This window comes from Rhododendron vialii, chromosome 4a (assembly GCF_030253575.1).
Source record: "Rhododendron vialii isolate Sample 1 chromosome 4a, ASM3025357v1".
Taxonomy (NCBI): domain Eukaryota; kingdom Viridiplantae; phylum Streptophyta; class Magnoliopsida; order Ericales; family Ericaceae; genus Rhododendron; species Rhododendron vialii.
Window position 1 is genome coordinate 39,651,913 of NC_080560.1, and position 72,089 is coordinate 39,724,001.

The 72,089-nt window shown below is 38.0% G+C and overlaps 5 protein-coding genes across 7 annotated transcripts in view; all 5 read right to left on the minus strand.

Annotated features, from left to right (window-relative positions):
- Window positions 1-8,987: 8,987 nt before the first annotated feature.
- Window positions 8,988-13,288, minus strand: LOC131321661 (heavy metal-associated isoprenylated plant protein 33-like). The gene is made up of 3 exons (XM_058352543.1): window positions 12,059-13,288; window positions 11,693-11,768; window positions 8,988-10,679 (listed from the first exon to the last, which is right to left on the minus strand). The coding sequence occupies exons 1-3, from the start codon at window positions 12,086-12,088 to the stop codon at window positions 9,301-9,303; spliced, it is 1,485 nt and encodes a 494-aa protein (XP_058208526.1). The 5' UTR covers window positions 12,089-13,288; the 3' UTR covers window positions 8,988-9,300.
- A 16,961-nt stretch (window positions 13,289-30,249) lies between these two features.
- Window positions 30,250-44,591, minus strand: LOC131324017 (probable E3 ubiquitin-protein ligase LUL4). The gene is made up of 5 exons (XM_058355847.1): window positions 44,068-44,591; window positions 43,033-43,093; window positions 41,473-41,996; window positions 32,430-32,940; window positions 30,250-30,691 (listed from the first exon to the last, which is right to left on the minus strand). Exons 1-5 carry the CDS (start codon window positions 44,574-44,576, stop codon window positions 30,581-30,583), a joined length of 1,716 nt encoding a protein of 571 aa, XP_058211830.1. The 5' UTR covers window positions 44,577-44,591; the 3' UTR covers window positions 30,250-30,580.
- Window positions 44,592-46,753: 2,162 nt separating this feature from the next.
- Window positions 46,754-54,536, minus strand: LOC131321662 (uncharacterized). Its single transcript, XM_058352544.1, has 9 exons — window positions 54,036-54,536; window positions 52,625-52,686; window positions 51,757-51,811; window positions 50,609-50,707; window positions 50,100-50,186; window positions 49,721-49,837; window positions 49,475-49,567; window positions 48,294-48,324; window positions 46,754-47,187 (listed from the first exon to the last, which is right to left on the minus strand). The coding sequence occupies exons 1-9, from the start codon at window positions 54,129-54,131 to the stop codon at window positions 47,003-47,005; spliced, it is 825 nt and encodes a 274-aa protein (XP_058208527.1). The 5' UTR covers window positions 54,132-54,536; the 3' UTR covers window positions 46,754-47,002.
- A 7,644-nt stretch (window positions 54,537-62,180) lies between these two features.
- Window positions 62,181-64,698, minus strand: LOC131321663 (uncharacterized). Of its 3 annotated transcripts, none has more exons than XM_058352547.1 (2): window positions 64,535-64,698; window positions 62,181-64,396 (listed from the first exon to the last, which is right to left on the minus strand). In XM_058352547.1, the coding sequence occupies exon 2, from the start codon at window positions 64,374-64,376 to the stop codon at window positions 62,559-62,561; it is 1,818 nt and encodes a 605-aa protein (XP_058208530.1). In that variant the 5' UTR covers window positions 64,377-64,396; window positions 64,535-64,698; the 3' UTR covers window positions 62,181-62,558. The 3 variants fall into 3 exon arrangements, with proteins under 3 accessions (XP_058208530.1, XP_058208531.1, XP_058208529.1); XM_058352548.1 differs by having other exon boundaries at window positions 62,181-64,376; window positions 64,535-64,690; XM_058352546.1 differs by having other exon boundaries at window positions 62,181-64,457; window positions 64,535-64,690.
- A 4,224-nt stretch (window positions 64,699-68,922) lies between these two features.
- LOC131321664 (UPF0613 protein PB24D3.06c) overlaps window positions 68,923-72,089 on the minus strand; it is an 8,855-nt gene continuing 5,688 nt past the window's right edge. Inside the window, exons 6-9 of the mRNA XM_058352549.1 lie at window positions 71,653-71,798; window positions 70,563-70,671; window positions 69,509-69,573; window positions 68,923-69,375 (exon numbers count right to left, since the gene is read on the minus strand). Of these exons, the coding sequence (XP_058208532.1) occupies window positions 69,228-69,375; window positions 69,509-69,573; window positions 70,563-70,671; window positions 71,653-71,798 (468 nt within the window). The 3' untranslated portion in view covers window positions 68,923-69,227. The remainder of the gene's footprint in view (window positions 69,376-69,508; window positions 69,574-70,562; window positions 70,672-71,652; window positions 71,799-72,089) is intronic.

Here is a 72,089-nt window from a genome sequence, read left to right on the forward strand (position 1 = left end):
TCGTGTCTGTGCTATTTTAGCCTGAAATGCTAACGTCTGGGTGTAAGCAATTGTAATTCTTTCTACACTGGTGTGATGAGATTTATTTGTACATGCCGTTTTGACGTTAAGAATGACATTTCGTATTTCAAAAAATAAAATTGTTGAAATCTGAGATTTGCACACAACTAGCAATTGAATTGGTCATCATGATAATGCATAATTATGTGAGATACTATAATTCTTTTTTGGTACACTTTTGTTTGTATATGTGAGATGTAATTCGTTGTGCTGAAGAAGAACACAACTGAATATACAGTGATTCGGTGCGAAAGGCTGTTGTTATTGGAATTTAGTTGCACATGGTTGAAGTAGTGGAAATTCCACTGCAGATTAATGCACTTCAACTAAGTGGAAAGCACAGTGGAAAAACACCCCCTAGCTGGAAGAATTGATCGATGGAATTAATGGCATAGTATTTGGTTGTTTTCGGCCCCAGTTTATTACTGTGTTATCAGGAAAGCTGAAGCAGATGTTACTTGTTAGGCCATGGTAGCCCTTCTTGATTGCCCATTGTCTAAACTTTTGGAATTGATAACAAGAGTGTCGTTTGTTGTGTTGCTCAGTCAGATCGAGTCGATTCAGTTATAGACACTCCGATAGCTAAGTCAATTACTAGAGAGTATATATATGATATAAACTATAAAGTAGGACAAGTACGGTAATGTATTTAGTGTTAGGAAGAAGGCATGCCTTTAGGGTTAAGATTATCTCCGTTAAACAGTACTCTCTCCGTCTCATTTTTGTAGCAGTATCAATGGGAAGTCAGTTTCATCCTTCTTTTTTGTTGAGTTCGATTCAAAGCGGAAAAAGCATTTGGATATAAACTATTTGTAGAAATTTATATTCAAGCAATACTTTCTTTCTTTCTTTTTTTTGTTAAATGAGGAACAGTCCGACAGTCAAGCTGCTAAATGGATCCGACTGCGCAATCCAAACTCACTTATTGTAAAGTACTTACCCTGCGAGAAATCGAACCTAGACATTGATGAGTACTCTCAAAGCTTGGGGGAATACTTTGCTTTTCCTATCCATCACTATTCTTTTTCTGGTTGTTTTTTTAGTTTTGATCTTTGTTCGACACTTTTAACAATCCTGTTTATTGACGTTAAGAGTTGGAGTTTGTTTCGAAAGTGTGACCTTTGAACTTACAATTCTGGAAAGAATGATTTACAATCTTTTTCTAAGCTTACAACATTTGGTGTACACCAAATATATATATATATACCAGATTTTGTGAAATTTATTTCGGAATCTCACGCAAATAATTAGAACCATTTAATTTATTAAATATTTTTTTAAGAGTCCCTTCAAGAAAATCATCTATCGGTAAGAGCAAATTAGACGACATCGATTATTTGCATTGGACCGTGAATGGGTCCCCTTACAGCTACAGGACTGGGAGACCCTGCCAAGCAGGGGTGCTTGGCAGAGGTGCCGAGCACATCTCGGCCGTTCAAAAGTGTTTTGGACAACTCGGATGAAAAGGTACCGAATGCATTTAAAAAAAAAAGAAAAGGAAAAGGAAAAGATGTTTTGATCCGGACCATCGATTTTGAGATGAACGACCAAATTGACCATTCGGCACCCGCTCGGCAAAGCAAAGATGCCGCTAGGCCGGGTCCCCCTTTATATTTGGTATCCGTACACCCCTAATGGTACCCCTAGTAGTTGTTTTACTTTATGTCGAGAAAAATAACCAACAGTGTATTAAAGTCGGGGGTTTTTTCGTATCTAGCTTGAAGCTATCTTGGATTATTTTAATTATTTTAATTTATTTTTAAAAATTAATAAAATTTTCGCCTTTTAAAAAAAAATTGGGTGAGGGGGGATTGGGTAATTATGCAATTTTGAGAGTCGAAGGGCTTGTGAACAGTACAACGTGTGCCTGGAACAGTAGAAAAAGCAATCGACTGCTTTCCGCCGTTCGATGCTGTTGTTGGATTTGTTTAATGGCTTCGATCGTACGACTCTTTTTTGTTTCTCTCCTCCTTTTTATTTTTCGAGGTTTGTTTGCTTTTCACGCTTTGTACAGTAATTATTATGTTCGAAACTCCACTGTAGCATTATACTCTCTTTTTCTTTTTAAATGTCCATTGCAAATTCACGTGTCATTTTTATTTATTTATATTTTTTAAATATAATATTATACGATATAGATATTATTTAATACTCTATATATAGATCTCAATTATGCTTATAAAACATGATTTTAAGAATGTAAAACATAGTGTACGTCAAAAGATATAAAACATTAAAAATAGTACGTAGAATTGTAGTAGACACTTAAAAAGAACAGAAAAAATAAAACTTTGATTACTGCTAACGCTGGTTACGGCTTCGGTTGCTCTTCTTCTTCTTTTTTCAACAAGAATGGCGAGAGTGGTCGACCAGTGTGACCATATGAGCTTCATACCCGCTTTTGAAATATCTGGTTCGAGCCATACCTACTGTACGTGAAGATAGACTGTCATCACAGCACCACTAGGGTTGGCAATGGGGCGGGTAGGGGGTGGATACCACTATCCCCGTCCCCGATCCCCGAATCCAAATCCATCCCCATCCCCTCCCCGATCCCCACCGGGGAATTATTTTTACCCTCCATCCCCTCCCCAAACGGGGAACGGGGATCCCCGTGGAAAATCGGGGATCCAACTGGAACCACAGGCAAAATCGGTATTTTTAATCCGGTATCCCTCCTGCAGCAAGATGCCAAGAACAAACAACACGCACAAAGCTCTTTAAAGCTTCGTTTCTTAGTCTCTCAACACGATGCTATTTCATGAGTTTCCGACGTGAACAATATTTATCAGACGTGAACAATATTTATCTGACTAGAACAATCGATTTGAGCTCTTTTTTCTACTAATCTTCTATCTGTAGTAAGTGAATTCAATTACTTCTATGTTAATTGACAGTGAGATTTAGTTTCTTTCTTTCTTCCTCACTTATGTATATATAGTACTCCTATATAATTTTCATTTATGTATATAACTTATTTATTATATATATACAAACACACACAAATGGGGCGGGGCGGGGACAGACTCATACCCATTTTCTACCCGTTCCTCATTTTTTTTAAAAATTATCTTCATTTCTTATCCGATCCCCAAAAAATCTCCGAATCCTCAATCCATTTGGGGCTGGGAATGGGGCGGGGCGGGGTGGGGCGGCCGGAATTGCCATATCCCTAAACACCACCTAGGTATTAGATGCGAATGGCCCTCTCACGCAAAACCAGCTGCATCCCCCAAACCAGCCCAAGACTGGTTGGAGCGTGGAACTCGAACTGCAAACCCGGAATACAACAACCAGGAACAGCGGTGGTGGCTTCGGTTGCTGTTGCTGTTGCTGTTGCTGGTGGTGTCGTACAGAACTGGGTTAGAATAAGCTAACCGGGAATACAGCAACCAGGAACGGAGGAACAGCGGCGGAGAAACCGACCCCGTAACCAAACAGGCCGGAGCAAATTTTGGATCTTGTGCCTCAGCTCAATAAATGACCCTATCAGAAACGTGCGTTCCGTATATTACATCAGTAGACCTATCGTACGCGCCAAAAGCAGTCCACTGCCTTTATTAAAGTAGGGTCCCAAAACCAATCGCCGGCCGACACGTGGAGGCGGAATTATTATCCGCAGCTACAAAATTTACTGCCAGCCCAAGACTGAGGAGAAAGATAGGCTAGGGTTTAGCTCCAAGATTAGTCTCTTCACACGATTGGTTAGGGTTTGATTATGATGGTCCGGGTGCAAGAAGGTAAATTTTTTTGAAACTTTCACGTCCCGTCGAGATGGTATGTTTTTATCGGATCGAGGAGGAGATTGAGGCTCCGCTCCGGAAATTAAAATAAATTTTTATTTTTTAAGAAGGCAATTTCAAGCTTAAAAATCATGGTCTTATTGAAATCTAAAAATATGCAATATGAATCTTGTTTGAAAATTTAAAAATATGCAATATGGATCGATGAGATCTTTTATACGATACAAAAAAAATTTGAAAATTTATTTTTCATTTACTTTATTTTTGAGTTTGAAAATGTGAAATAAGCTGTTTATTTTTTAAGAAGATTTTTGAAACGGGACCTGATTTAGGTAATTGTAAGCCAGACCAAATACCCTCGAGGAAAATAGCATATTTAATACAAGAAGGTCCAATCTAATTAATTTTTTACATGTCAAGTCCGGCCCAGTTTTGTGTTCGACGGGCCCATAGCAACATCGAAATCATTCGTTTTGTGAAGCTCGTCGAGTATGTCATCCCCGCAAAAAAAAAAAAGCTTGATTGAACGAGCTAATCTTTTTGCGTGGATGACTTACTCGATGAGTTCTATAAGACGAACGATTCCGGTGGTTGTTGTAGACTGAAAGGGGCCCACAACGATCCAAAACTAGACCGGATTGGACATTATATAGACTGGACTGGACCTTCTCCCATTTAATACTCCCTATGTCTCTAATATAAATGTCCGGCCACAAACCTTGGCTTTTAAAAAGATGCGCATTTTTAATAATTTAAAATTTTAATTTTTTTCACAACTTAAAAAACTTATTGATATCTATTAATTTGAGAAAAAAATATTTTTTTATAAAAAATTTAAAAAATTTAAAAAACACATCTTTTTAAAAGCTTATGTTTACTTATAAGTACTTCCTCCATCCTGATTTATTTGTCCACTTTTTGACTTTTCATTATCCCAAAATATTTGTTTATTTGACTTCTAATTGAATCAATTTTTCCTTTTTGCCCCTTCTTTAGTGGAATAGAGTAATTTTTTTAAAAAAAATTGAGGGTAAATGTGAAAAGTTGTACTACATCCGTCCCAATTTAATTGTCACTTTTGGGAGTTCGTACCACTTTTCAATTGATTAGATCTTGTAATTTATAATATTTAAGGTGATTTTGAAAATATTGTATTATAGAACAAATCGAGATCTATCAAACAATATCCATATTTAATATAAAATTCATTACCAATTTAAAAATATAACTAATTTTTTTATCCAGTTAAAAAAATTAGAACAAATAAATTGGGATAAAGGAAGTATCTTTTTAAGTGTAATTATTGTGTTCCTTAAAAAAATTGAATTTTCAAAATTAAACAAATAAATTGAAATAGATGGAGTAATATTTTGGGGATAGAGACTAGTGTATTTATTGAGAAAGAGTACAATGGGGCCTACATTACATCTCTCACTCACACTACTCCCTGTGATTAGACAGATGGATGATACATCTGATTGGGCCCCATCTTGTTATACGAATACGTACATACAGATACACTGGTTCATGCTTCAGGATTCATGATCATCATTTTGACAAATGGCCTCTCTCTCTCTCTCTCTCTCTCTCTTGTTTTTTCTCTTGTTTTTTGTTCGATCGGAATACTCTCTTTTGTGATGCTCTTTTGTTTGATTTGACCAGACTGTTTCTTTTTCGTACCGGACTCGTGTCAAGTGTCAACGCCGTTAGATTTTTCAAACCATGAAAAAGTAGTTAGACGGTCCATGTCAACAAGTTCCACTCTCCTCTCCTCCATCTCACCTGTACCGAAAAATGTGTGGGGTACGGAATATGGGGTACCGAAACCGAAAATGCATACGTCATGCCACATGCGGCGTGGGGTCCACTTTTAAGTCCGGTTCGGTTTGAATTTTGAGTAAAAATAATAAATGAAGAGAAATAAATAGATAAAATTTATTAGAGGCCGTACATATGAATTTTAAATCTCCTAAATGAACGTGGACTAAAGATTTAAATCTATAACCACACCTAATTATAGATCAAACTTCACACAACCACGTGTGGATGTGTAAATGGATGTTGGTTGTAGGAGTGTTGATAATTCAAACCGTTCATTTTTAAAATAATTTTTGGAGTGGCTCTGCAAAAGATTAGCGCAATTGGGATATGTGTAAAATGACTGATCCAATCATGTAAGTTTGATGATGAATCCCGAATGAAAAATTCAAAAATTAAATCAAGCATTTACTTATATTCAATTGGGCTGATATATTACAAGGCCAATTTAAAATTTTGTTTTTAAAATTAATGACTAGTCCAGATTATTAGTGTAGGACCCAAACATGGGCCCGCATGGCATATGAACATTTTCTGTACTACTCCCTCCGTCCCAAAATGTTTGTTCGGTCCGCAAAACGGGGTATTAAAAATAATACAATTTTTGCAAGAAAAAATCGAAAGTTTTTTAACAACTTACTAGATATCAATGAGTATTTTTAATTTGTGAAAAAAGTCAAAATTTTTTCTTGAAAAAATTGCATTATTTTTATCACTCCGTTTTGCGGACCGGACAATCATTTTGGGACGGAGGGAGTATTAGTCGGACTACTCTAGTATAATATACAGTCGTGCTACAGTTCCTGATCGAAGGGATCCCGACGGCACGCCAGGCCCACTCCGGCCACCGGACAGCTGATCGGAGCCGACCAAAAATTTAAAAAAAAAAAATCGAGTGGGCCTATGCGAGAACCAACGGCATCCGATGTGTATAGGTGTGGCTGATCCAAACACTCCATTTTTTTTATACAAATGCATGCAAAAAAATAGAGTGTTTGGATCGGTCATCTACATATATCGGATGCCATTGATTTTTGCGTTGACCCACTAGATTTCTTTTTAGAATTCTTGGTCGGCTCCGATCAGCCGTCCGGTGGCCGGAATGGACCCGACGTGCCGTCGGGATCCTTAGACTTTCTGTATAATATAGTTGTATGTTTTTACGAAGAGATATCCGAGCCAATTGCATCCTGTATAATTATTGCGTGGCATGGAGACATCGTAACGTGTTGCCGCACACCTTCTTCTGTCACACATCCATGTAGGGATTACACATCTAGTCCTAAAACGCCACTTGATTTTACGATGGACAGGGATGTTGTGACATTATGGGACACTTCCTTCGTTTCAATTTATTTGTTTATTTTTATTATTTGGAATCTCCTACAAAATTATTCACATGTTTTAATTTATAATATTTTTTATATGCAATATGGATCTTGTTTGATAGATCTCAATTAGATTTAAAATATGATGTTTTCTAAATTTTGTAAAACATTATAGATTATAAGATATAGACAATTTTTTAAAAGATATATATGTCAAAATTGAACAAACAAACTGGAACAGAAGGAGTAATATACAAGAACACCTAACTTACTAGTAGCGAGCATCTCCCTATGTTTTCTCCTATTCCTAAAGGAAACTGGACAGTCCAATTTAAGAGCTCATCAAGTTTTTTTTTTTTTTGGGAAGAGCGAAGCAAAATTCATTAACGTGGGAGGGGGAGAGTTTCCAACCAAAAGTTGGAAACAAAGCAAAGGGCAGAGCCAATTCAACACCTAAGGGTTTAAAACGCCTAGATAATCAATAAGCACAAAATCCAAAACGCCAAAAGCCCAGATACAGCAAATAAAGCCCAATCCAAAAGAAACTTAACCCTAGAAGCCGTCGCCGATCACCTCAGACAGAGCCACCACCACTGCCGGAAAACACCACACCTCCACAGGCCACCCACGGCAAAGAAGCCCGAACCCAGAGCAAGCCCAATCTGTCGCGGAAGTTACACCAAGCCGTTAGGAGAAAACCGGGCCGCCCAACGATGGCCACGGCGAGAGCCAACGCCAATCGCTCCACCGAACAACCCATGCCGTTAAGTGAAATCAAAGGACCCAACAGTACCTCCAATCGGGAACAACAGGTCGGCTAACAGACGAGAGAAAAGCGCGAACAACATGGGAAAGGGGTCGGAAAAAAAAGAGATCTGAGCCGGAGAAGATGGGGGAAACGGATCCTTACCGGACGAAATGAATCTTACCAAAACTACTCTCCAACAACCGAGAAACCCCAAAGATGATCCGCTAGCCGAAATCAACACTCAAAAGACGAATCTGGAGAAACCCACCCGTAGACAGCCACAAACTCCGGCAAAATCTAGCAAACAACTAGCACTACCACTACCACTGAAAACCACCGTCACCGCCAACTCGTTGCCACACCGATCAATTTTGTGAAATAAAAGAAAAGGAGGATTAAAATGAAGCAGAAAGGGAGGAGAAGGAGAAGGAGAAGGCGGAGAGGTAGAGATAGATGGAGGAGAAGAGCCCAGGAGAGTAAAATTAAAATCATGCTACAAATAAACACTCAAATGAATTTAAACTAGACACTTGTTTCTACTAATTCTTTTCACTACAACTTTGTAGCTTTTTAGTTTAGACGTTCATATGAAACTAATTTTTTTTTGTCAAAATTATAAGTTGTTTCCACTAAATTAAGAAATTCCACATTTTCTTCTACTAACCCAACACTTTTCAACTAGTGAAAACAAATTTTCTACAAATACTTACAAAAAGTAGCCTACAACTTCTAGCTTAGCGAAAACGCCCCTTTTAAATGATTGTCAAACTTTCTATAGAACCCATGCCTTAATCATACTAGCATGCTACTATTTCCCTTGAAGAATTTGAGTTCATCGTAAAGCACAAGCGAATTATTATGTCCATATACATCCATCTCCTTTTATGTATGCACAAACACTCACTTCTGACCAAAATGGTGGGTAACTTTTGACGAGCTTCCAAATGATTTGCTTAATTTATGGGCTGAGACGGCCCTACCACATTAGGGCCCCCCTATTCCAATCACATTAATGCTTGCAGTTTCAAAATGCAAAAAGTACCCCACATGGGTATTTTGTTTTGAGTTCAATTGAGACACTTTTTACATCCACCAAAAGAAAAAGAAATTGGAGACACTTGAGTTAGAAGATTAGTAAAATATGTTGGAGAGAGAGAGAGAGAGAGAGAGAGAGAGAGAGAGGGGCTTCTTGCCAAGCCCATTCTCTTGCATGAGAGAGAGAGAGAGAGAGAGAGAGAGAGAGAGAGAGAGAGAGAGAGAGGGGCTTCTTGCCAAGCCCATTCTCTTGCATTGTCTTATTTTTTGTTTCCATCATATATAAACCCATATAAACATTTCATGCAAAGGCCACAACCATTCCCAACTTACATCTCATTTTCCACCTAATACATGTTATGTATAAGATACTCACTACCATAATTAGAGACTCATTAAGGCTTGGGATTAAAAGAAAAAGAAAATTTCAGAAGGAAAAAAAAAAAAGGGTGGAAAATAAGAACTAAAATGGAACCCGTTTCAAATGTATTATAAGAGCCATCAAGACTTGTTGAGACCTGTAACTGAAGCAACAGTACCGCAAAGTAACCATAACTTTATAGCAAATTCACATCACACTGCAACTTGAGGTGTTCTCATCACTGAAGGCGTGGGTGTACGGGTCACCTGACCCGCCTGCCTGAGGCGGGTATGGGTACGGGGGGTACGGGTAAGGCGGCATGTAATTCACCGCAGGCGGCGGGCGGGCGTACATCATGGGCTGAAACCGTTCGTTTCCGTTTGCGCGCTGTTGGGCCATCATCATGGCCGCCAGTTGTTGCTGCTGCTGCTGCTGCTGCTGCTGTTGTTGCTGCTGGAAGTAAGGGTTACCGGCCGCAATATCCGGGCCGGCTCCAGCAAAGTATCCGCTGGCACCGGCGGGAAGGCCTTGGACAGCCGGTATTTGGCCCATGTTCTGGCCCATTATTGGGATGTTTCTCATTTGACCCATCTGGGCCATGGGCATGTTTCCTCCCATCTGGCCCACATTCCCACCAGCCATGCCCTTGAACCCATTGGGGATGTTGGGAAAACCTTGAATACCATCACTCATTCCACCCCCTCCTTTCTTTCCGCCATTACCACTAGTATTCCCATTTCCACCACCACCACCAGCACCGCCACCGTTTTTGTTTTGAGCCCCGAGACCATTGTTTCCATTTTTACCCTCCGCAGGACCACCAGCTTTTCCGCCATTTTTCCCACCACCAGCTTGATTTTGATTGTTGTTCCCATTACCACCGCCGCCGCCTTTCTTTCCACCACTATTCATCTGAACAGGAATATTTCCACCGCCGCCGCCTTTGTTACCGTTGCCGACATTAGCGCCACCATTCCCACCCTTGGCCTGAGCATTCATAAGCTGTTGCTGTTGTTGCCCCATCATCATCACATTAGGCATCTGACCCTTACCCATCATGGGTTTCATCTTATTCATGGCATGGTGATGGGCATCATCCAACTCATCATCATCCTCATAATCGTCATCGTCATCGAATTCGTCATCGTCGAATTCATCGTATTCGTCGTCGCTCAGATCATCTTCCTCAGGCAAGTTGAACTTCACAGCCTTTTGGTTGGGCAATTTCATGTCCTTCAATTGGGGAAGTTTCATATCTTGGAGAGCCTTAATCTGCTGCAGCTGTTGCTGGAGCTGCTGTTGGTTCGGGGCCTGGCCCTGTTGTTGGCCACTTTTGGGCTGCTGCTGATTATTTGCATTTCCATTTCCACCCTTCTGATTCTTGTTATTTCCACCTTTGCCACTGTTGTCAATTTGCATGTTCTTGAACTGGTTATTGAGGTTATTTTGGTTAGATGATTTGGAAGCACCCCATAACTCTGCATGTTTCCCATTTTTTACGAGCTTTTTGATTAGTGTGGCTGAGTCTACATTTCCTGATACTGTCACCTTCCCCTGTTCTGAATCTATACTGGTTTTATAAACCCCTAAAAAAAAAACACATGAAAACAACGAAATTTCAGAATAATTGACACAAAAACACAGAGAGAGAGAGAGAGAGAGAGAGAGAGAGAGAGAGAGAGAGAGAGAGGCAAGTGATCAAAATTGGGTTATCAATTTCCTTCAGAATGTGTCTTTGGGCACTAAAGTGAACATAAAACGAGGGATCTAGAAATGAAAATTCAAAGGGAAATCCTGATTCACTCTGGTTAAGGTGTGTTCTTTTTTAAAGAAATTTTAGATTCCTCTAGTTGAGACAAACATAAACCAAACCAAACCAAACCAAATCGAGCTTTATGTCTCAATCACTTGAGATCGCTACATGAATCATTTTTCTCCATTGAGCTCTGTGAAGGACCACTTGTTCACACAAACCCATTACATATTTGGATTCATGTCATAAGATCTGACGGATTTGCTTAACGTGTTAGCTGTCAACTACCTAACGCACAACTCTTCTCCTTTATCCGGACTTGGGACCGGTTGTGAAATAAAGATAAGACTCTAAGCATGAACGAGGCGGAGTTAGTTGAGACAAACGTATGATCCAAAAAAATTTAATGCCAAACCAACAAAGACTTCAACAAAAACAAAGAAAAGTAACACTCCTTAAAAGTAATTCAATGGCAACCCAATAGAAACACAGAGAGAGAGAGAGAGAGAGAGAGAGAGAGAGAGAGAGAGCGCTATGAAAATTAGGAAGAAGGAAAATCATTGACAAGTGATCAAAATTGGGTACATTAATCTACTTAAGAATGTGTCTTTGTGCATAAAATAAACATTAAACAAAGGATCTTGAAAGGAAAAGCCTAAATCAACCTAATGGAGAGAGAGAGAGAGAGAGAGAGAGAGAGAGAGAGAGAGGATTAGGCAAAAACCAATCCATATGCAGGTGATGAAATTTGGGTACATGAATCTATTAAAAATTGTGTCTTTGGGGCAAAAATAAATAGTATAACAGAACAAATTGAAACAGAGGATCTTGAAATGGGATAGTTACCATCAATTTTCTGCAAGATTTTCTTGACTTTGCTCTTACACCCATCACAGTGAATGTTCACTTTCAGCACACAAGTCTGCATTGCAAAAACGAAACACAACCATAGAACCCAACAAAGATGAAATACGTTAATTCAATTGAGAAAACAGAAAAGGGAATAATAAAATTCCAATCTTGTCAACAGAGGATCTGCATATAAATAACAACAATTGCAAATGCATGATAAAAGGGAAAAAAAAAGGTAAAAGAAAGAAACAGGGGAAACAAATGGAATCCCAAGCGGTTCAGAACAAGAAAAGCATTTCTTTAAGAGCCTATACGTACAGATAGGTATCTATATATGTATAAATAAATTTGAAAGAGTACCTGGATCTTCAAAAACTCTTCTTTACTCATTTCTTCCACTCAAAACAGGGCAACAAGAATGGTACAACACACAGAGAGAGAGAGAGAGAGAGAGAGAGAGAGAGAGAGAGAGGGTAGGTGATAGATCTGAGAGAACCAGAAGAAGCTTAAAAAAATAAAAATGAAAATGATGCAATTAGAGATATAGATACAGAAATGGACTCCTCTGTTTTTCTTTGTTCTTGGCGGTTTTTCCAAACAGAAAAAAACAGGGGAAATGAGAGAAATTAAATGTGGGTCTGAGGCACTGAACAATGAGAGTCACAACAAAGAAAGTTCAGGCTCTAGAGAGAGAGAAGAGGGGAGAGAGAGGTGTTCAGAGGCGGTGGGTGGTGGACATTACTCCTCTGATGCCTCTGCTTCATCTATTTCAGAGTTGGAGAGAGTGTGTGTGTGTGTGTGTTTTTAGAGAGAGAAAGAGAAAGAGAGAGAGAGAGAGAGAGAGAGAGAGAGAGGCAGAGAGAGAACCCCAAAGCACCCTATGGTTGGGGCCTTTATTTATTGGGGGTTTTTTTTGGGTGCAGATAATGCCACGACTACATACTTTACTACCACTATCAATTGAAATAAATTTACACTCTTGCCCTCTTAAAATTGGAAAAAATTATCCAACTCTCTTTGTTCTCTCTTTCACCTGTTTCTGAACACACCTCTCTCTCTCTCTCTCTTCGTGTCTTCTTTGTCCCATTCAGATCCTGCTGCTGTATTGCCGTGAATATGTTCCCGTCCACAAATTCCTCCGCCGCTCCGCACAAAATCCATACCTCTCTCTCTCGGCCCAGAACAGAGCTCCAATGGACTAGAGATTTTCCGATTTTCCATGGACTGCTATTTTTATTTTGCTTCTGTCCAGAATTTTGGGATGAATTCGTCATTCAAGACTAACTGTGTTTCCAAATTTCGAAAGAAATCTAAACTACTTTGTAAACTTTGCTGCTCAAACTCCATAGGCTCAATAGAAACCAAATCCAATTTCCGGTGACTATATGACGCACTTTCAACATGATTCGAAACACCCAATCTCCTAATTTCGGGAAGGAATGACTCAATCTAGAGGTCCTGAATTTGTCAAAAGCAGAGTAGTAGAAGACGAGGCGAGAAAGACAGAGGATTTTCAAACGGAGCCAACCAGATTGGGTGGGGAAGGCGAGGTTGGGCTGGGTCTTGATGGGGGAGGGGTTGAGAGAGAGAGAGAGGGGGTTGTCAGATTGAATGAGGGCTAAGAGTGTCATTTGCAATCAATGTTCGTGGCACTAACACAATCAGTCGTAGCTGCCCTTTTTTTTTTTCTCAACAGAAGATGTAACCAGTTGATAGTTCATTAATTAAGCTGTAAGCCACTTGGGCCGTGGCTTGGCTTAGCTGCTTAGGGTGGTTTGGCTTGGCTTCAAATTAGGGTTTTTTTGTTTTTTTTGAACATGTAAAAGAGAAAAGGGAGGTAAATAAGAGAGAAATTCTATAGGGAAAAAAAAAAGAAGACATTAGTTTTTAAAACATTGTTTTTCGTATAATCTTTTTTGAAAATAACTTGTTTTTCCAGCATTAGTTTTTACATAATTCTCTTGAGATTTTCTTTTCTTTTCTATACTACTTTAAAAACCAACCAAAAAAGAAAAGAATCTTTTCTTTTTTTTTCCCTTTTCCTCTCCATTTCTGTCTTCTTGTTCCACACACTGATGAATTCTCTTTGAATTGTGATTTTTCTTTAAATAAATTTTGGATTGTGATTGTAAAAAAAAAAATGAAGAACCCTCTTTGGATTGTGAATGGTCAAAGCGTAAGACCGAAAAATCTATTTCTTTTTCGAAATGTAAACAAGCAGCAGATGTAAATAACACCTTTTTCAGATTTTTTTTTTCCTCTCCAAAATCGGATTGTTCCAATAAATTAACTCACAGATTTTCTTTACAAAATTTTCAATGCTTTGTGAGATTACCAAAATTGGTTGCCAAAGTGGCAAAGTCAGGTAGTATTCCACTAACTAAAATAAGTATTCATTTTTCAAATAAGGCTCCGTTCCGCTAAGATTCTTATTTTTTAAGTATTGATTTCCCGTTTTACCAGCCGGATTTATTTTAGTTAGTAGAACACACCCTAAATACTTATGTTTTGAATTAAAAGTTATGTATTGTGAGAGAATAATATGTCTCGTAAAACGAAAAATAAGTACTTAAAAACTAAAATCCTTAGCAGAAAGGGGCCTCAAATTACCAATTTGCCCACAGCACCCACATACAAGCGGATCCTCTTGGTTTTAATGGGTCTAGATCCGGTCTTGGGATTTCCTGATCCATAACTAATTGATGGTTAATTTGACAAATATTTGTGATTAGGTTATAGCATATTTGCAGGTACATACCTGAGAGAGATTTTTAGTACCAAAGTTGGATCCACAATATCTTGTGTAATACTATCGGATATAGTTTTGATTTTGAGTTATTTACCGGACCTGCAAAAAATTCAGATTTTGCAACTTAATTGAATTTGAATTCAATGGGCTTGAATATTATTGTTTGGCAAACACCATCCGTTTAACTTTCGTATATAGTTTTAATTGCGAGTATATTTTTATACAAAGTAGAATACATAACGATCATATGTATTGTTTGTCGCAACGTCTAATATTTAGGACCTTTAGATGTACTATTGATTGCGTTTAGTAGGCATATCCTCTTTTTGATAAATAAAAAGATTCACAATAGCCCGCCAATCTATTCAAACTACCATGGTATTATGGTAATTCAAACTGTACATAATTCATTGCCACGTAGTATTTGTGTCCTAGTAATAACTATTAGTTGTTGAAGACTCAGCTTGAATCTAGATTCTTTATTGAAGAGATAATCGCACAAATTCTACGAGATTTGTTTGATATTTCTAGATGTTTTGATCAAATCGCAAGGTTGAAAAAAACATACATCTAAAGTTGTTGATTTCGTCGACAACTCAAGGCTGAGGCTCGATGGTCTCTGGCGATTGGACTATCAAAGTTTATAGCAAGGGTGTGATGAACATAAACTCGACAAGGTTTATCTTAGATTGCCTTCGATTCACAAATTGCGTTTGTAAGATCTCTTGTACCTACGCATAAAATAGTGCTCGATTCTCTCTCTTACTATAATTTATCCTTTTGTAGGTTTTCCATTTTTTACATCTTGGTGTTCTTATTTTGATTATTTAGCACTTTACTTGATTATTGCTTAATCTAGCTTTTGATTGAAGCCCGGTAGATGGTTTGAAGATGCTTATAGATATTGGACTTGTTGAGCCATAGGCTACTTGTGATTGATTTTACTGAGGGCAAAAATGTTGCCTTATGGGAAAGGCCATTGAGTGATACCGATTCTTCTATTTCGACAATTTTTTTTTTAGTGAAATGTGGGTGGATTTTGAGCCATATCTGACCCGATCGGGGAGGAGAAATATTTGTCCATCACAACATCTCAAGACCATTCACCAGAACTCTACCAAAATGTGCAAGTAGACACAAGAACCCCCACAACCCAGCAACCTGGTACTAAATCAACTCAAACTCATTATCAGTGGAAGGGGGAGGGTTTTAACCCGGCTCCTAGTGTTGGCAATTTGTAAATTAAGGTTCTCTTCTTTTTCTTTTTATCCGATGTAGGACTTAACGTTCACACATATTTGAACAAATCTTTCCCTCACGTGTGAACCGTCAATTGGACCTTGATCTCACCTGGGATACCCACCCCATCGATAACGAAACGGAGGCCGAGTCCCTGCAGTGAGGCCAAAGCACTGCAACTTACAGCCACGCAAAACGACGCCGTTTCGTGTCAATTTGGTTATTTGTTGAATCTTTTCCCTTGATAACTCTTCTCCTCTCTCTCTCTCCGTACAAATCCCTTTGTCGTTTTCTTTGTTTTCTTCAACTTTTCTTCCTCTATTTCTCTCCCATGGCCCCTCCCTCTACCATCCACTGTTCTCACATCTCCCGCACGATCACCAACTCACTCAATATTTTTCCCATCACCCTGCTTCAGTTTTAATTTCTCAACCCCAATCTGATTCATTATCTATGGAAACCCCTCCATCTGAAATGGTTTCAGTGTAGGTGGGGAAACGATAGCAAATTGGGGGTTTGATTTCGGCAGTGTTCGGTGTTCCAATACAATTCGGCTATCCATCTTAACTCAAATGTAGAGTTAGAATTGATCTATAGAGGGACCAGTTGCAGAAACTACTTTGTGGGCATCCAACTTTTGATGCTACTTGATTAAACGTTTTCAAGAACTTGGGTGGACTTGTGAATTAATTGGTTGATTTTAATGTTGGATTACCGATGCGTGCCAAAAGTGGGAGTGAGTCGGTGGAGATGGAGTTGGGTTGTCAGGAGAGAGAGAGAGAGAGAGAGAGAGAGAGAGAGAGAGAGAGGGCAAGTTTCCCTTAATCCAATTTACGCAAGTTATATTCAAATTTACGTAGAAAACTCAAACTTAAGTTAAGTAGGAATTAGGATTTGTCATATGTTTGAAGAGAAAGAAAGTGCCAGCAAGAAGAATTCGGATTCGCTGAATTAACCAACGATTTATTGAAGTTGGAGTTCCAACTTCCAAGTTCAGCAATGAAGTTGGAAAAAGTCTTTCATCGAAGAATGGACAGCCTTGATGAAAGAGAGGGGCAAAGTGATTCAATTTCTCAACATAAAACATAGGGAGAGGGAAGAAGAAGAAGAAGGAGAGACAAAAGGGAGGCTTGCTTCAGCGAAATTACCCAATTAACACAAAACCGCGTCGTTTTGTGTGGCTGTAAGTTAAAGTGATTTGGCCTCATTGCAGGGACTCGGCCTCCGTCTCGTTAGAGACATCCAATACAGCACTCCAACATCGAGCCTTACTGTTTCTTACCCAGTTGGCTATATAAGATAGAATTAGACTAGAAGTCCCATTCGAGAGAAGCCATAGGCTTGAATTGCCTACTCTACTCTAGATCCCAATAATCAAGTGAAAGTCCACACCCAACTGCGGTGGGAATTTATATCACGGCGCCATGACACTGAGTCGAAACATACAAAAAGTTAGCGAAATAGTAATTAGATTGGCAATTTTTTCGGACTAAAGCAACATATTTGGCATGCCCCAACATTCCCTTTATTCCATGTCAAAAAAAAAAACATTCCCTTTATTGAACGGGTTCTGGTCAGGGTTGAACTTGCAAAACTCGAAGTCGACACAACTACACAAGTACTCTATTTTGTTATTTTTTATGCTCATCAACTCAAATCCGATCCGAAGTCAATAAGAGTGAAACCCGTTTCATGAACATATTTGAAATTTAACCAATGTGTAGTTGTCATTCAATGTAGTTAACCATCTGCATCCGTAGACATGTCATGTGTTTTATGCACTATCATGTAAATCTATTCTTGCGCTGGTTCTCATGATTCTCAACACTCGTGTCAGGGTCATGATATTCTACTGACACGAACTTAATCTTTGACAAAACTCGAACACGACACGACACGACACGTAGCAACTTATATAAATAAATAAATAAAAAAGAAAAAAAAAAAGCAGAGCCCCGGGAATTATTGCTAGCAACTGAAGTGGAACCATGTTATAGTATAGTGGAGTTTATTTTCTCTTTGTCCGTACCCTACTATTCAAACCTAATAATCGTTGTCGTTCTCAAAAGTCTAAAAACTCCATCATGAGACCCTTGTGACTATGTACTCCCTCTGTTTCTTACTTTTCTTTCATGTTTTGTACAGTATTATACACTGGTATAGGAGTACTTGTTTAGGTTAGGTTTCTGTCGAACCCTCCCTTTAGATGTGAGAAAAAAATGTGAGTGTTTAGATTTTTGGAGAGAGAAACAAAACCCCCCCCCCCCCCCCCCCAACAATATGGCTTTCCGCCCGGATTTGAGAAAGTTATACATCACTATTTGTCCATAAATACACGAGGTTTAAATGCATGGTCAACAAATTTGGTTAGGCTCTTTCTTTTTCATTTTATTTTTATAACCGGATGTCTGGATCAGCTTACGCGTACCTCGATTAATTTTGAGGCCCTAAAGGCAACGGCCAAACAAATTGTTGAACAACATTTAGGAGCGGAGGTAGGATTGGCCAAGGGGCAATGGAGCTAAAAAATTTAGTTAGTAGGGTCGAAAATTACAAACATATCCAACTTACTTTTCTTATTTGCTAATAGAAGGAAATGAATGAACTATACAGTACGAGACTAATCAAAGAGTAGATATGTGATAATTTATGTGATTTTGCTCTTATAACTGACCATGAAAACTTTTCATATATTGGAAAACGATGCATCATAATCTCATTTGTAATATTATCAACTTGCAAGGAGAAAAGAATGCTTTAGATTGATAGTGTATTTGATGTTTGAAGAGAATTGGGACAATTTTAGAGTTTTCTGTATTGGTTTGTGAAACTTGCATCGAACAAATTTGTGCTTCGTTGAGTGTTGGAGTTTCAACCTAACAAGGACTTTATGGTAATTGATGATGTAAACCATAATTTATCCATACTTGCAAATATAGATCTGATGAAACTTGTACTCTACATACTTCGTTCAATATGTAGTGAAAAATGATTTGAGTCGCAGATATACTCAACTATACAATTGGGGAACCATGCAAAAAACTCTACGTCTTGCGTTCTCTTTTTTTCTTTTCTTGATTATTCTTTGCGCGTTATGTGTTTTTAATTTGGTTAGACTGATTTCTCAATATTTTGTGGGATCAAAATTTTAAAAAAAAGGTTGGTTTCAAAACATAAATATGTCCTCATAAGAAATCAAAATGAGTGGAGGCAAGTGACCCCACTTGTACCGCAATGGCTCCGGGCCCTTGGCACCAACCACTGAAATTATAAAACTTCTAATTTTACCTCAAAGTTACTGTAATTTAAGATGGTATAAATATATATATATATATATATATATATATATATATATATATATATATATATTCGTTAAAGTGATCTTCAAAAGGTTGGTTCAGTTCCTCCTTCACAATTCAAGTGATCATTTTCCCTGGGTTTTTATCCTCTTCTCTTAAATCGGAGATCTTGGCTTCACCATAGCGACTATCGCTGCATGGAAACTAAGATGAGGTCGCGAGCCAAGGGATTTCAACAAATAAAAATACTAAAAAAGAAAAAGGAAAAAAAGCCCAAAGCATTACGATAAATCATTACTACTCCACTTTAGAAGGCGTGAAAAACCCAAAGTTGTTATTTTTTGGAAAGGGACTCAAAGCTAGAGGTGTCCCGAAAATTTCTGTGCTTCTTTGCCGAGAGGTTTTTCGGCCGTTGAATTGTGTGATTTTTCTTTTATGTTTTAAATCGAACGGTCAGAATATCTCTCAACACATGTAGGCCTGTCAATGGATCGGATCCGATCCGAATCCGACAGATCCGGATCCGAATCCGATAAGACTCAAATCCGATAGTGGTAATCCGGATCCGAATCCGGAAAATCCGGATCCGATCCGGAAACTTTTTTTACTTCAAAAAATTTAGCAAAAAAAAAAATGTATTTTTCAAAAAAAAATTTCCGAAAAAAATAATAATAAATAAAAAATAAAAATAAAAATACAACTTCTTAAACATTTTTTTTTCAAAAATAAAAAAATACTATTTTTTTTAAAAAAATTTAAAAATTTAAAAAAACAAAGTTCGGATTTGGATTGATAACGGATTTAATCCGATCCGATCCGGATCCGTATTGAATTACCGGATTATCGGATGACTTTATCGGATCCGGATCCGGATCGGATTTTTCGGATTGGATCCGGATTAGATCCGGTCTATTGACAGGCCTAAACACAGGGAGTTTTCGGCACAAAAAATCCTACCTCCTCAAAGTTATTATTTAAAATTAGTTTAATAGGAGTATTAGTAAAAGTTTGGAGAAATTGTGGGCCCCGCCCGCTACCCCTTGTATCCGGCCGTGACTACAAGAAAGCATTTTATGCAACGAAACAAATCATTACGAAACTTGCAGATTAAGCGTACGTGATCACGGGGGGTTGCTTTTCAGTTTTCATGTTGGCTGCGATTATATACGTACAGATTTAAGAAGAAAAAAAAATAATACTCCAAATCCCAGGTACGAGTTCCCGTGGCTCCCTATCCCTATCCCTATCGAGGCTAATCATACTCTTATAGTCACAAGGACGAAAACAGAATTTCATATACGAGAAGGCCACGGAATGAACAACTCTCGCCGATTGAAAAAGAAAATGAACAATTCTTTACTAAATCATATTTGCCATACAGATAAGTAGGGGACCAACACGTAAAGGCTTAAAAAAAAAAAAAAAAAGTACTTCTTCCGTCCAGATTAATAGTCTCTAGTTCAATACTAACCGGATAAAAAATGAGTTATATTTTTAAATTAATGATAAATTTTATATCAAATATGGATCTTGTTTGATAGATCTCAACTAGTTTTATAAGATACGGAGTAATATTTTTCAAAATTACATAAAACATAATAAATTACATGATATAATCGATTGAAAAGTGGTACGAACTCCTAAAAATGACTATTAAATCCGGACGAAGGGAGTAATATGGGGCTTCCCAAATAGGGGGTAACCCTAGCCCCCTTAAATCTACCCTTAGTTCTGTCTTTGCGGCTGTAGAAACTATATATTCAACCGAAAAGTTTTAGGTATGAGGTAGAGAGGTCCCAACATTTTATTAAGTAATCACTAATTTCATGCACAAGTAATGTGAGAGATTGTATTTCCTTAACAACTCCAAACACCAACCCACATGGCGCAACCTTAGCTCTTATCCCGACATAATTGCTGTAAGATCTTCTACATATAATGGTATGGTGTAACGAGACAATACTCTCTTACAGAAGTGATAGGATACCATACTTGCACTTCTATTTGTTCTAAAAAGAAAAATTAACAATTTCAAGTATCGAGAATTAGTTCCTTTCACATACAAAAAACAACCTAACCCTGTTCTAAGCAGGATATCTTGTGCATTAGGCAATGGCAGAATTATAGTAGGGCCGGGCGCTCCCATTTTTAAATTACCGTTAACATTATATCAAAATTTTATATTAATACTTATATCGAATTTTGAGTATTGAGGATCTAATTAGTATGATAGTCATGTAGAATTTAAGTAATTTCAGTTTGATCAAATAAAACTTCAAGTAATTTACATTTTCAGTTAAACACTTTCAATTTGTTTCATATATATATATATATATAGAGTCAGGTTCCGGTGAGGGATCCCATAAGTACTTGGGTGTTACCTAACCAAAAAGCACAAATTATGTCAATTAAATAACTTTCAATTTGTTTCATAGATGAAAAAGTTAAGTAAATGGGTGTTACCTAAACAAAAAGCACAAAATAATTTCATATACTTGTCATTGCATTCCGGCTTTGATCATGTACTTGTCATTTAATTTCATGTACTTGTAATTGCATTCCGGCTTTGATTTAGGGGCGTAGTTGTACACTACTACAAAATGTTATAAAGATCACGGTCCAAAAACTAAGAAGATTTCACTTTTTGTAAAAGCGTAATAAAATGTTATGGACTATAGTTTTAATCTCAGTTATATGAAAAAACTGAGATGGAAAGATTTTTTAATCTCAGTAATCTAAAAAGTGATATTGTAACTTAAAGAATAGAACTCATTTTCTAAAAACCGAGATTATATATGAAAGAATGTATCTCGTTTCGGAAAAAACTGAGATGAAAAGATTTTTTAATCTCAGTAATCTAAAAGTGAGATTGTAACTTAAAGAATAGATCTCGTTTTCGAAAAACTGAGATTGTATATGAAAGAATATATCTCATTTTTTCGGAAAACCCGAGATAAAAAACCTTTAGTCTTAGTCATCTAGAAATTGAGATCGTAAGTTAGAGAATACATCACATTTTTTTTATTTGGATTGAGATGAAAACTCTTGTATAAAAAACGTTGAAATCTGCTTACCCCTTAATCAATTCCGCACGTGATACCCCTAAATAAATGTCAGGATGGGTTTTCGAAATTCCGTCCTCCATTCTTGTTCGTCTCACTCGCTCTCAACCATTCTACAAAAAATATTTTGATGCCAAATGGGACACTTTCGGTGAAAATATATTTCATTACCAAATCGGTACCTTTGGTAACAAAACTTATAAAGGTTGCGTTTCATCGCCAAATGTATTTCGAATATGAATCTATGCTCAGAACTCTGATTGAGATAATTCAAATTGGGCTTGAACAATAACACAAAGGGCTACAACTTTTATGTTTATCAAAATTGCTAATTTTAATATTTAAAGATTCAAAATAATGTTCGAAATATATTTTAATGTTAAATGCATATGTTATATATTAAAGATTTCAATTATATATTGAAAAGTGTGTGTGGTTCAGTTGGTTGAAGCTTCTATGCAAAACTCAAGAGACCTGGGTTTAAAACCCTATAAGAGAAATAAGAAGGGATTTTTTTCCTTAGGAAAACACCTCTTTTAACCTCGGTTTTTTAAAAAATTGAGATTATTTCTCTCTAAACAACCATGGTTTTATAATAAAACCGAGATGTTAAAGCTATTAAAGGTCCCGGTTTTGTCATTTTTAATCACAATTTTTACTTTTTTAGTCACAGTTTTAATGAGTTTCAATCACGTGGTTAAAAGATATGGACTTTTAGTTACATCTTGATAGACCACGGTTTTGAATGCGAGATTAAAAGTGAAAGATCACACAAAATGACCGAGATCTTTATCTATTTTTGTAGTATTGGTATGGCATAATGTCCCCCGAGTTTTTTTTAACTTCAAAGGTATAAAGGACCTTTATTCAATGGAGAAAGTCTTGCAAATTTTAACATCAAAATCTATTCCCGATCTAATTGCGGATTTGAGAAAGCCGCCGATTTTCAACGAAGAGAGAGTTTTGCCAATTTTAACACCCATGATTCTAACAATATTAACGTCAAAATCTATTATTTTTTAGGATGAGAGAGTCTTGCAGATTTTAACATCAAAATCTATTCCAGATTCTAACAGTTGATTTCTCCCAAGATAAGTATAAGAGCATCTGCATCAAGCTTATTATAAGCCCATATAAACTAAAGTAGCGAGGAAAATCCAAAAAAGCTCCAAAATTTGTCCTGCACCAGGCTTGCTATAATGACCCTACGGTTTGAAAGAGAAACAGTTTCTCGTTTAGTCAGCGTAGGAACTATTCACTAGTCACTCTATATATTACTCTCTCCGTCCCAAATTGGATGTCAATTTTTGATATTGTTGCCAATTTTAATTCCTAATATCTTTTAATATGAATTTTAAAAAATATACAATATGGATCTTGTTTCATAGTTCTCGAATAGTTTTATGATACAAAGTTTTCAAACTCAAGACAAGCATTATAAATTGAAAGATATCAACGATGAAAAATGACACGAATTTCAAAAATTATCATTATTTTTTGGAATGGAGGAAATACTACTATTATTCTTAGCCCCACCTCATATTATTATTATTTTATCAAAAGCACTCCACATTATTTGCACTGACAGCCATTTTTCAGGAGAAGTCCCATATTACTTTAATAAAAGAAAAACCCATCTTCTATTATTATATTATTTTAATTGAGAAGATAGTGAGAGTAAAGTAATTGTGAAAAAGTGACTTGTTAAAATAAAAAAGTGGTGTTTGTTAATTAATTTGGTCCAAAATCAACTGAGGCGTGGTTGCTCTAAGTTTTCTTGCTGCAAGAGGATTGAAGTACTACACATCAAAAGCAACAGTTGAAGCCAAATTATCCTACGTGATAAGCCCAAGTGCACAAGAACATGAAAAGAGCATCCTATTTTGGCAACAATAGAAATCAAGATATTTTCTGGGAACCTTGTGAAGACTTTGCAAGCAAGAGCCCGTGGCTATCTATTCCGGAGCATGATGGATTTAATTTTCTGATGGAAATTGATCTATTATTTTTAGAGGATTGTTTACAATTTCGATTTGGAAAAATTAATTTGAAGTATAAGATTGATGCAGACAAATGCAGGCGTTTCAAACTATTTCAAGCCATGGAAACTCAAGGACGAGTTTTATCAAGCAGGGGAGGATGATGCAGGCCACCATTTTAATTAATCTAAAAATATTAGAATTTTAGTCTACTATTTTTAAAATAATATTTAATTAGGAAACTGGTTTATTTGATTTCAGTATCTTGTTAGGAATCTACGAATTAGGAAAATAACTAGCCTAGAGTAGTTAGTTTCCCTATTCTAGTTGATTTAGTTTCCTTTCAATTGCTTGATCAGGAAGAATAGTAAGTAATTTGCAAGTTTTTTTTTTTTACTATTTCCTTTTTATTTTTATTTCCTATTATGTAGGATTTTTTCTAAGCCTTAGGGCAAGGTGGTTGTTATTTGATTAATGAAATATCGAGAGTTTTTTCATAATTGTGTGTTCGAAGAAAGAGTACTTTTAGTTCATACTTATTCATGATTATCCTTATTGCGCTTTCTTCTTTTTCAACACGTTTTCCTGCATTACAAAGGCTTGAACGGTCATAATCAAGTTGTCTATTTCTCTTGTGACAAATCTTTTTTGTTCAAACGAATACTGATATTCGATCGATCCACTACAACCAATAAACATAACCACCTCGGGTCATCAGTTAAGACCATGTCATCACTACACGATCAGAGGGTATTGATCCTTCCAGACGAAAAAAATTTCAATGCCAAGCGGGTACCACGTGGTGCCCTCTCGCGCATTCGAGCCGTCCATTTCATTTTTGAACAGCTCAGATTTGGAGAGAGAAAGTGTTGGGGTGAGAAGAGAGAGGAGGTTTCAATCCGAGCCGTTCAAAAGTGTATCGGACGGCTCGGATGCACCGAGTGGGTACCATGTGGGATGTACCCGCTCGGCATTGAAAAATCTCTCCTTCCATACACAAATTCTAGCTCTGATGCTGGCGTTAGGTAGCTAGGGTTGAGCAAAATGACAGCAGAGGCTTTAATTGTTTCTTGTTTGTGTTTGAGAAATGAACAAACACATATGGCAGGGATGTAGCATCCTTGTTGCCTAAATGGCTTGGAAAGGAAACCGAATGGGCAAATTGAGCATTTATTTTGCCAAGAATCACTCACATGTCCACCACATGGACTTTGGATGTTGATTGATGATAATAATGAGATCAAAGTTGGGTAGGACTAGATGATGGGAAGGGTAGCTCAGATGGTAACATGGATGAGCTGTAAATCGAATGACAGAATTAAAAATTTGGTAACTTTTGGGAATCAAGCTGCAAAAGAGAGATTTTTTGTGAATCGTCTTGTTCCGGTGTGAATGACATGTCTTTTACGAGACAGAGGACCAAGGAGGGGAGTAGTTCAGGTGTAGGTAATTAAGCCGGCTCGGATACTCTAACCGTCAGAATAAAAAAAAAAGAGAGTAGATGATGAGAGGCTCCGGTATATTGTGCTACGACATCTATTCTGATCCCATACAGGCTACAGCAATAATGTAGTATTACTATATGCTCTGCAAGCTATCCTCACATGGCAATTGCAGGAAATCTACTACTCCTACCTACATCAGCAGGAAAATATGCAGTTAACTTTGACTCTCTCTCTCTCTCTCTCTCTCTCTCTCTCTCTCTCTCTCTCTCCTCTGTATAAGTGGGGAAAACCTCACAAAAGTCTAGGCAATTCAAACCCATTTTCACAAAAATATCTTCTTTTTTATCACCACAAAAATATACCACGAATACAATGAACCTTAAATCTCTCTCTAGGATTGGTAAACCAATCAAATAATGAGTGGAACAGGCATTGTTCAACGTTGGGTTGAAAACGTAAACAAGCTTAAAAACTATGGCCAAACTCTGTCAATGTATCAAGCGAGCCGTTCTCAAAGAAACTTTAATTGAGCCGATCATAAGTAATTTAAAATATATATATATATATATATATAAACTCTACAAAACCGTCTCAAAGAAGTCTTCAAGCTTGATTTGTGCAAACAAAATTTTAACGAGCAAACACAAACTTAAACTCTAGTAGCTTGGTTTGTTTATCGGTCTCTCTTCCTCTCCTTTTGAGCTCACGTCTTATATTTAGAACTATTCTCTAACAAACTCGTAAAGAATATAAAGCATGTTGACAGAAACCAGTAAAAACTTTTTGACGAATTCGGGACAATTTTCGATGAACTTAGCTGCATGCTACAGATTGATTTTTTTTTTGGTCTTTTCTTTAAAGCTGTGTACTGTTGTTCATGTGATTTGCAAAAAACCAAAAATGGTGAAAGCAATGCAAGCGGCTACGGTTCTGGGAATGAATCCAAAGGAATCTGTAAAGATTGAAACCTCATTGAAAATGGCTGTACATGAAGCTGGCACAATGAGAGTGACCTCTCTCTCTCTCTCTCTCTCTCTCTCTCTCTCTCTCTCTCTCCAAATTCAACACCCTAATGTCTACAATAACCCAAAGTGGCTTATAAATTTGCATCTTTAGAGACTTCTAGTGGTGGCCAAAAAATTTCTAGCCCCTGTAACAGCTAAATGAATTGAAACCCAGTTCCAACTTCCAACTATCTGCGTTCTGCAGGGTTTAATCCACGTCATCTACCCCAAAACGCCTTGTAGCATTTACCCCAGAAGTACCAAAGTGAAAATGCCTAAAACTTGAAGAGTCTAAAATGAGAAAATTGGGATGCTTAAAGGGTCAAAGTGACATAAATAAATTCGATGCCACTAGGCATTTTTTTCCCCTTCTGTCAGAGCAATAGATGACGATCCTTCATTGGATCTTCAAAACCAAACTAAGCCAACTTAGCCGTGAAATCAATTAGTTGTATGCTTAATGGGTCAAAGTTAAACACGCTATATTTAAAGGCTAAAGTCAGATTTGATAAAGTTTTAGGACTGCAAAGTGTAATTTTCTGTTTTCGTAAACTTCGACTTTAGTTTAAAATAAAGACGCTGCTATTCGCAGCCCTTTATTTTCTCCTATAGCCCGTTAAAAATTTCCAAGTATACTCGACAGTTAGTTACCGAAATTAGGATATATTTTCAGCATCTAATTACCGAAATATAATATTTTTTTCAACAGCTATTTACTGAAAATGTATGTTCGGCAGTTGTTTACCGAAAGTTGAACATATTTTCGACATGTAGTTACCGAAATATAATCTTGTTTTCAACAGCTATTTACCGAAATGTTTTGTATGATTTTTGACAATCATTTACCGAAATGCAGTGGGCTATGGGAGAAAATAAAAGGGCTGCCAATAGTCGCGCCCTAAAATAAGCAGTGAACCGCGTACAAAATACCAATTTGCCGGGGATTAAAATCTCCATTATCAAAAGTTGCTTGTATACATCACAAGTACTTGATTAGACACTTCGAATTTGGTGGGTCCACATTATAGTGTCTTTTCCACCCCGAGCTCGCAGGGTCGACCATGCAAAACTTCTTAGAGCAACTAGAAGCTTGCCTGAACATTAACCTTAGAACATCTCCGGCGGAATTTACAAAAATTAGCTTCAAAACTAAACTTTGCTTCCTTTCTAGATAATTTGAAGGGTGAGTTACTAAAATACACTCCAACAGACTTTACAAATTCTATTTTTTTTAATCATTTTATATCTTTAATAACTTAAGAACAAATTGGCTTCCCTTTCTTTTAGGGAGGCAAATAGATTTATCCACATATTGCGTATGTGGTTTTCAGGATTGAGAAGGAAATCAAAAAAAATTCATTATCAATAAATGTAGAAAAAGATATTTCTCAAATACAAACATTTTTTTGGAACATTTATAGAACTCATGTTGAGACTGGAAAAAATTATAGGAAAGGGGAAAAAGTATGAAAATGTGGTAGTGAAAAAATACAAAAACAATTAACATTTAGGCTCTGTTTGTTTGGACGTAAAATATTTTCCTGTAAATTATTTTACCTATTTTTTGGTGTTTGGTTGTGTCAAAAATGAGAAAAACATTTTACATGTAAAACATTTTCCATCAATTAGATGAAAATGACTTAACCTTAAATTTTTCGTAAGTTATTTTCCTTAAATGAACCCGCTGCCTTCTACTGTAATTTTCACTGCTCAGTTTCCTCAATTGTCAACCCTGACCCACGTTCAATTCTAATAATCTCATATCTATCCACCATTTAAGCTCCCTCTTTCTCTCTCTACACTATTTTGTTAATTTCTGAAAATATTTTCAAGTGACAACCAAACACCAAAAAATAAATGTTTGAAGTTTGTTTTCTGAAAAAATATTTTACATAGAAAATATTTTACATTGTAAAACATTTTACATCAAAACAAACGGAGCCTTATAGGCATAGAAAGTTACAAAATAGAAAACAAATACTCCCCCATCCCAAAAAGAATGTCCAAAATCACTATTCACACCTCTCGAAAAATTATTTGTATAATTAAAGTAAGATCTATCAAACGAGATCAATATTGCATAAAGAGAACATTATACATTAAAAAACGAGATCAATATTGCATAAAGAGAACATTATACATTAAAAAATACAAATAATTTTTGAGGTGTAAATGGTGATTTTGGACATCTTTTGTGGGACGGAGGTAGTAAATAAACAAACATTCAAATTATAATAGTTTTCAACGGTTAGCATTTTGAGAGTAAGTATTTTTTCTGAAATTTCAATAGCAGAAGAAAACCAATGTAGTAAATGTAAAAAAGGAATAAAAAAGTGGGTTGTTTAATACTTGAAGGTTGTTACTCAACTTTCAAATATGTAGATAGACAATAAAAAAAACACTCGAAGGGTGTCTTAACTTTGAAAGGTTTTGCTAGAGCTCCTTAAACATGACCGAACCTTCAAATCTCGGCATGTTCGGTTTGGGTCTCTAGACCCAAACCTTCTCTTTGCGCACGGTCTCCAAAAACTTTTTCCTAATTATTACTCTCATTTTTTTTCTCTCTCTCCTCTAAAGTTTTTGGCATTTGCTACCTCTATCAGAGGTCCTCTTAGGGTCCAAAATTAGTCGATGAGCGCGTAAACTAACCCAACACCCAGTTATTACAAAAAAGAAAAAGAGTTCCTTTACAGGTGTATGCGCCTCAAAAAAGCCTCCAAAAGAATTCAATAAGCACCACATTATTAGAAAACAGACACAGAGCCTGTATACAGATAGTACTCCTATATACAGTATGGCTGGTCGATTCCTTTGTCCGTATGGCGAATTTAATCAAAGATTGTGGCTAACATTGAATGTTTTCATGCCACATTGTCAGCACCTAAGCTTATCTTTCCTCATCTCTTACCAACCAAAATACTACTAAAACTGAAGGCTGAAAAGCAGAGGAATTCTATGCAACTTGGCTAAAAAGAAGGCCCAAATGGAGAACAAATAAGGCACAGAAGTCTGAAATGGTTTGGCAGAGTGATGAGTCTCTTCCAGTAAGTGATGGGTGTCCTCCAACTATCACTAATCCCCAATATGGAAAAAGAAATGGAATTGGATTGTCAGCACCAAAGCTTATCTTTCCTCATCTCTTACCAACCAAAATACTAAAACTGAAGACTGAAAGCAGAGGAATTCTATGCAACTTGGCTAAAAAGAAGGCCCAAATGGAGAACAAATAAGGCACAGAAGTCTGAAATGGTTTGGCAGAGTGATGAGTCTCTTCCAGTAAGTGATGGGTGTCCTCCAACTATCACTAATCCCCAATATGGAAAAAGAAATGGAATTGGAGAGCCCATGCACTGAAGAATCTTCCAACTCGTAAAATTAGTAACAAGATGATCCTAGAAGTTTCACCATTTTCTGTTCAACAAAATCCTCTACGGGGTAAACCCTACAAGGGTCACAACTGTCCCACTTTTGCTTACTTCTATGGCAAATATTCCCTTCACAGCCCTCTCTTTTTGGCTGTTAGCAGATTAAAAAGAAAAAGAACTCCCCTAAACCTAAAGTCTTTCGCCTGCCTTTCTTTTTGAATCTCCATTATCACCATCACCTTCTTTCTCCTTTTTCTTCTCTTAGTTTTTTCTTTCGTTCCTTTTTTTATAGGTAAAAGCTATAACCTGAAAAACTTACCCCACCATTAACGCGTAGAAGAACTAAAACTTTCGAGCAAGTATGGGCACAAGAGGAATTTTACCCCCACAAAAGGTAGAAGAATTAAAGGAAAAGGAAGGAGTTTAAACACTTTTATTCAGACATCATATATTTCTCAAGGATTTCAAACAAAAAGAAAGCACATTTCCACTTTATCTCTATGCAAGAGAGGTTTTCTGGAAATAAAACCAACCCTCGTCAAATAACATGCAACAAAATCAGGCAGGACTGCACCCTTTATATGTACAGAACCATGTGAACAAGGATCAGCATAAAGAATTGCAGATATGATATAACACTAAAAGAGCTAGAGCACATATATAACAGGATTGGAAGCAAAGAAAAGAACCAAACAGTCGTACCATACAACAGGATCCGAAATGAAGAAAGGGATTGGTCACTAATCAGCTTCGTTGATCTTGATCTCAATGAATTCATCAATAGGTTGACGGCAAATGGGGCACTTGTTTGATTGAAGCCTCAATGTTTTTGCACACTCACTGCAGATGCACTGCAAAATCCAACATTCTATGGTCAGAAAATATGCCATGTTGGATATAAAGTTTCCACATGGTATCAGAGCGGGGCCCATTCCACCCCACATTTTAAAAATTTACTATCCACACCCTGCGATGACGGACCAGCAAAAAAGTTGCACGATGATAGACCCAAAAGAGGCTACACGTGATAGACCGCAAACGCGACTGAACGTGAGGGTGGGTATTAAGGAAATATAGTCCCACCTTACTTGGGAGTGGAATGGGTGATCACTTAATAACATTTGGACCTCTCCACTCGTTGCCAATTAGTTTTGAGAGGGATATACAGTTTCCACAGAAATCATATTAACAGAATAACACCATAGCAAAAATATTTTCCTGTTACTATCATGGTCAAAACCTCAGAGGTTTCACATGCATGCGTGCCCCCAAGAAAAAGAAAGCAAAGAGTCAAGAAAATAGTGAACTTCGACTCTATGATAATTTGGACTTGCACAGGAAAAACAAAGCTCCTACACCATTCGTATAAGCACTTCCATGCCAGTTGGGGATAAGTTAGACAGCGACTTAAAATAAAATCCTCATTATGTAGGGGACATAGCTTTACTCACAAATGAAGCAGCAAAGTTTCTAGACTTAATATGGATCTTTGTACACACACATACTAAAGACGGAAAAAATTCTTCCACTTCTCCTACGTTTTGCCCATATATATCTTGAGAGCCAAAACAGTTATATTGTAGAAGATTCTTAAGTAGAGGCTTAATTTCATCAACCAATTGATGATCCCTTAAGCACTCTAATTTTTTTCCCAGATTACATATGAACGATGAGAAAGAAGATGACTAGACAAACCAACACTATAAAATGAGACCTGTGCATGCAAACTAGAGCTCATTAGTGCTTAAGGGCAAATCAGGATGAATTTGGTTTCAAAATAAAACCACCGTGCAGTCAGTACAGCAACCATTCACCAGCAGAATTAGTTTATCTAGAACCTTCCACGACACACTGAACAATATGGTATCCTGCATTCCGCCTTAATTTCTCAATCTCCACCTGAGAGCAATTTCTCCAACAGAGTAATCTCTCAATGCAGAATTGGAGTCCTTCCTAGGGGGCATGACAAACCTCCCAATCTTAGTTTACAGTTCTAACTTCTAAGTTGAGTTAAAACAGAAAAGATCCCTCACAGCATATCCATTAGCCGAAGCAAATAAACATGCACTGAGAGATGAGTTTAAGCAGTTGCGGGTTAGATAGATTTTCGGGATTAAATTCACTCACAATTGTCTTCTGTAATCCTTAAGACTTCATGGTCTAAACCACATTAGATATGCTTAAAGCCCGTGAGGTTACCCCATGGCTATATCACTCTCAATGGCCAATCCTTTCATCTCATCTATGAATCCAAAACCACTAGGGCAGTTCAGTGGAGAGCTTCATCTTGACAACCTCACAACAAGTAATTGTAACTACTCTTCCCACAATCTAAGCCCCTTTTGGGAGTTTTAACTTTTTAAGGGGATACACAACCAATGCACCCAAATTCAATTCAAAAGAATTGATTCCAACAGTACCATACTTGGTCCCACTTTAGATATCCACATAACTGTTTCTGAGGGTTTTACAAAATTAACACGCTGTGTGCTCAGAATTTTAAAAGACGACTCATATTTTGGGACATCATAAATTGGGATAAAGAACTAACAATAAGGGAGGAGTGGTAATTTCCAGATAGATTCTCACCATATGTCGGCATGGAAGGACAGCCGTATCCTTAGGTTCAGTCAAGCAAATGACACACTCCTTCCCTGGGTCATCATCCTTGAAGCTTTCAGCAGCTGAGTTTTCAATTCCAAATATCTCACGCAGCTCATACCGGATCCCATCAATCCATAATATCTGCTTGAATACTTTCACCTGAAAACCTGTCTGATCATTCTTCTGTATAACCGCCTGTGTAATCTGCATACGAGGGGATGAACTTGGTGAAGGATCATCAAGACTTCCTTTGGTAGGAACAGAAGGCAAGCATGTTTCGGCAGATATTACAAGTGGAAACACATCTTCTTTTGCTGATGGTTTGGAAAGGTCGTCCAACTCGAAGAACCCCAAGTCAATGCCTGTTCCAGAAGGTTGAGAAAATTTCTGGCGAACTCCTTTCTGAAAAGGAAACTTAAATGGCTCACAGACTTCAGGATATAACGGGACGAATCTACAGTTGGACTCTTCCTTGGCGAAGTAAAAAATAGTAAAGCTGTCCAGAAAATACAACAAAAATCAGGAACTACGGACTAGATATTGGTAAAAATTAAACAAATGATGCTTCAAGTCAACCTTCCAATAACTTACATAATCCAAGCATGCAGAAGTTGACTATTGCTTAATGTTGTTTTCTGAAGCCAAACCTTTTTCATTTATAAGTAAAAACGCAGGGATTTTCTGAAGCAAAAGTATACATGAGTGATTAAAAATTTTCTTCCAAAAGCAAATAGAAAAAACCTTCTGCTGCAGAGGGATTTCACGAAGCTAATCAACAAAAAGTCAATGAATTACGAACAATCTTCTGAAGCATTAACTGCTCCTCCAACCATATGTGTAACATTGCTTTGGCCATTCAAAGATCGAGTAATGAGGAGAAGTCTAAACTCTCTCATCCTTCAATTGGTATTGGCTCTAAAATTTTAACCAGGCAAAAGGAGACCAGGTTGACTCGGAGGCATTGGCCTATGCCAAGAGTTAAAATCACCACCAAGATAGTAGTGGGATTGGCAGTTGGATTACAGAACCTTTCTTGCCATTAAAATGTTTGTAATACTATTCTTTACTTGTGTATTGGTAAAGTTGGTACATTATGTAATTTGGAAGTTGTGGAACTGATCCTAAGGAACTGGGTTTGTGTGTTGGTACGTAAAATTGGCTTCTGGGAAGTAGGGTAAGGTGGTTACTTCGTTGCACAAAGGGAAGAAGGATGCAGTCTCCAATCCTGGCCAGAAGTCAGGAGAACGGATAGGTATGGGATTAGGGATAGGATCATGGAACTACTTGATCCACTAGAGAAGGTTTCAAAGAGGAGGGAGTCATATATTTGAAGCCATTGAGGCTAGACAAAGAGGTGTTGGGCAAGGGAGAAGGGTCTGTTGGGAGGTACAACTGGCTTCTGAGAAGTAGGGTAAGGAGGTGGCTTTGTTGCCTATGTAGAACGGACACAGAAACCGACACAAGACACGGGAATTTTGAAAAAGGGCACACAGACACGGCAGAAGCATGGCAATATCTATATCTATACACACACATATGCATATAAAGTACTTTCCATACTTTGCATTGTAAAATGTAAACTCCAACATAAACATGTCAATATTTGTATTTATGCGACTTAGAGATATTTATATTCATACACGTCATTATATAAAAATATATAGACACAAAATACTACTCGTTCTCTAAAAAAAAAAAAAAAGTCCGATTTTTATTTCAACTGAGTCTGCCTTCTCTCAAAAAATAGTATATACAAGCCTCTCATACATACACATCTGTATAATCTTGTTTCATCATATATATATAACACGAGCAAGAGACAGGGCAGGAGAGATCGTACGGTTGAGAGAGAGAGAGAGAGGCTAGAGCTTTTGTTTCATTCATTACTTTTCTATGTATTGATATGTAGTATGATTTAATACTTTTATTACACTCATATCTTCCCCTGCCATGTCCCGCATGTCCATGACGTGTTCCCCCCCCCCCCCCAAACACACACACACACACAAAAAAGGAAAAAAGAAAACAAGTCAATTAAATTTAAGGGACATATCACACGATGTGTCCCATACATATTTAGGCATGTTCCCCACGTGTCCGTCACGGGTACGACGACCTATTTATAGTTTGTTGCACAAAGGGGAGGAGGATTTGGTCTCCTATCCTGGCAGAAGTTAGAACGAGTTGTTGGGTATGGGCTATGGGATGGGATCATGGAAATTCTTGATCCACTAGAGAAGGCTTCAAAGAGGAGGTGGCCATCTATTTGAAGCAGTTGAGGCTAGACGAAGAGGTTGTGGGCAAAGGAGAAGTGTCCAAAAAAGCAGCAGACCCTGGAATAATTGAGACAGAGAGTTGATAAATAACATAGGAGTATTTCATTAGCTATTTAGGGAGTCCAAGTTTCTAGGCAGGTGTCCTCAAAAGGAGGGGAGAGGGATTCCGTGATTTTCAATGACAATAAACGTGTAATCTTGAAAAAAATGAAAACAGTACAATAAGAAAAGAAAAGCATTGACAGAGTCTTCGAAAGTGCACAATACTCTCCTACTACTACACCTCGCAAATTCTTAACCTACCTCCCACCTTTCAAAGATTTTTTGATAAAAAAACCAAACCACAACAACAAATGCAATTAGCAAATAGTTAACTACACAAAATAAAAATGCTTGACAACCCAAAAATATGACCCCAAGTCAAAACAACAATCCCCAGTCCCCACCCATATTGAATATTGAACCAGTGCTAAAAGTATCAGCTTCAATTTTCAATACTCTCATAAAGCAAAACATGCCAACTGCAAGTCCCAGTGCAAAAACCAGAACCCGAAGAGACGCATGGAGTTTGCACGTGCCTCCATCCCTGCTATTTCAGGTGAGGCCCAGACTTCAATCCTTCCACCGGCGATGCCTCGCAAAGAAAGTTCATCACTCCTTTGCTCCGGCAACATCTTTTTAAGGACTGAACTTCAGTCCATCTCTTCTCCCTGTTCGCCTTCCCCAAATAATCATCAGTAGCAACACCTCGAATTCCACCTAACGCCTCTCCTATTCACCTGAAACGATGTGGTTGTGGCTGCAGATCGGTGCAGACCCAAATGGTATTACCCTCAAATGGCCAAATCATCCCCAAAACAAACCAATATCAAAACCCTAAAGTGAAAACTCCAAATACTGAAAAGCGACGGCAATGGCTGCGGATAGGTGCAAACCCTAATGAACCACTGGTAGTATCCCCAAAATCATCCTCAAATCAAAACATATCACAGCCAAGTGGAAACCCCCAACACCCAAATGAAGCAAATCTGATTCAACTTTGAAAATAACCCTACAGCAGTAAGGTTCCATTCTTGTAAACTTAATTATTTTTTTCGTTTTGTGTTTTGTTCGTCTTTTATGAATTTTTGTTAGATTCGAGTGATATTTTTTGGATTAATCATTCGTCTTGATGAGAGGAGTCTAAAAAGTACAAAATTATGACCGCAAGCAAAAAAAAGTTCACTAAAGAGGAAAAAAGTATCAAACAGATGTCATATTTGTCTAAAATGCCGTCTTATTTGAATTTTTTCAACATCTGTCCACATACTTTTTCTATTTGTCTCAACAAGACGAACGATTAACCCCAAAAATTACGATGAAAAGCTAAACAAAAAGTAAAAAAAGTAAAAAAAAATACCGAAATAAGTTTCAGACTTGTGAGTTTACAAGAACGCAACCTAAATCACCTCCTCCAGGCCCCAACCATATTTTCCTTTTACTCAGACCCCTTGAACCATTTAAAAGGTGATTTTGTGGGTATCAAGCTTATTAAAAAACTGAGAGAGAGATGAGCCAGCCGGTCGCCATACCAGGGGAGGGGTCTTCAATGTATTTTCCACGAGGACGAAAGTATTACCTTGGAATATGCAAGGTTTGAATCCAGATAATTAGAAGGTGGCTCATAACAGGGGTTGTTGAGACATCCCATGGTGTGCCTTCAAGAAACCAAGATTCAAGTTATCACAAAACTACACTGTTAGGTGTCGCAATGGATCTTCTCTCTGTATGACAATAAAGTTGTCCAGAAAGAAGACTCTGGAGTGGGACACTTTTTCGTATCCAGCTTGTTTAGCTGTTTGGAATATGGTTTTTTAAGTGGGCTTTCTGGTAGTATATGGCATAGTAGATTGCAGTGGTAGAGAGGAAGCCTGGGAATGGTTGTTTGCCACATCGTTCGAATGGGATATCTCGTCGTGGTGGTGGTGAGTTGGGGTGCAGGGTGCATTCAATGGGTTAAAAAACTAGGATGATCCTTCCATGACATGTATAGATGGCCTCCTGGTCTCTGTTTAATTGGAGGAGAACTTCTGAGGTTGTGCAAATTCCCTTCTTAGGCCAATGTCTAATCGTGACCCTTGACTTCATTTCCAATAAATATGATTGATGGTTTACAGGCTTCCAGGATAGAGTCTCCTATTGTCTGAGTAATTATGTCATGAAGGTGGTCAAAAGCTCATAATGCTGAATAAGGAGTTGGAACGAAAAGTGCACAAGGCAAAAGTGATGGATGACATTCCAGCTCTTGATGCTTTGGGGAGGCCAACACTTAGAGATTAGTTGATGGCAGATATCCTGCACTTTGTAGATAAAAGAAGGGGATATGAACACTCACTCTTTCCATATGGTGGCCAATACTTAGAGATGCAATAATCTGGTTAAGAGATGGAACTGCTAACGTCGACAAGGAACTGTACTTTGAAGGGGGGAAATTTTTGGAAAGACCGTCCCGAAGGGGGAGGTTCTTTGACCTTTGAGGTCCCACAATAGGGGATAAAACTCCAGGGCTTGACAAGATGACCATGGGTTTCTTTCATCAACATTGGGAATCCATTTGAGAAGACCTATGGAGGGATGAGTCGGATGACAACCTTATACATGATAATGGAGTCCCAAAGGGGACTTAGGCCATGTTTGACAGCCAGTCTAGAGGGTGGGCTTGGATTGCTATGGCTGTAGGGCCCATAGCAGCCGTTTGGTTTCTTTATTGAGGGCCAGAGTATTAGTCCGGGTAGGCAATGAATCCCTAAAATGAGGGGCTTGGCAAACTAATGTAGTCCATTTTCGAGTGTACTTCATTTTCTCTCCTCTAGTGCTAGGGGTCCATAAATAGGTTTGTGAGTCTTTCATTTGGTAGTTTTTGGTGTATTGATAATAGATATTTGAGAGCTTAGACTCTTTTGTATCCCATTTTGGGACTTCTCTCTTAATCAATCTATCACCTTGATTTTGGTTTTCATTGGTATCAGAACATCTAGACCCATATCCTAGCCATTCATTTGACTGGAAACCTACAAACCTCATTGGAACCCTAAACCTCGCCTGTAAATCTCGCCAAAAAACTATGTCAGGGCTCTATCCCACCTCATTTTGCAAGGAAAGTAGAAATAGTATCATTTGCAGTGTCGGATAGCATCTTCGATATTGTACCATGTTAAAATATGAGTTCGCAACTATCAAAACAACTGAAGATATTAGAGATTTAAGCATTTAGAAAACAGGCCTATTAGCCTTCGAAAAAGGGCCTAAAAGTCATTCATAAGAATGACAATGGGGCAGGGCAGGTTGCACACGCCCCATGGGACAACGGGTGGTTTGCTCTACCTAGGGGTGCAGTGTTTGGAGAGGCATCCGGAATGGGTACTTAGAGTTACTGAAAGGGGTCCGCTTCCCGCTCGAAAGAAAGAAAGCTCATTCTCATGCTTGATTCTCGGAAAACTTCTCTCTTGACCCTGACCTGACCTTAGTGGAATATCTGTAGGTGCTACCATCCATGTCTCCAATAGGGAGTCGTTTCCCCAACCCCAACATGTAAGTTCCCAAAATTAGATCAATAAAAAAATTAATGCCCTATCAATCTATTTTGATCATACCTCAAGAGATTTAGTTTGACTGAATGCACCGCCATTATTGCTCAATTTCTAACTTAAGAAAAATTATCGTTGTTTATCTATCTCCCATGTTCATCATTGTTCAAACTTCAAATCAAATATGAGAGATCAAGTTATTTTTCAAGAAATTGATTTTAGGAGAAGTGGGTAAAATTGGTAGATTGAGCAATTAGTTAGCCTCCCCCACTACCCGTACCAGCATCAAGAGGTTAAGTGTGACTCTTTCATTAGACTGAAAACAATCTAATGAAAGAGACGAAGTTCAAGGATTTGGTAAGTTACAGACAGACATAAGACTACATGAGTCTAATTGATTTCCAAAAAATCTTCGCCGGGCAGGTCGAAGAAATGGAACATTCGAGTTTAAGCTCTTCCATTCGGCTACAATGACCTCTAAAAGGAATAACTTTTCTTTGAAAGATATTGCGGTTTTTAGGGACCGTTGTAAGGATGGTTTTGCACAAGTGAAGAGAATACAAAAAGTCTACACACACAGCAGATCTGTGCACAGATTTCGTTGTGGGACCCACCACGGGTCCCACACAAATCATCCGAGCCATTCATTAAATGTAAAACATTTTTTCAAGAATCTCAGTAAAAAATAAGCTCAATCCGATACCTATAGGTACTCGATCCAACCATATAACTTTTCATTATCCGAAAATCTGAATGAAAAGTTAGATGATTGGATGAAGCACCTATACGTATCGGATTGAGCTTATTTTTTACGGGAACCCTTGAAAAAATGTTTTACATTTAATAAACAGCTCGGATGATTTGTGTGGGACCCGTGATGGGCCCCACAATGAAATCTGGTGCACAATTTATGCACAGGTCTGCTGTGTGTGTAGCAGGACTCAAGAGACTACTTTCACAGCTGAGGCGTAAATTAGGGTTAATTGGTGTTCCAAGTGGGGCAATAAATGAGTTCATCACTTGCTCTTTCATTGTAGGGTGGCTTTAGATCTGCAAAGTTTGGTAATTAATAATTTGAGATGCATTGAGGTTTTTTTTTTTTTTGGGATAACAGGTTGTCTAGGCCAGTTTGCGCACACCTCGACTAATTTCGGAGCCTGAAGTTAATAACCGGGAAAACCCTGCAATAGCCCCAAGGTTTGGAGTGTTTGGCCTCCATGAGATTTGAACATCTCTTATGGAGGACAAACACTTATTTGTTTTCTCACGCCCCCACTTGGCCAAATCCCTTGAGCCGGTTGATGTGGATAGAGCACGAAGAGGAGTCCTACCAAGGAGTAAAAGAGCATGTTCAAAGGCTTACGAGTAGATTTTTGTCTATGTTTTACATTTAGGATACTAGATTGGTGTAGCATGTGCAAATGCAATGAGAAAAACAGTTGTCACTGTTGGATTGAGAGGTGGCCAATGAATCATGGAACTCAAGCGTTTCAATGTTTTAGAATGTCCTATTCTTTCCATAGAGATGTCCTGGAGTTTAAACACTCTTGGAAGGGTGGCAAAACTATGCATATTCTCATGAGTACTTTGGTTGCTTTTTTGAACAATTGGAACTGTGAGATGCGGTTTAGACTGAGCCTAGAGCAATTTATTCAGACTTTGTGGACGGTCTAATACCGTGTATAGAAATGTTTCGGGGCTACGAAGCACAGATACATGCACTTGAATACATAGTTCTCTAAGAATTAAGACACAAACAAGTTGGGAGTACGTTGAAATACACATTCGGTTAACCTATATGCATGATTTATCACCCTGATTTTACGGCCCAACAGGCTGTGTTCTAAAACAAGGAATTAATCAGTGATTAATCGCCGATTAATCATTGGCGGGGTCTATCCAATTAGGTCCGACTAACGATTAATCGTCAATTACTAATTAATATGCACCAATTAATTGCCGATTAATCCGATTAATCGCTCGAAGGTGGCCGACCGCCCGACTAGCTCCTAGCGACTTTTAGAACATTGCCAACAGGAATAATTGATAAAATTCAAGTTACAAAGAATCTAGATGGACACTGTCACACGGGACTCCATAAATCATTTAAAAATAGAGCATGGACACGGCAATATAATGCTACTCACCATCATATTCTATTTATTGACTACGATCATTTTTACATAGATAGACATACATTGTAAAACTTTCAACCATGTGAGATGGTAACGAAATCTTGAAACTCGACTCCAAGAACACAGTGTAACAGACCAGAGTAATTTATCATCCCTGTAGATTGTTATTAACAAAGTTGCAACCATATTTCATCCTTGTAAACCCCCTTCTTAGTAAGTTACTAGCACACCTATTGCATTTCTCTCCAAATTTAAAATGAAATCTAAATATGATTAGCCTTAACCCTTATGTTTTCCAAACTTGCAAAAGATAGTATGTCCAATCCCAAAATTTTGATAATCACATGTTAGCAAGTGTCTAAGAAGTGTCAATCATGCATTAATTTCTCAATTGTAAGAAACCCAGGCAGGGTTTGTTGCATAAAGAGTGTAGAACATGTGGTCGGATCAGGATTATTCTTCCCTAAGTACAGACAAAAAAAAGAAACCGAGAATCCAACCCTGTCGGACACTTATTGATTGCTCTCAGATGTGAACGTATCACCTTCTTTGAAATGTCGGTGCTTCTTTTTGGGGGTCTGTTGACCTAGAGAGATTTTTCAGATGTAATCGGTTCTGTCCCCTTGAGGCTCTATCAAAAGATTCAAAATTATCATCAAATCCATAACCTCCATTATCCCTACTCTATTAGTAGGTTTATCTTTCAAGGCATAACAAAGATGACAATTCCACTGGTGTTAATTAGCATGTGATATCAGTGGCAACGCGAGAAAAATATGGCAGCGGGATCAACCTGGAACCTTCTCTCTCCTCATCACACACTCTCTAGAGGTACCGGGCTTTTAGCCCCATATGGACCGGCCCACAAGAGTTGATAGAACCTAGAGGTACCTAAGACCTTGATACCTTAGGATACAAAGTAAACCCCTAAATCACAACCTTTAACCACTAAGACAATCCAAGTACTTAATTGATACAAATGAGGCAAAAATGCACACGCTATATAGACATGTGTATATATCCACATCGAGAACAAAACAAAGAAACATACCTCCCATCAATCAAGGCGTCGAAAACGAACGACACCAAATGATGGTCAGGGTTGAACTCATCGACCTCGAGCCGCAACGTACCCTTGTGCACATTCACGTCATTCCTGACCTTCTTGGCCTGCTGGTGGTCCACATACGGCGGCGGCGGCAGTGGCGGCGGTTGCGGGACCGAGACGGGAGGAGGCCGAATTCCGGCCCACCCACCGTGGTTGTGATTGGGTGCGTAATAGGGGACCAAATTGGGGCGGCCCGGATTGTAGGAGGGATTGTAGGAGTTATAAATCGGAGGGGATGGGTGCGTAGAATAGGCGAAGGGAGTGGGCGCAGGGTAAGGATCAGAATATGAAGCAAGTTGTTGAGAAGGAAGAGGTTGGTGGTGGTGAGGGTTTTGGTAGTAGCTTGGGTTTTGGTTTCTTCTGTTGGTGCTGGATGAAGTGCCCATGTTAGATGAGAGAGAGAGAGAGAGAGAGAGAGAGAGATGAAGGAAAACCGGAGAGAGAGATTGTGTAGAGGTGAAGAAAGTCTACGGGAGTGGGCACATTCGTTTGATCCAAGACGCGTTTCCTGGTGGTCTCTCTGGGGGCGTTGAAGGGAGATGATGACGTATCTGCCGTGAAACGGTGGCAACATTAAACTAGTCTCCAACCGCTCCACCACACTCATTTTTAAACACACACACTAACGTCAGTGTTTTTGACTTGCTACAACTTGCTATTTTGTGATCCGAAAGCTGAATGTTTCGTAAACGACTTTATGAATATATCAATGAGTTGATTTTTTATATGGACTTTAAACATAATATTTTAAACAGAATAAATAGTTTCGATTATCACTGTAGGACATGATACGAATTCCAAAGCAATCTGTAGGCGGGGGTATGTACCCCTTTGATGTCTATACTCAAAATTCTTTTCGTAACCGGAAAAAGGAAATTGCTTCAGGTAGAAGGAAAAGAAAAAAAAAAAAAGACATGCTCCAATTTTCGCTCAGGGTGTTTTGGATAGACAATAATTTAAAGATCATTTGTTACTAAAAAATGTCAAGTTGTTTGCACTAACCAATAAGTTGTTGAAAAATTTCAAGTTGTTCCCATTAATCAATAAATTGTAGATGAGATAACCAAAGTGGAGGGTTTTTTTTATTGTCTGTGTTTCTCTCACAATGGAGGTTTTTCTTTCCCTTTCTGAAATTTTCTCACCCCTCTGTGGGTTGGTAGTTGATTTTATCTGAGCTTTTTCCTATTGTTTGAGTTGGGTTTTTGTTTCGAACATGGGAAAGGAAAGGAAGGGAAGGGAAGAGATTGGCTCTCTTTGGGACTTTTCTTCCCACGCTTTGCACAAGTTCTAAACATATGTGACCAAATTTGTTTTCAGTCTACTTTGCTCGTATCTAGATGATTGGTAGTTGTGGTTCATTCATGTTTTATTTGATATATATCACAAAAGCTCAAATTACGTTTTCATTCCCTCAACCCTACTTAAGATGCCAAATAAAGCCAATGGATAGTTGCTCTTATTGACCTTTTTGATGTTTTATTTGATATCACAAGAGCTCAATACCGTACAATCTTGCATTAGGTACGGTATTTCATCTTTTGACACGAGTTCTAACTTAAGAAGACTGGAACAATATGTAACATGTAGTAAGCTGTAGGAACAAGAAATATGAAGTATTATGGGAAAATGACGGCCAAGGACATGTTTTGATAATTAATATCCGTCAATGACATTTTCGACATTAATAAATGTTCACATCATGTCTTTGGCGGGTATTAATTATCAAAACACGTCCTAGGCCATCATTTTCCTAAGCATTTTAACCCACCGCCAGCAAAACCTCTCGGACCACTAGAGGTTTACATGCTCGTTAACTTCAGAGATTAGTTGACGTGTATTATGAAATAAAATGCAGCATTAGGTCATTAGCATCTCCTTAAGAAACAAATGTACAGACGCTAACGTTGTTAAGATGTTGGAGACCAAACTGCCCTTTTTAATCACCTTTATGGGAGGTGTCTAATGGATTCACAAGTCACAACAATGCTATGTGCACAGACAAAAATACAGTATAATTTGCACCATATACTCCTCACATTCATCAAGTACTGTCTAACATAATTGTAGCACATCAAATCCTCAAAATACCCAAAACAAGAAAAAGAAAACCCCCAGAAGAAACTTCAAAAAAAAAAAAAAAATGAAGAAGAAAGAAACTGAATACACATTCTCAAAGATACACTGCAAGCCAAACATACTTACCATGAGAACTTGCCCATCAGTTTTGACAAAAATCCGGCCTCGGTTTCTTTCAAACCGACGTGCAATCTTCGTATATAACCAGTCTTGATCAGAAAAATGAAATCTCTAGGAGGAACAAACGGAGATCCAACAGTTGCATTTGCACCATATGTTCCTCAGATTCATCTGAAGTACATATCAGCAACAACTATAGCAGAGGAAAATCTCAAAATAGCCGCAAGAAGAAAAGAGAAAAACCCAGGAAAAAGGTTCAAAAAACAGAACAAAGAAAATGAAAACAAGTTCCCAATTTAGACTATAAAAAAAACAAGTACATAATTTCAACAAAATTCAGGCCTCGGTTTCTTCCGAACTGATATGCAACCTCTCTGATGGTCTCTGAAAACTCTGATCTCCGAACAATCTCTCAAATCATCCAGGCTAATGTATTGTTGCTTCACCATCCTCGAAAATGTACCCCCAGTGTCATGTATCCAAATGTAAGGCTGACACGTCTCATCGTAGTAATACAACAAGTTCCTCATTCCTCCTCCTCCACCACCACCACCACCACCAGCAGCAGCTGCCGGCATGTAAGACTTATAAACGCTCTTACATTTCAATCTCTTTGAGGAATTAGGCTTCAAAGTGTGAACTCTCTTCAATGTTGATCCCACCCTTATCTGAAGCTCGACTGGCTTGTCGCTAAGGTTCCAAATCCTCGTGCCATGGCCCGATACCTGCGTATGATCGCGAAATCCATTGAAGCATTTCAATAGGGAAAAAAGGTTTATCATCCCTTTCATTTCTTCAATGGGGATTTGACAGTGTCTAGTCGCATTTCTAGGTTTTGGAAAAGTTATCATACCATGTTATAAAAGGAGAGCCTCAATCTACTTTTGTTTGCTAGTGTAAATTATACAACTTGCTTTTGCTTGTATTTGGCAATTGTGATCATTGGGTTGTCGGGCATCCACAAAGACGTCCGTCGTTCATCAGTACTTGTCATACAAAAAAAATTACGTTACAGATACAAGGTATGTTATATGGATCCTTCGAAATGTATAAAAACAGTCATGTCAAACACTTGACACTCGAATAAGATTATGAGATCCACGTGATATGTTTAGTTGGACACTAACTTAGGAATCATGTTTCTTGTCCTCATTTTCTTTTTTAGGCTCATTTGTGGTTTCTATAACCCTCGATGTACCCTCCTTTGTCAAGTTTTTTTAATAAATTTTATTACCGATCAAAAAAAAATTTAGGAATCATGTTATATAGTTCAACTTTCCCAAAAGCTACGCATGGACTATAATATGCATGAAAAAGGTCTAATACAACCAGTAAGAACTAGGAGTATTTAAGCTAGAGAACATATATTGAGGATTTTAAATATTCCGGCATGTCCCGGTATTCTCGAAATGAAAATTATACAAATCTGGATCCGCACCCAATACCCGTTCCCGAGTTCATGGAGTATTGTATAGGAGGTTTGTACCCTATAAATTTGGGTGAGTTTTCAGGTAGTGGTAGGGTCCTTAACCCTGCAAATTTCAAACATGGAGACAGTGGGTAAGGAAAGGTATGTATGGTAACAGAAATTGATGAAGTAACAGAACCACTGGTGTATCAGTCGGTTCTGTATGGAAGTCTCGCCAATAGTGAGACTATCGTGACAGCTGCTCAACATCATCCTGCATGCAGCTCTCTGACATCTGACAGCCGGATCAATTTATCATTGGATGTATCATTCATTTGATTTGGTTGTTTATTTGTCTTTATGTGTGCAATATGTCTTTGTTCAGTTGTATTAGTTGCACACATGGTAGGTTATAATATTCTCTTATCAATGCATTTTTAACGTGTTTCCAAAAAAAAAAAAAAAAAAACAGAACCACTTGTTGCTCTTTTGCTGTATCTTCTTTCGGCATGTTAGTAAAAAAAGGAAATCAAAAGCAGGAATCAAAGCTTCATGATGAGGTTGGGTATAATGTTGCTTCACCTTTCATCATTGGAATTTTATGCCTTTTGATTTACTACTCCTACTATTCTTCTTCCCAGTCTCGGGCAAACTAAAAGGAATTTGTACAACTCTTAAGGGCCATTTTGTTTGGCCAGATTTGAAGATTTGATCGGACTATATATTCGAGAGGACCACATTTTGTACTTGTAAAAAGGATTAATTATTCGGATTATAAATCCATCGCATATATAATCCCATGAAGTGCGGGATTAAACAATACTGTTGGGGATATGGTACTATTAATCACATCACTATAACTCAGACAAATGTTATTTTTCCTCACTATTAGTCGTCAAACAAATGGACCTGCCTAGCCAGGTCGCAGGGATGCAAGGGCAACCAACATCAACGACGAGGGCTCAGTGGCAATGTCCCCAAAACCTAGAAAGGAGTATTACGGTAAATGTTGATGTAAAACCCTACATTATAAAAAAAAAATATGTTATAGGCAATCACTATAACTTGTACTTTATTGTTCATTCGATACATACTACAGTCTACATAGTGGAAACTGGTATGCCTAGTAAAAACTCTCTAAATTGCGTTATTTGTTTTTTTTTTTTTTATTGTTCTCCGTGCTTTGTGTGTTAGTTTGTCTGATTTCTCCACACTACCCTCGCTGCAACCAAATTGCATCAGAATAGTAGTATCTGAGTAGTACTTGACCTAAAGTATAGCGTTAAATAAGTGCATGGGTTCGTGTACACTTCATAAAACAAAAGATGGATCCTTCTCCGCTGCACAAAACAATTAGACAACACCGAACTTGGACCACAATTTGGTAGCATCAGGCTCTTGTTAGGACCATTTCGGCTAGCCGTTGAAAAGGGCCAGCCGCCAGCGTGTTGGTAGCAGGTGGTGGTGGTGGTTGAACAAGACCAGACGACTCAACATTTGGAGCACGTTATAAACGCACGCACGGACACACTCACGGGGGTAGAGAGAGAGAGAGCGCTACTGGCAACAATTTTGCAGAAACTTCCACTGCATTGCAGAAAAAACCAAGCAAAGATGCGATTGAAAGCAATTCTATCATTAAATTTTTATTTCGTGAAAAAATCAAAGTGACTGATGTTCATCAATCCATGAACAAAGCTATGGAAAAGTCTCCTCAGTTAACTAAGTCATTGATGCCCAAACTTGATGTGATCGGCAACGTGACTGTACAACTAAAAACAGCAAGCAACCAAGGCATGCATGTATGATGTAAAAAGACGTATAGATTTCCAGAAGGCAGATATAGACTTTACAAAATCAGAAACGTTTTCATGTTTCGTGATTGTCTTGAGACGAGTCAATCTTGATCACAAGCGGCTGGCGGAGATCTGTAGGTGGATCAGCCAAAATGGGAAGCTCCGGTGAGGCTGCGATGATATCTATATCTTCATTTTCAGCTAGTGCTTTATCTAAAGCAGCCTTTGCAACTTTTGTAACACAAACTAGTAGAACAACTGCGCACAGAAAAATGCCGCGAAAAATGAAGAAATATCAAGTGAATTATAAGTTAAAGGAAGCTAATCACACGAGGATTAAATTATGCTTAGTCCATTTACCATTTCTTTGGTTGACTAATAAAATGTACAATATGCAATTAGGGTAGGTGGTGGATACAATATTGTGGTTGAAGGAACAAAGAAAAGCTTGCTTGACATATCCTACTTACACTTCCTCCACAAAGTCAAGTTTTACGCGTAGAATTTCATCTTCTTGGAATTAGTTATTTGCTCCTCTTTTTCAACTTAGAATACTAGTCTTCTACTTCTATCAGAATTTCTACTTCAAATCATATATTACTGGGCAAACAAATTATAAGACGGAAAGAAACAAATTCATCACAAAAGTGACATTTCGTACAAATCTTAACTTCATAGCTTGTACATGATGGTTGACCCACAAATAATAGGAAAGATCAAAACTTAATTGCCAATTGTTATTCTCGGAAAGGCTTATTTCCTGCAATAGCAACCAGATTATGCAAACTCCTCCGGTATTCAGCAATTCTCTAAGTTTATGTCAGATTATTTATAACTAATAAGCCTCCGGACGGTTCTGACTGCATTCAATATTCTATACTTTGTGGGTGTCGATAAGCAGGTCACTAACCATCTCTCATTTTATTTAAGCATCATTATCTCATTGCACCAAATTGAAACTGAACTACGTGGCATACGATCCAAAAAGAAAAAGAAAAGAACTTGGTGATCACTACTGTATCTCATCGGTACCGTTCGATGAAAACAGTAACTTAAATGGTTTATTCTACAGAAATACGACAAATTACGTGGATGTTAATTTAGATAGTCAGGTATATTTATAAACAACCTGCTTTAGTGTGATTGGTATGGTTATGTGATTTGCTTATGTGCTACTAGCTCTCGCCAGTTACAATGTGAAAGAAGTGTTGCAATAGCAGAGAAAGAAGGAATTAACTGAATCGTGCAAATTGAAATACATAAAGGTGAGGAACTACATGTGTAGCAGGCAATTCTAGTAGATAGATATTCATACTGCTGTAATTTAATCATTCTAAACAAAACAAAACAAAAATGTAACTCACCAGACATCAGAAGGCCTGTTATAACTAATGCCTGCATTTATAACAAATGAGGAAATGTCAATTCCATGGAGAGATTTTGATATAATCAATTAGCCCCCAAAAATACAAATTGTTTCCTTGGAGCACTTCACGGGTCCAAACTACTCAAAATTTAACTGCAACAAACACCATTCACTAAGGTGCTAATAGGCCAGTTGTGCCTCAGGCTCAGGATTGAATTTTGAGGCCATCCAATCCAGAATAAGCAAATTTCAGGCCTAAGTCCTAACCCAGGCAATGACTTGCCTTTGAGAATAACCAAAGTAATGCTGAGAAACCAACATTAACACTTGAAAATTCAGTCCGTATTTCAGGGACAATTCTAAGTGTGTGATCAGACACTTGGCACAAGAGTCAGCATTCGCGATATATGTCACCTGTGTCGTTTGACAATCACTCAGAGAATTAACTTGAGTTTAACATATGACTATGCATAAAACGTCAACATTATACATGAAATACTTTACGGAACCTTCATCCCATAGTAGAAAAAAAAAATTTGCTTGGAAGAAATACAAGTATTTTCCATGTCCGAGACATTGGCATGGGAATTAGATTAGCATGACAGTCATAACTGAATCCATGTAACAATAAAAATATGTACCATTAAAGACAAATGAAGAAAAAGAAACAAAACGCTGAGTTTTAAGGTTGCATTCAACTCTAAAAGTACTGTACTGCTGAGCCATGAACGAGTATATCTTGTATACATGTATGGAGAAAAATAACATATCCTTAAAATTTAGTTTCCATATCATAGACCACAATATTGCAGAAACAATATGACATATCGCATAAAGCTACTTCATTACAGTTCAGTTCCTACCAATAATTGATCCTCTCAATACAGGCAAGAACTGTCACGAACTCAAGTCCAAAAAAAAAGAACAAAGATTGGAAGGAGAAAAACTCACAAGAAGGTTGTGTTACTTTGTTCTACACTCAAGAATAATATGGTTACCAAATGATTCAGTGAAAGAGGAAAAGAGAACAGCTTGACAAATTTCATGAAACATCAACCATATGGGCTATTTGACTAACAATAGTCTCATTCAGATCACCGAAAAAAGAAACGAATGGTAAAATGAACTTTAGCCTTCCTAAACATAATATAAATAAGAAAATAATTGTTTAGCGCATACCCAACGAGCTTTTGAAAACTCATGCCATCCATGTGTTACATCAGAAAGATCCTTTAAAGTTGTTCCAACATATACCAGCGCAAGAGTGATTGGCTGTGCCAAGAACCATAAATGTTAAATCACCAAAAAGGAAAGCAGATAAACAGAGTAATTAAGTGGGGAAGAATAAACGACGACTTTCTAAGAACTTGACCGCCATAAAACTATAAAGAAATACAAGATATCAGTTCAAGGGAATGTTCATACCATCATGCCCAACCATGAAGCCAGCATGTACTGTCCAAGTGGAACGGGAGTCACGGACAAAAGGTAATTCAACATATTAAATGGAAGTAAAGGAACGAGCCGAAGCAGCACAACAATCTGTCATTGAGATGAGAAAGAGTAGAACATCAACACATAGGGGATCAGAAAAATGCACAAAGTAATAATAACTAGGGAAATGATTCCCATGAATACCACTGTCATGAATACAGGCAAAATTTAAACTCTAGTGTGCACCACTGATACTGAACCAGATACCAATAATAAATACCACAAAACAGATAAGACGAGACTGCGGGAATTCCACATATCAAAGACAATAACGGAGAGCCAGAAGATCTCATATGAAATACACACATACCTTAAAGCCCGATCTCTGAATCGCAATTGCAACAGCCCGAAACTGCGGATAATCCTTTAACTTGGAAGTAACAAATGACCTTCCAATCTTCTCAAAATGGTTGACAAATAAATGCATTAGCCAAACAACCAAACTTTCTTTTTGCTTCTCTTTCTTATTTAGGCTTCCAAATTTACTGGAATATGAAACACTAAAAGTCTACAACATAACCACAGGAAAAATCAAGCTATAAGGGCCTCCTAAAGGATAGACTTTAAGAACAAAAAATTTACAATTTGACAAAAGGGATTGGGGTCATGGGGCCCAAGAACTTACAAAACCAGTTTTTCAGAAAGTACACCATTTGTGAAAAGTAAAATATGCACCCTCCCCCCTAATCTGTTTGTGACAGATAAGAGTGATGTGAATTTTAATAAGTGCAAGTGAAAAGAGCTTCTACTTCCACACATGTACCTATTACCACAAGCGGGAAAGACATCAATATGAACCGATAGGTTTTAGAAGCTTACTGTTTTGCCGATAAGGAATGCAGCAACCGCACCAAGAGTAGCACCAATGGAATCAGCAACAAAACCAACAGGCAAGCCAAATAGATAGCCACCACCGAGCTGGATAACATCAGGTATCACGTAAGATTTCATTTAATTAGGAGGCAGATAATGAGGAGAGATTTTAAGAGACCATAACAGCAACAAGTGAGGCTATTAAACAAATTAATTCCAGCAAAAGGAAAGTCATCTTCAATAGAAAAGTTGAAGCCATTTACATTCTTTTTACTTTGAAGTCACTTAAATTGTCAAACCAACTACCAATTAAGATTAAACCACTTTACAACCATCTCCAAACTCAAAAGTAGGAACAAGATTCTGCAAACTAATCCACAACACATCGAATCAACAAAAAATAGGTAAAATTTCCTACAGGAACTATTCATCAATAATCCAAGTCCTGCTACTGCAACACATTGTGGGGATTATGTCTGAAATGGTAAAATACACCCAGTAAGTTGCTTGCTTCAGCTACTCCTAACTCTTCCATAACCTTTAAAGAAAGCAACACATTAGTTCTACAGTGTACCTGAGGGTGGAAGTTATTATCGCAGATTTAATGGTGCTGCAGGGGAAGTTTGTCTGGTGTGCATTTGCTTCTACAAGGAGGAAACACAACACAGTTGGGCACATGGTGCCCAGCTTTTAGTGTTTCTGGGGTGGATAGCTACACTTGGGTAGCTATCCCTTCTTTTTTGTTGTTTAGCCCTTTAAGGACTGATGACTGCATTTATTGAATTTCTTTGCTATTTTGTTCAAATCTCTATCCCCCGAACCAAATGCTTGATCACATTGAGCAGTTTTTATTTGAACCGTTCAATAAAAAATTGTTCGAAACTGTTCGGATCAAGCCCTTCCCGGTCTTTTTTTTTTGCTGATTTCTCACGGGTACCCTTAAAATCACGTTCTAATCACATTGAGCGGCTCGGATCATCAAAATTTGATCTAGAACTATGAGGTGTTTTTTTGGGTGTCCCCAGAACCGGCCCGATATATATATATATATATATATATATATATATATATATATCACGAAAGCTTAATAACGTAAACCTGTATAAGAGCAGGTATTTTTAGTTGTTACACTACAAAACAGGATCAATACATACAGTAAGTATTGAGGCTGGAACTGCCAGAATAGTCAGAGGAATATACGCGACAGCCCTGCAAAGTTTCCCAAGGATACATGAGTCAGAAGTGCAGAAGTTCAATATTGCAAAATTTATGCTCCTTTCGAACTGAGAAATTTATGCTAATAGACAGATGATAAAGCCTAATATCATATTCATATCCTTTAGGCAAATCAAAAAGCAATCTAAAGTAGGAGTATGTGTAACCAATTGTTAGATCACCACTGTCCAAAAGCTTAAAAAATTAGGAAAAGGGTGCAACAATATGTTTCAAGAGTTCATGCTACCTCACAACCCACTCATCACTTGGACTTCATACCACATGTGGAGAGACAAACCAACAAGAAACATGCTTGAATGAAAACAGAGCACAAAATCAAACATAATGGGGAACATCTATACTATAAGATTTGCGACCATGATATGTCAGGACCACAACTCTGATGCCAGTGTAGATTAACAACTGCCCCTAAACCACAATTTGTTGGGAAATAGGGCCAACAATATAAATCAAAGATACATCCATAATGCTCAGACTTCCCTTCGGCTTGTCAAGCTAGGCTAATGGAGGTGCATTAGATTCTTATTACCATGCTAATCTCCGTGCAACAATGTGAATGACGATCATGGTATAACAATTCCACGGAGATATCATAAACTTTGGCAACTCTCTGTAACATACTCCATTCCTGAAACTAATCATGATTCATTCCTAACATGATTCCTACCAATTTAACTACCACCAACCATAAGAAGCCTCAACCACATTCAATAGTCAGGAATACAGTAACTATATGGCAAGTAGATTAAATAATTGCAAAGCAAGAGAAAATTGCAGCACACTTACAGCATGAAAGGACCCCAAGGGCCAAGATCTTGCTTAACCCATAGTAAAAAGTCTTTCAATATCTGCATGAACAAGTTAAAAAATAATATAGACCAACATAAATTGACTAACATAAAAAACAAAACATCATCTCGAAAGAGTAAAGATAGCAACTCCAAGGAGGTAAGTAAATAGGGCCTGTTAGCTAAATTGATAGTCATTTATCTCTTCACAAGACCACTCATTCTTTTGTGCGTGTGTTCTAGACAAGTTGGGGGGGGGGGGGGGGGGGGGGGGGTGCATCTTCTGGGTATGAATGACCTTGGTAGACCTCCTCTGGGATTGTCTAGGACTCCAGGGAAGTGGAGTGGACTTGTGGGTATTGGAGTGGGAAACCAAATACTAATACTGTCAACAAGTTATCCACTGGCTCTGAAGAGAAGAATTGTAGGCAGTTTCAGAATAATAGCAGGACTGCTGAACCGATCAAAAAAAAAAAAGCAGGACTGCTGAAGTTTTGTCAAGCTTGAAGGTAGATGAGATCAAAGCTTGCAAAAGCTCTAAGAGAAAATTGAAGAACAATGATTGTAATCGGCTTCTTGCTACAGATGGAGAGTGCCTTTAAGAATCTTTGTTCAGTTGCTTCTTGTTGCATTCTGGTTTGACTTGGTAGTAGTTAAATCCAGGTGTCGTTCATGGCTTGGATTGATTGTAACTTGTAAGGGCTATGACCTGATTGTTTGTAGTTTGTTTGGTTTCAACCATAATTAATTTACTAGCACAACATCCCCAAACTATCATCTCCCATGTACAACATAAAAAAATAACATCTTAGATTATTGCTCACTTAAATCGCCGAAGCTTGGATAATATAACGGCGCAGGTAATCTTGGGTGATCTCACCTCACGTGTCAAGTCTCTGTCGCGTCAATTCCCTCACCTCCTCAATCTATCTCTACCTCCACATGCTACCCGACTGCATGTGAGGTGAGTGTCAAACTTTATCCAACATCATTTTTATAAGCGGATGTCTGGGTTAGCATGCGTGCACCTCGACTAATTCTGCACCTCGGCTAATTCTGGGGTCCTGCAATTAACGACCGGAAAACACTCCGGTAGCCCCAAGGTTTGGAATGTTTGGCCTCCATAAGATTCAAACATGCGATCTCATGGACAATATTCACTTATTTGCTTTCTCATACCCACTCGGCCAAATCCTTGGGGTTAACTTTAACCAACGTTACTAACTTAAAAGCCACCCAAAATTAGTTAATATATTCTAGATGCTACTCCACCCATTGCCAATTACTACCGTCTAAAAAATCTCACATAACCAACCTTTCAGCAAACAAACAACAAAACCAAAGATGAAAACTTTGCCTATTCTGCCAAAATTACTAACAAACTTCACAAAACCAAGGAAAAACCGAACCTTATCGACGGGGAGAGTGAGGAAAGCTGTTGTTATAGCGGCAACGAGTAATATGAGGAGAGTGATTTTGAAGAAAGAGGTCCAATTGAAGGCCATTGATAATCTTCGACGCCAAGGCCTGCTGCACTCCTCCTCGTCTTGATCCTCTGCTACGGCTTGCTTCGAGGAGAAGCAGCGAGGCCGCAACCCCACTAAATTTGCCAGATTTTGGGTTCGATTTTTTACCCTAGTTTCACGCCATTCAAATGAATGTATCTCAACTTTTTTGATTCGTGCTATTCAAGGAGTACTAGGTTTTTTGTGATTTGGGTCTTGCCCAAAATGGATAAAGATTGCTGATCTGGGAAATGTGTATTACGCTCTGTGATTTTCTCTCTCTCTCTCTCTCTCTCTCTCTCTTTACGAAACGTTTTCTGTGGGATGAAGGTAACGCAAACAAGCGCAATCGAATTCCTCACGTGCCAACAAACATTCAACCGCTTCCCTCGCGTGAGGTGAACTTTCGCGGCTAATTAAAGGAAGACGGAAAGAAAATAAACAAATTTTTTATCCGATAATGATTTTGACACTCTATTTTTTGATAACCACACCTCGCTGTTTGTCTTTTAGTCTTGTCGATCTAAAGATAAATAGTGAACTATGGTTAGCAAATTATAAAAATAGAGTGCGATAATCAAATCAATTACTACCTTTTTTCCTTCTTGTTTGATTTGTTATTTGCAAAAAGAGAAGGAAAATGATTTTGTCACTCTTTTTTTTGTTAACGCCACTCCCCTGCAAGTGTATTTTTTGGTGCAAAAATACACTTACAGGAGAGTGGCGTTAACAAAAAAGGGACTGGCAAAATTAGCAGCCAAAGAGAATTGGTGAATATGATAAATTAAGAAAAAAATGTTTGGAACCAATGGAAAGGAAAAAAAAATGAAGGGAAAATGAATTTTCCTTGTATGAATTGAGAGGAAACGAGAAGAAAAATAGCAAAACAAAAAATAATTTCCTTCCACACTTTTCTTTCTTTTTCCCAAGTTCCAAACAAGTTCTAAGATTTCTTATTTCAATTTTCTTTTCTATTATAGTTTTACTATTCCAAATGTCAAACCTTCTCTATTTTTAACGGTGCACCGTTCACGCGGGTTCTACGAGGCCAAGTATCACAACAACAAATTCCCATAGTGCGTCAATGCACTATGGAGTGTAGGGCGTCTCAGTGTGCTCAATCGAAACTTTTTCATCATGATTTGAATTATTAATTTGTAGAGATTGCACAACATTACATGAGTTCAAAAAAAATTTTAAGTTAATTGAGCATTAGTATCCACGTAATCAAGACAAACTTGACTAGTTGACTCGCAGTATAGTTTAGAGATTATACTGACAAGTTCATCTTAGCATCTTACCTTTCATGCAAATCACACATGGACGCCTAACTTTAACAAAACATCACATAGACACCTGACGTATTAAAAAATTTATCAATTAAACCCCTACCGTTAACCTCCGTCTAAAAACTAACAGAAAATATGTTTCTCTCTAATGGTACCCGATCAATTTGATTTTTTTCGTAAGTGGTCTACCCAACCTACTTTACAGATTGACCGGCACGTTGAGCCACCCTGCACCTTCCTAGTGCATTGGCACACTGCCGCAACTAGGATTACATTGGGATACAAGGTATATATAACAACTTTTGGGGTTGTTTAACATTTCTGTCATTACCTCGTAAAGTCTCGAAAAAAAACCTATTTCCTTTCCTTTCTATTCTGATTTGTGTTGCTCTAACTTACCTGATAAGGTTGTGTATTATGATTGTAATCCAATGACTACGGACTAGACTGCTCTACCAAAACTAGGGAAAGACCCGATACTTGATTCTACCCAGATGGTGAAGCCACTCTTGGTGGGTTGGCACGCAACTTATCAACGCGGAAGTTGAATGTTAGCGTTAGCGGATTATCACCGAACGTATGGACATAGGCCGGATGGCCCGGATAGGACCTTGATATATGCTTGGTGCTTTTCAGAGTTGAGCAAATGGGGGAAGTTTGTATCATTGCAAGATTGATTATTCCACGCATACGAATAGGAACCAAGTCGCGTGTGTTGACGGATTGCTGCATCGGTTGACTGGATGTTGTACCTGTATACCAGTTCCTAATCTAAATTGTGACATTTGGAGAAAACTTCCATTTCCCGTGGAAGTAATTTGTTCTGAGACTTGAAGTAGGGTTCATTTTAGGTATTCATTTCAAAAATCAAGTGAGCAAAAAATACTAGATTTTTCAATTCAACGAGTTCCTTTCTTTGTTCGGTATGCAATTCGGATTTTGGCATCGGACAACAAGATTTTAAAAATACATGACCATATCCATTTTTCATGGACAGATGCATCAAAATAAAAAGTCCCCTTTCTACTACCAGGCAGGGAAAGAAACACATTTAAAAAAGGTTAGCATACACTATAATATTTAATATGGTAAGAATCTACAACGTTCCAAATCATAATATATACTCCTTAGCAAGACATCTCCATGGAGAATTTGGAGCTTTCTAACTACTAATTGATAAACAAATTATTTCCAGATGGTGATAAGAGATAATGAATTACCAATACAAGAGTAACCAGAAACCACATGTGGTTGGAGTCAAGACGACTGGCAAGATATGGCCCCATATTGGATTATGGAGCCAAGAACTGGCAATAATTCGACCCAAAAATGAAATTTTCAATAACTACCCCATTATGCATGTCGGCATGGACCCAGGGTCCCCCAGGGCTGCACTATAGATATGTAGTGCGTAATCCAAATCGCCTATCTCCATAATCAATGCAGGGCCGGCTTAGAGGATAGGCGACAGAAGCATGAGCTTCGGGCTCTAAAAAAGGCTAAAAATGCGGGTCCAAAAAATTCTATGACCCCTATATATATGTATGCATGCATGCCCGCCACCCCCCCACCGCCACCCCCCCCCCCCCCCCCCCCCCCCCCGAAATAAAAACAAAAAAAATTGCTCTAAGTCTCCTTTACACAAAATAGGCTCAACGGTGGAATACACAGATTAGCAACTCCCATAGGCCATAATTCATTATGGTATGTTTGGTTCGATAGAATGAAATAGACAGTGGAATGGAATTGAGAAGATTAATTTTCAAATGATGGATTTTGAAATATTGTAATGGTTTCATTTTTTTGGGATAACTATATGCTTATATTTTGTAATGGTAAATCTTTTGTAATGATTTTTTTATGAAACTCTTTGTAGACCAACTTTTGTATGAAAAATATAAGGAAATCTCATTCAAGAGGTTCGCTTCTATCTTCTAAAATTTATGAGCCAATCCTGAATCAATAGTTTAGGTTTTGGACAACTCGGGATAGGGAGACGAAGAACTTAAGAGGAGGAGTGGGTCCTCTCTCTGCCTATTAAATAATATGTTCAATTTTTTCCTATCAAAATGTAAGCAATGAACACTAAACATATTGTATAGAGGGGAAAGTGTAACGCCCCGATTTTTCGGGAGCAAAATAAAATAATTCTTTAGGAAAATTTTGCTAAATAAATAAAAAATTTCAAAATAAAAGTTTAGCTATTACAATCTCAAGATAAATTTACTGAATCAAAATACATTAACTTCAGAGCTGACTCTAGACTTGACACGAATCCCGAACAAACTCGATCTCCGTTCTTGATATTCTTTCCGTGTCGAACTGCATCATCATAGAATCCCCTCCATTGAATCCTGCACCCTCTGACAAATTGATCGCTGAAGCAACCGATTTACCAGGATACAGACATATCCGTGAGTGATAAATCACACAGTAGAATAATCCAACTCAACTACCCCTCTTACTTTACAACTAGCAAGTAAAAGGATAATAAAGATGCGAAAAGTAGAACATAGATTTACAAATACCAATTTATTAGTATTCATCTTTCTAATGTGAAATCTAAGATCTCATCCACAAGATCTTTCCTCCCCAACCGCTAGCAATGCTCGGTCCCATGAGATCACTTCTCTTTGCTGTCGCAGATACACCTAAGTTATATACCGAGTGTGCACCCCAATAACTACAACAAAGGGAAAGCAAAGCTTATCATGCCTGAATCACAACTAGGGTTTGCTTATCTTATACACCACTTCACAAACTACTTCACAATCATCACTGGACTCCCGTCAGTCTATCAATTCGTCACTGGACTCCCGCCAGTTTTAATCTCATCATAAGTCTCATCACATCTCAAAATCCCGCCTGCAGGCATATCTAAAAATAAAATTTTCCATTTCATCCATTACCTAGTATCGTCTAGGTGAATTCTATTCGCATACCACCCTATGTCTCTAGGGTCCAATCTAGCATTCAAATCAAGTATCGGCGCAATATACAATTAATCAATAATAATTAAAACAATTAATAAGCAATACAATCACGCAACCTTTTATTAATAGGTCGTTGCCCTTAGTCTTGTATGGTCAAGAAGTTAATAATAATACAAGAAACTTTATCAAATAAAAATTTATATAACAAAAAAAAGTCTAGGCTTGTATTAGTCCATTTTATGGTTAACAAGCACCAATTTAAAAATCGAGGTTATACTTGTAACTGAAAAATACGTTGTCCGGTCGGTACAGTAACCTTATTTAATTAAAGGACTAAATCGTAATTCTATTAACTTTACCAGGGCCGAAATTATACGGTTAACTATCTTGGGGTTAAAACTACAATTTGTAGATGACATATCATTTAACTTTTAGGCCAAAACAATATATTCAATAGCATAAGGGGGTTAACTGTATTTTTAGTGTTAATCTTCCAAAAATAACATTTCGTCCAGGAACAGTGCTACGTCAAGGAACAGTGGTCGTTCAAAAAAAAAAGAAAAACGGAGCAAAACTTCGGATCACTGGGTTTCGATCCGTGAACAGATTTCTTTCATTCCAACTCATTAAAATCATCATTTAAGGTCTAAATATACTTAGGAAGAGGTAGGAGAAGGATCATAATACCTTGAATTGGATCGGATTGATTTAAAAACGAATCTTGAATTTTGGGAAAGAAGACTTCGAGTTCTTTGATCGAGACCTTGGGATCGAATTGAGGGGTGTTTGGTGATGCTAGGGGTCGTAGAAGGTGTTTGGAACGATCGAATTGGATTTCGATTGGGTCTTGGTACAAAACTCACTTTTCTCTCTCTCTCTAAAACTCTATGGATTGGAGCTTGATTTTTTCCGATTTTTCTCTCTTTTGGACTGGTGGGGTATGAGGAGTATCGTAGTGTACCCTAGGACCGAAGTGATGAGATATTTATAGAAGAATTTTGAAGAGGGTGATAAGATTGTATTAATGAAAATTCTATCTCTTGGGCTTTGAGATGGACAAAATAAAGACGAATATATGATCAGTGAGAAAGTAAAGACTGAATAGGAAAAGAAGAGGCGGAAGGAGTGTGCATGCATGCAAATAAAGATAAGATAAGATAATTATATTTGTATATATCTATTAAGGAAAAAAAAATTATTATTACAAATAATACTTTTTAAATGATATTATTAATGATAAAATTTACGGGTTGTTCCAGAAAGAGAGAGAAACCTTTCTTCTTCTGAGAGCTTTGCTCTTGTTGTATTATGGATTTTTGCTCTTGTTGTATTGTGGATTGGATCTACTATTTCCTCTATTAAGGTTGGATCTTAGAGCTTATCTTTTATATAGTATATATCTACATGGATCCAGATTAGTAACTTTCTTGCGAATCTAATTATGTATTTCTGCAGTATGTATATTGAGAGTGAAAATTCATAATATTCTAAATTTTGGAATTTAAGTTTACGTGTGGTACTGTAATGTAGGGGTGCACTACATGGTCCTCGGTTCTGTTTGTATTTGCATACAGCTAGATAGGGAATGAGAGGGGCTGTAGTGCACCCGCTGCACTACACTGTATAGTGCGGTCGATCTAGTCGTCTATCTCGACATGGACGGCTCGGATTTAATCTGAGCTCCTACAAATCTTAATTGTCCATTATTCGGATAAAAATCTGAACCGTCTATTACCAAAATGAACAGCCAAATTGATCACATTACACGTACAGTGCGGGAGGTGCACTCTGGCGCCTCCGGATCCGCTAGATAGGTAGGTTTAGATGTGGGACTACCCATAATAATTATCATGCCTCCAAAAGCAACCACCTCACTTTTTTGTCGAATCAAAATTCTTGTCATTCCAGCTGGCATTTGCCAAAGCTACCGCAACACAAACAGTAACTGGTCCTGTTGTAGCTAGGAATAGGCTCGCCGCTCGCCGCTCGCCGCTCAGCTCAGTGCCTAATCCTCTTTACTACCAGTACTATTTCTTATATATGTTTCAATTTTGAAAGCTTGTGAATTCTGCAAAACGGTGATCCAAATCGTTCATTTTGAATGTCTGGCAAGGAAGGTCATTCATACAAAAGATCTTCTTCATCGGATATTATGTTAATATTGGCATAACATAATTAGGGGAAAAAGATTATTTTTTTTCTTCATGTAACTTTAAAATCTATTCTAATATATAAAGAGGGAGCACCACTCTGGTGTCTCTCCTGTCTGGTATTTTATTTTTTTATAAATACCCTCTTAAGAGAAAAAACAGACAAAACAAAACAGTTAATTGTAAGGATATATTAGACATTTAAGAAAAAAAAACCCACCTACAAACTGTTCTACCCCACTACGTGCACAACTTCCTCCGCTCTTATCCCCAATTGCTACCCCAAGTTTTCCTTTTAGGCTCCGTTCTAGAAATTTTTTAAAAAAATAAGCAGTTTATTTCACATTTTCAAACTCAAAAATAATGTAAATGAAAAATAAATTTTTAATTTTTTTCACATCGTATAAAAGATCTCATCGAGATCTTTCAAACAAGATCCATATTGCATATTTTTAGATTTTAATAAACTTATAATTTTTGAATTTAAATTTTTTTTTTTTAAAAAATAAGGACTTAAAACTTATTCATTTCTTTATCAATGGCACACCTGTCACTTTCTTTTCCTACTTCCTATGAATTGTTTCGTCTCTTAAAGATGCTTCCTTTTTCTTTTTTTTAGAAAATGATTTTGTCACTCTCTTTTTTGTTAATGTCATTCTCTTGTAAGTGTATTTTTTTATGCAAAAATACACTTGCAGAGAAGTGACGTTAACAAAAAAGAGAGTAGCAAAATCAGCAAGTCTTTTTTTAATCTAAACTGCTATAAATTGTAGATTGGCTATTTATTTTTTTTCCCGAGAGAATTAATTGTCTCTTATAGATGCTTCTTTTGTAAATCTGAATGCTATACATTGTGGATTGGCTTTTGTTTTTTTTCCCAAACGCAATTTTTGGAGCGAGTTAGGTTCCTATGGAAAGGCTATTTTGTGGATTGGGTTTTTTTTTTTTTTTAACATTCCCTAAAAAAAAACTCCTATATTTACCTTTAAAAAAAGGCATTCATTTTTAGCGAGTTGGGTTCCGTTGGAATGGTGGTTTGGCGATGGATTTCATAACAATAATTCTTTTCCAGATGTGTTTTTATAGGATTGCCACGTAATCAAATGAAACACTGATTTTGGGACTTTGCCCGGGAGTGCATTGTTTATAGTTCTTTATGGGCAATTTGAAAGCATAGAAAAGTTAAGCCAGCTTGTAGTTTCGTGCTTATTATCATACTAGAAGCTCGGGCTCACGCAATGCATGTGCACGTTAGATTTTGACCAAATTTGCAAAAATTCAATCAAACAATAAACGGAAAGCTATTGTCAAAGTCTAACGTGCACACGCATTGTTTGTGCCCCAGCCTCTAGTTCTTATTAATCATCTTGTCAATGCCCTATTGCACTATTGATGTAATGGCAGAGCTAGAATTTTAGGCCGAGGGAGGCCGACTTAAGAGACATTTTCATTCCAAAATGTACTCAACATGTCGTGTAGCTTTTGTAGTACTTTACTACGTGGTAAGTATATGACATTGGTTTGGTTTGGTTTGGTTTGGTTTTTTTTTTTTGGACAATTGCAACGCTCGTGAGATAATTTTTGTCTAAAGAAAGATATTGAGAAAAATTTACCTCTGGGTACGTATTGATGTCCAGCTCTACATTTGACAGTGATGACTGACTACTACTCTGCAGGTCTTACCGAATGAACCAAATCATCATTTTGAACTTGCCATGTCCAGTACATATACAGAAAGATTAACCCAAATTGGTTCAGTTCTCATCATGATTTCGAAGGGTAAAACCAATAACAACAAATATTGCCGATTTTGATTATACAGAACCATCAAAAACTGCAAATTGAAACCGAGCAAAGACGGATCAATCAGGTTCAAATCCGTTTACTGGTTATCTCGATCTTCTTGAGCAACCCTATCTCCCGCTGTAACATCTACCTTTTGGCCAAAAAAAAACCTCTAACGACCAACTGAGCACGTTTAGCAAATGTCGCCAAAAAGCAACCGAATGATTCTATGGGTACTGACCGACGGTGCATTGATGGTCGCAACCGACCCTATCTTGCGCACAGTGCATTGAGCAGCACATGACCCAACATTAGGTCCACAAAATACTGGTGGCCAATCTGGCCGTCCCTCCACAGCATTTTAGCCGGAGCACGGCCGTAGTGAACCCCATCGTTGCACCGGTTATCAAAATGCCACGGCCACGTCATGTCAAAATCATCTACCACCCAATTCACCACCCCAAACTTCCTCAACTTCTCCAGAAACACCCCATTGAACGCCTCCATTTTACTCGGATTAAACGCCAAACTCCTTGCATAGCCACCGGTCGCCACCGTAGTCCTGTAAATAACCTCGGGCGGCACCACCCCCCTTTCTCTCACCGCCCCCACCACCTCTGCCCAGAATGCCGCCGCCCTCTCCGCCCCCTCGGTAAATCTCCTAACATTTCTCCAGAATACCCCATCATGTAACCCGGAATTCATTATAATTGTATCAGGAACAATTACCCCGGAAAAATACATCTTCAAAAACTCTCTGTACTCATCGTCCTGAAGCGAATTCAACCCATTATAATTCGCCGATTCATTCTGGTGGCCATTGAAAATGCTCGAAATCCGAACCCCTTGAGACGAATTCCTCGGGTTCGTTACATTCATATCAAACCGTCTTGGGACGACTTTGATTTCCCTCATGTCGAGGATAAAATGGAGCATATTCCTAATCGTGTCGCAGTGATTCGAATCACCCCAAAAGAATAACCATTTCCCACTCAAACAACTCCAGGCCCTCTCGCTGGAAAACAGCGAAAAAGAGCAATGGGTGGAATACGTCCACCCATTGCTCTCTAACAACCCCAATGCACCGTGACACCACGGTACTTGGCATGGAAAATCTTGCCCCAAGCAACGGAACCTCCCCTCGTTATCGACAGAACAACTCTCATTTTCCCCGTGTCGGGTCCACCGACCCGACCACACGTTTCTCGAGAAATCAAACTTGCTACAAGTAGTCAATTGTGGCAATTGCATTGGAGATTTGTAAAACTTGATTGGCTTCCTGCGAAGTTCTTTGTCAACAGCGAATCTATGAGGGGAAAACCTTAAACCCTCATAATGTCTGAAAAGAAGTACTACGGTGAGATTGTAAAAACCGGCGAAATCCGGGTGGATTTGGAGAGAGAAAGAGTAAGTGCCATTGTTAAAGTCCTTAACCGATGGCCGGGACTTCCACCGGTCACCGGATACATCGAATTCAAAGTAATCACCGCCTACACAGTTAGGCTTCCCTGCCTCATCCAAGGCTTGGAAAACAAACTCATGGATATCCCCAGTGGATAACTCAATCTGGGATTCACTATCCAAACCTGGAATTGAAATATCCGCTGTTTTCGAATAATTGCATGCCACCCCACCTGGGGATAGCCATCCGGATAGGAGATTTGAGGTGTAGTTTGGGTCTAATTCAGCTGAAATCCAATCACACAAGGTAGGAACTTTTCTGGGGTCATTTTGTGTGAGGTTAGTAGGGATAGTGGAATTTTTCTGGGTTTGGTTTAGATTACTAATATTAGGGTGAATAGAACCAATATAAGGACTAAAAGAATCGTGGGTTTGGTTCAGATTCGGGATATTAGGATGAACAGAAGCAGCATTAGGAGCAAAATAATCCTGGGTTTGGGATTTGTTACCAATCTTGAAAACAATCTGGGAATTACTAGCACCCCACCCATCAATCCCCCAAACAATCAATATTACAAGAAATACAGAGGAAGTTAGCACCTTGAAAGACCAATGGATCATGGGATTTAACCGGAGGACATTCCATGAGAATGATGAAGAAACGGAATTTGCTGATTTTTCTGGCATCTGGAGGGGAAAAAGTAAAACTGGAAAATACCCACCACAGGATTAATTATGTATGTATGTTACTTGGTCTTACCGGAAAATCTGCCGACAAACGGGGAAATTTTTAATATTGTAGCAGAAATAGTAAACAAAAAAAAAAAGAGTGAGCTTGAACTTACTTTTAAATGCTTTTGAATGTTGCAGCAAAAAAGCGTGGAGGAGAAGAGCCAAAGGTGGTTTTCCTTTTCAATGCAGCTGGAAATCTGTTTTTATCAGATGGATGTGTGTAAATGCAAGAAAGAGGAGGAGGAGAGAGAGAGAGAGAGGGAGGGAAGGGGGGAGGGGAGGGAGTCACAGGTGGGATAGAGAGCTACTGGAGGAAGAAAGTGTTGAAGAAACATATTGACGATAACGCCCTCGGGTTTTTAACTAAATTACGGTGTACTCGGCGACAAGCACGGGGATTTGTGGGAGATTCTTGTCTTTTGGGATATCGAGGCGGTGCTTAATGCTTACACTATGAGATGCCACGTGCTGTCTTTTTTAGCAAGGCAATTTCCATAACATTACTACTTCAATCACACACAAGTCTGTGGGTTTTACACACGCCAAAGAATGCAGTTTGTGGAGTCCACATATTTGTGTATGAATATGTATTTGGATGTGATTCTCGAATAATTGTTTCCATAATTAGGGCTGGATATAGAAAAAAAATCACCAAATATAGGAATCAGAAAATAATAGTAAGTTATTGATATTCTAGTGTTATTGCTATTCTAGTGACAAAAAATTATCCACAAGAATGGAGTAGTAGTTTTGTATAGTATGCATTAGGTAATAACATTATTCTGATTATCAGAAGAATCATCAATTCTACTTTCAGGAATCAGTAAAGCTACAGATACAGCAGGCGGTGCACAGCAGCCGCACACAGACTTTTTTTGCGTCTGTCTTAGGTTCCGCAAAGATGATCGGAGGCTAAATTTTGAAGCAAAGTTGGATGATTCGTAAACACCCCTTTTCGATATCGGATTGAGGTAATTTTTTACAGGGGCCCTAAACGAAGTATTTTGAATAAAATGAGCGGCGCTGATTATCTTTGCGGGACCCGAGACGGGCGCAAAAGCGGTTTGTGCGCGGCTGCTGTGCACCGCCTGTTGCACCTGTAGCAGCGTCCTTCAGGAATATATTAATATTAAGTAAAAGAACAAATGTTTTCCCACTAACTGAGACTAGTTCATCTCGAGTTTAAATCCATTTTCCCCGAACGGCTCACTTCATAGAACTTGATGAGTAGAATATTTATGTAGATATCAATAACAACATAATCAGATGAATTTTACCTAAGAGTGTCACTTACAAATTATATTTGTTATTCATATTCCAAAAACAACGCACTTTGGTCACTAAGTTATTGATATCCAATAAATTTGTTTTCAATACAAATATTTCACTCGTCGAGCTTTACAATGTAAACCCATGCGAATTAAATTTTGAAGTTGGGTCGAAAACCATTTTCGAGTCACAACAGCTTGCTGTGCCTCGTGCCCTAATTATCAGAACTGTCCAATTTTACTCTATTACTTATTTCTCTAGTTTTTTTTTTATAGGTCTTATTTCTCTAGTTTAGTCAAACCAAATTTTCAAACTTTGAAATTGAGCAAGTACTTGGGAGCCAACCGATCCACTAAAAGATGTCTCAAAAGTGGTTTAGGAGAAGGTAAATTACTACCGCAAACAAAAAGGTGGACAATGTACTTTGGTCACTAAGTTATCGATATCCAATAAATTTGTTTTCAATACAAATATTTCACTCGTCGAGCTTTACAATGTAAACTTGTGCAAATTAAATTTTCAAGTTGGGTTGAAATCCATTTTCGAGTCACAACAGCTTGCAGTACCCCGTGCCCCAAAACCATCCAATTTTAGTGTTAATATTTCTCTAGTTTAGTCAAAGCAAATTTTCAAACTTTGAAAATGAGCAAGTGTTTGGGAGCCAACCGATCCACTAAAAGATGTCTCAAAAGTGGTTTAGGAGAAGGTAAATTACTACTCCAAACAAAAAGGTGGATACATCTTCTCCCCCATGTTTACTTTATGAAGAAATAATTAGCACCGTGAATTTTTACCAAATCAATAAGAAAGTGTCCCAATTATAGATGCTGAACTCAAACTTTATCCGAATTGACTTGACATCAATTACTAGAACGGTAATGCTAAAGAAATCGAAGGGAGCCACCGACTACGGCCACAGACAGCATGAGGGACCCATTTCGGATTCAAAATGGTATGATTGGATCGAGCACCTACATACATCGGATGGAGTTGAGCTCTCGCGGGCCCACTCGGAATTTTTTTTTAAAATTTTTGAACGGCTCGGATCATCCGTGTGAGACCCGGAGTGGGCCCCGCGTGACCGTCGGTGGCTCCCGTCTAGTTCCGTAGCAGAGACCGGGTTGTGGAGCTCGTGAAACATAGTAATTAACTACGGTTTCTTGAATTTTCATTCATATAGATAAGAATCTGTGAGAAGGATGGTTATGGTTTTGGAGAAATCCGAATCGGTAATTTCAATTTAATTATTGAACTAATTGAGGTGAGCACAAGTTGATCCGGACATCTGATTATTAAAAAGAAAAAAAATTGTTAGAATTTTAGAGTGGAAGGTTTGCTTTTAGAAAGAAACAAGTGAATTGACACTCCTTTGGCGTGGAGTATATGTCTAAAAGATTGGTGAAGCATTAAATCATTTTAATAAAACTAATAATAAAGACATATAATTCCGCAGATATATAATTGTATCGCGCTAATAGTGATGAGATGAATATTTCCACACCCCTAAAATCATTTAGTTACATCCTCTACTTTTTCTTTTGACTTGCAAACCAATAAGAGAAACTTTTAAATGTTTATAGTACTAGTAATCAACTTTTACCACAATTATTCTTTTGGTTTGGAGCTGCTTCCTGGGCATTGGCATGTTTGTCACGAATCTTCATGTGGTCATGCCTCATACATGTCACTGCCGGTGCATTTACTCTCTTCTTTATGGCTGTAGGTTGCTGACTAGAATTGAGTGAGGTTAGGGCTCACATTGCAGTGAATTCAATGGGCACCAATGCTATGGTACGTCTAAATCTGGACATAGATGTTTTCTAAATCATTCGATGTATACGAGTCTACACGGTAGAGTAGAACCCACATACATCAAACGATTCTGAATACATTTATCTTCGAATCTGTGCATATCTATCTATGTCCGTTGTATTTTTGGGCTCTCTAGTAATTGGATGGTAGTGGCATTCCCCTTTTGGAAAATTGGTAAAGTGCTCATGGAACATTTGATTCTCCATGGTGTTCAAAGTTGGATCTCCTGTCATGGATCTCTTGAGTTAGATTTGGATTGAACTCTTTATTCCCAACCTAGCTCTACAAAACTAGAAATCGCGTTTGTGCCTAGCTGGCCAAGTCGACCAGTAGGCACTCTAATGGCTAAAAGTAAGTCCCAATTGAAGGGAAGTACAGAGCTAGAGTGAGTAAGGACAACCAACCTCTCTAATTCTCTATAGAAAATTACTTGTCATGGCCTCCAAGATAGCTTGTGTTTCTTATGGTGTCACAAATAACTGCTTCTTGGATTGACGTCATTCATGACGATTGTTGTGTGCTGTGCTGCACTGTTAGGTGGCACGTGACTGAACAACATGGCCGAACCACGAGTGGTGCCACGTGGCCAGACCGAACAGCTCCGCGCTGATGTGCCACCAACCACCATACGCTATCCTCCAAGATCAAACCCAACACCTTAGCCTGACCGTGAAGCTCCGAGACAGGTCTACCCATTTGGTCACCTAAGGGCGCCCTTAGGCTGTTGGGTGGGCTTTCCCAGGTTGGGCATTTCGGACAGCCCCGGTGACCGACCCGCTGTCCGGCCCACTACAAGGCCTTAGGCCTTTCCCACCACAACAGAGGTATAGGTCTTGTGACAAATTGTGAATACCACCCCTCTTGTGAGCGTGTCCAAGTGCTTGCATCATGGTTTTATAAATAATTTGGGATACACAAAACAGTTGAAACTGTTCGCCAACTACACGTTTTCTGACAAATAAAAATAGACAAAAAAAAAAATAAAGATATAAAAAAAATTGCTAAACTCAGACGAAAACCGACGCAAGCCATTGGACGTGCTTTTTTTTATCGGCAAAATTGAATTTTATTAAAAAGGAGGAAAAGAGGAAGGGAATCCAACAAAGAGTTGAACAATACACCACAAGGGCAGAGGCCGGAACACCCAAAAGTTTACAAAGGTCTAGAAAAGATGCAAGAAAGCCCAAGCCTAAACCCAAATAAGAACAATAAAAGCCCAAAACACCCAAATTCGGTCCAAACCATGGACCGGCCCACCCAAACCAACCCTCGAACCCTAATCAACTTCAACGTCCACCGCCGCACAAACCACAGGAGCCCAACCTCGCCATTAAGCCGAGCCGGCCTCTCCCATTGGATGTGTTAGTTGACAATAAACCTCGATATAAAATGGCCAAGGACAAGCGAAGAGCAAGAAATATAGGAAGTGAAAACCTTTACCTTTTCTTTCTCTACTAAATTAAATCTTATAACACAACTCCAAATTCATGTTTTCATCTCTTCCGCAGGATGAAACACTGGAAATGAATCTCTCTCCTCAAATACATTTATGTAACTTCAGACTCACAACCTTTCAATCTCTCCAACCACTAACATAGGAAAAGGGTAATAAACCAATGTGGGAAAAAGATGCTACACTGAGAATAGGATAAAAAAACAAGAACAGAAAATGTAGGGGGAAAAAAATAAATCAAAAGCATAAAATGGTACAAGGGAGTGAACGAATTAGCTCCACGGATCGTCCCATCCTTTGGGTCCGTCTCTTTTAACGAAGTCTATTATTGCGTGGACAGCTTCTTCGACTCTGTTAGACAGCGAATGGTTTCCATGTTGAATTTCGACTTTGTCTGCACCCCCCATTGCTCTGCACAATCTGCATCAGATGAAACTGGATGTAAGACATCATTATCGGTCCAATTAAAACTTCATCCAAAGACGCCAGAAAACTTGCAAGATTTTTTTGCTATGAATTGCAAATGTTGGTTGAGAAAGATTCTTGCACTTGCCTGTCGACTAACGCTTTCTTGTCAACGTAATCTGGCACATATTCATCAGCCATTGAAAAGATAACCTTCAAAAAGAACAAGGACCATATAAACCAAGAAGACACGACAGCATTCTTATGCAAATCAATCAAGAAATCATGCACATTGCTAAACTGGAGATGGTCCTTTACCTGTGACGTGGCTCATATTGAATGAAAGAAATTGGCAACTCCTTTGCACTAATTTAGTTTAAGTTGGACTTGGGAGACCGAGGGAAATCCCTTTGTTGACCATTTTTTGGATTTTATAGAGCTTATTACTACACATAGTGGTGTGAATCAAATTGAGAATCGAAATGGTCAATTTTTACCCAAAAAAAAAAACAAAATGGTCCTTTTCCGAATCGTGAATCGCTCCGGGTAACAAAAAAAATACTATAATTACATATATTATTGATCTGGGTAACAAAAAAATACTACTATAATTACAGTTTTAGACCTAAATCAATAAAAAGCTTCTTCTAAATGATGATTTCATAATTTGGAGTAATAGGTAAGCTGCTTCTATTGCAACTTCCATGAAATGAGGATTTGGGACTCCTACTTATGGTCTTTTTTTTGGGAAAAAAGAGTTAAAAGTATAAATCAAACCCTTAGAAGGTCTATAGGGTGGCTATATTTGATTTATCTGTCATTTTCCATCAACTCTCGTAATAAATCTCCCTTTCTTATTACCTATAATACTACATAAGGAGAAACATAGACAAAAGATGACATATAACAATACTAAAAATTAGTTTGATCCCTTTTCCAACAACAAAAAAGCCACTCACAAAAAAGGAGTCAAAAATGAGTTCAGGAAATTCAAGTGAATCGAATGATTCACCGATTTGATTTACCGATTTGCATAACCTTCCTTCCAGCCTTTTCCCTTACTTGATTTGACACATTGCAAATGTAGTACAAGTACTGTTATCGGATTGAAAAAAGAGTGGTGTGTTCTCTTGTGCCCCTAGGTTGCATTTCTAACACAAGCATCTGTCGACAGCAAAGAAAGCATGAAAAGATGTGCCTACCTGGCAAGGTGTGTTTGTCATGTGCCCAAGTCTCATTTTCAGCTGATCGTCACTAAGATCAGAACTAAACATGTCATCATCCCCATTGTACGCACAAAGGGAGTGATATCTGCAATACGTTGTTGTTTCAGTTAAGGAGCCAAGGCAAAAAGATAAAACACAATCTTAACTGCCAACAGTATAAATAGAAACAGGGAAGAAAACGGAAAGTTTTCTATTCTTTTTCAATTTCTGGGTGGAGAAAACTCATGATACCGGAAAAGAGAGAACAATTCCCAAGTCAGAAAACTGAAATACGGACAACGTATTCAGATTGCAAGTAAAGAACAAAATAAATCCTATAAACATAAGTGTTCGTGGAAGGCACATATATGGAACCACTGGTCCACTACAAGGGCTTCTCTCTCCAGGAGGTGGTCATCTCATTAAGCAGTCAACACCATAAGCCATTAGTCTTTTTCTCTTTCTTGTAAAACAGGATGTCACGACTTCTATTTATGATGTCAAAAAGTGACACGTCTTTAACCAGTTACAACTTTTTGTAACGAAGATTCCATGCGCTGAAACAAATACCTTCTCTAACTCTACAGGTTGTCCGTAAGTTTTTCATGTTCAGCTCCCCTGGACGAATCATCGAGAAGGACTTAACTCTCCAAGTAATCAACAGGTATAAATTGTGAAGCTTTGTATAATCAGTAAGATGGTTCTGATCTCCTTTGAACTCTTTTATTTTGAACTATTGGAATTACATTGCTTCAGAGTTCTGATTATTTCTACCTTGCCAAACCTAAAACCATAACTAGGACTGACAGAAGACAATACAAGGACAGTGCAAAGGGAGTTCAGCAAAAGTTCCTGATGCATGATACCTGGCTTGTGTTTTGTATTTATCTTTTGAGTGCGTTCGAATGTATTGTGTCACCAGCACAACATAATAACGGAGGCCAGGGTAAAACATATTGGTTGGTAGCAGGTTTTTACGAAATAGAACAAATCTAAGCTATCACTAGTCAAATTGCCAATGTACCATAAGATAGGATGGTAAAAAGATAAGAAAAAATAAAAGCAAGCAAACTTGTATCACCCTCACCTAGAGGCAGTGATTGGGGCATCGGGATTTGCTTCCCTTGGCATTAACTCTGACACCCGACCGTCACCTATCATTTCTGAAGCCAAGTCAATCATAGCAGCTGTTTCAGGAAGTGTTGCTCTATATTCCCGGTCACTAACAGGAGCCTAGACAATCCAATTACAATTAGGAAAAAACCTGTAAATTACAGCATAACATCCAGGCATAAAAACAGGAAGAGAAAAACTCCATCAGCTAAATAAGAAGGCTCGCACAGAAACTTTGTATTAGATTGAAAAAGAAGAGCCTATTCTAGCTTTCAAGACTACCTATTATCTCTCTATCTAATCATGGTATTCATGTGTCTGTATATTTCCTAGAAACTAGTTGAGTTTTGTGGGATTCTATTGAAAGATGTTTGTGTGTGTCCTATTTCTAGTGCACGAATTCGGGTTTAC

Excerpts from the sequence above, each read along its gene's own strand:
- LOC131321661 (XM_058352543.1), bottom strand. The coding sequence starts at position 12,088 with ATGAGTAAAGAAGAGTTTTTGAAGATCCAG. Across the intron at positions 11,769-12,058 it reads AAGAGTTTTTGAAGATCCAG|ACTTGTGTGCTGAAAGTGAA; the intron begins GTACTCTTTCAA and ends TTTGCAATGCAG. Across the intron at positions 10,680-11,692 it reads AATCTTGCAGAAAATTGATG|GGGTTTATAAAACCAGTATA; the intron begins GTAACTATCCCA and ends TTTTTTTTTTAG.
- LOC131324017 (XM_058355847.1), bottom strand. The coding sequence starts at position 44,576 with ATGATAACTTTTCCAAAACCTAGAAATGCGACTAGACACTGTCAAATC. Across the intron at positions 43,094-44,067 it reads TCAGTTCGGAAGAAACCGAG|TCTTCTTAAGTTAGAACTCG; the intron begins GCCTGAATTTTG and ends ATATTGTTCCAG. Across the intron at positions 30,692-32,429 it reads TCCTTCCATGCCGACATATG|TGCATCTGCAGTGAGTGTGC; the intron begins GTGAGAATCTAT and ends TGGATTTTGCAG.
- LOC131321662 (XM_058352544.1), bottom strand. The coding sequence starts at position 54,131 with ATGGCCTTCAATTGGACCTCTTTCTTCAAAATCACTCTCCTCATATTA. Across the intron at positions 50,708-51,756 it reads TTCCAGCCTCAATACTTACT|CTCGGTGGTGGCTATCTATT; the intron begins GTATGTATTGAT and ends GATGTTATCCAG. Across the intron at positions 49,838-50,099 it reads TTCAGAGATCGGGCTTTAAG|ATTGTTGTGCTGCTTCGGCT; the intron begins GTATGTGTGTAT and ends TCTCAATGACAG.
- LOC131321663 (XM_058352547.1), bottom strand. The coding sequence starts at position 64,376 with ATGCCAGAAAAATCAGCAAATTCCGTTTCTTCATCATTCTCATGGAAT.